Below are 72,089 nucleotides of genomic sequence, written 5' to 3'. Positions count from 1 at the left end.
GGTGTGCAGGAATTGTGTAGGGACTAGCCATAGCTTGACCACATATTCCCTGGGAGTATGCCTCTGTGTAGCTGCTGGTATGATACTAGCCACAAGTGTCAGCAAAGCTGGCATGCAGGAATTGTGTAGGGATTAGTCATAGCTTGACCACATATTCCCAGGGAGTGCGCCTCTGTGGAGCTGCTGCCATGATACTAGTCACAAGCGTCAGCAAAGCTGGCATGCAGGACTTGTGTAGGGACTAGCCATAGCTTGACCACATATTCCCTGGGAGTATGCCTCTGTGTAGCTGCTGCCATGATACTAGCCACAAGCATCAGCAAAGCTGGTGTGCAGGAATTGTGTAGGGACTAGCCATAGCTTGACCACATATTCCCTGGGAGTATGCCTCTGTGTAGCTGCTGCTATGATACTAGCCACAAGTGTCAGCAAAGCTGGCATGCAGGAATTGTGTAGGGATTAGTCATAGCTTGACCACATATTCCCAGGGAGTGCGCCTCTGTGGAGCTGCTGCCATGATACTAGTCACAAGCGTCAGCAAAGCTGGCATGCAGGACTTGTGTAGGGACTAGTCATAGCTTGACCACATATTCCCAGGGAGTACACATCTGTGTAGCTGCTGCCATGATACTAGCCACAAGCGTCAGCAAAGCTTGCATGCAGGAATTTTGTAGGGGCTAGCCATAGCTTGACCACATATTCCCAGGGTGTACACCTCTGTGTAGCTGCTGCCATGATACTAGCCACAAGTGTCAGCAAAGCTGGTGTGCAGGAATTGTGTAGGGACTAGCCATAGCTTGACCACATATGCACAGGGAGTACGCCTCTGTGTAGCTGTTGCCATGATACTAGCCACAAGCATCAGCAAAGCTGGTGTGCAGGAATTGTGTAGGGACTAGCCATAGCTTGACCACATATTCCCTGGGAGTATGCCTCTGTGTAGCTGCTGCTATGATACTAGCCACAAGTGTCAGCAAAGCTGGCATACAGGAATTGTGTAGGGATTAGTCATAGTTTGACCACATATTCCCAGGGAGTGCGCATCTGTGTAGCTGCTGCCATGATACTAGTCACAAGCGTCAGCAAAGCTGGCATGCAGGACTTGTGTAGGGACTAGTCATAGCTTGACCACATATTCCCAGGGAGTACACATCTGTGTAGCTGCTGCCATGATACTAGCCACAAGCGTCAGCAAAGCTTGCATGCAGGAATTTTAAAGGGGCTAGCCATAGCTTGACCACATATTCCCAGGGAGTACACCTCTGTGTAGCGGCTGCCATGATACTAGCCATAAGCGTCAGCAAAGCTGGCATGCAGGAATTGTGTAGGGACTAGCCATAGATTGACCACATATTCCCAGGGAGTACGCCTCTGTGTAGCTGCTTCCATGATACTAGCCATGAGCATCAGCAAAGCTGGTGTGCAGGAATTGTTTAGGGACTAGTCACAGCTTGACCACATATTCCTAGGGAGTGTGCCTCTGTGTGGATGCTGCTGTGATACTAGCCACAAGCATCAGCTAAGCTGGCGTACAGGAATTGTGTAGGGACTAGCCATAGCTTGACCACATAGTCCCAGGGAGTACGCCTCTTTGTAGCTGCTGCATGATACTAGCCACAAGTGTCAGCAAAGCTGCTGTGCAGGAATTGTGTAGGGATTAGCCACAGCTTGACCACATATTCCTAGGGAGTACGCCTCTGTGTAGCTGCTGTCATGATACTAGCCACATGCGTCAGCAAAGCTGGCGTGCAGGAATTGTGTAGGGACTAGTCATAGTTTGACCACATATTCCCAGGGAGTACGCCTCTGTGTAGCTGCTGCCATCATACTAGCCACTAGCGTCAGCAAAACTGGCGAACAGGAATTGTGTAAGGACTAGCCATAGCTTGACCACATATTCCAAGGCAGTATGCCTCTGTGCAGCTGCTGCCATGATACTAGCCACAAGCGTCAGCAAAGCTGGCATGCAGGAATTGTGTAGGGACTAGCCATAGCTTGACCACATATTCCCAGGGAGTACGCCTCTGTGTAGCTGCTTCTATGATACTAGCCACAAGCATCAGCAAAGCTGGTGTGCAGGAATTGTTTAGGGACTGGTCATAGCTTGACCACATATTCTTAGGGAGTGCGCCTCTGTGTGGATGCTGCTGTGATACTAGCCACAAGCATCAGCAAAGCTGGTGTGCAGGAATTGTTTAGGGACTAGTCACAGCTTGACCACATATTCCTAGGGAGTGTGCCTCTGTGTGGATGCTGCTGTGATACTAGCCACAAGCATCAGCTAAGCTGGCGTACAGGAATTGTGTAGGGACTAGCCATAGCTTGACCACATAGTCCCAGGGAGTACACCTCTTTGTAGCTGCTGCATGATACTAGCCACAAGTGTCAGCAAAGCTGCTGTGCAGGAATTGTGTAGGGATTAGCCACAGCTTGACCACATATTCCTAGGGAGTACGCCTCTGTGTAGCTGCTGTCATGATACTAGCCACATGCGTCAGCAAAGCTGGCGTGCAGGAATTGTGTAGGGACTAGTCATAGTTTGACCACATATTCCCAGGGAGTACGCCTCTGTGTAGCTGCTGCCATCATACTAGCCACTAGCGTCAGCAAAACTGGCGAACAGGAATTGTGTAAGGACTAGCCATAGCTTGACCACATATTCCAAGGCAGTATGCCTCTGTGCAGCTGCTGCCATGATACTAGCCACAAGCGTCAGCAAAGCTGGCATGCAGGAATTGTGTAGGGACTAGCCATAGCTTGACCACATATTCCCAGGGAGTACGCCTCTGTGTAGCTGCTTCTATGATACTAGCCACAAGCATCAGCAAAGCTGGTGTGCAGGAATTGTTTAGGGACTGGTCATAGCTTGACCACATATTCCTAGGGAGTGCGCCTCTGTGTGGATGCTGCTGTGATACTAGCCACAAGCATCAGCAAAGCTGGCGTACAGGAATTGTGTAGGGACTAGCCATAGCTTGACCACATATTCCCAGGGAGTACGCCTCTGTGTAGCTGCTGCCATGACACTAGCCACATGCGTCAGCAAAGCTGGTGTGCAGGAATTGTGTAGGGACTAGTCATAGCTTGACCACATATTCCCAGGGAGTACGCCTCTGTGTAGCTGCTGCCATGATACTAGCCACTAGCGTCAGCAAAACTGGCGAACAGGAATTGTGTAAGGACTAGCCATAGCTTGACCACATATTCCAAGGGAGTATGCCTCTGTGTAGCTGCTGCCATGATACTAGCCACAAGCGTCAGCAAAGCTGGCATGCTTGAATTGTGTAGGAACTAGTCATAGCTTGAACACATATTCCCAGGGAATACGCCTCTATGTAGCTTCTGCCATGATACTAGCCACAAGTGTCAGTAAAGCTTAAAGCTGGCGTGCAGGAATTGTGTAGGGACTAGCCATAGCTTGACCACAATATTCCCAGGGAGTACGCCTCTGTGTAGCTGCTGCCATGATACTAGCCACAAGCGTCAGCTAAGCTGGTGTGCAGGAATTGTGTAGGCACTTGCCACAGCTTGACCACATATTCCCAGGGAGTAGCCTCTGTGTAGCTGTTGCCATGATACTAGCCACAAGCATCAGCAAAGCTGATGTGCAGGAATTGTGCAGGGAGTAGCCATAGCTTGATCACATATTCCCAGGGAGTGTGCCTCTGTGTAGCTGATGCTATGATACTAGCCACAAGTGTCAGCAAAGCTGGCATGCAGGAATTGTGTAGGGATTAGTCATAGCTTGACCACATATTCCCAGGGAGTGCGACCTCTGTGTAGCTGCTGCCATGATACTAGTCACAAGCGTCAGCAAAGCTGGCATGCAGGACTTGTGTAGGGACTAGTCATAGCTTGACCACATATTCCCAGGGAGTACACATCTGTGTAGCTGCTGCCATGATACTAGCCACAAGCGTCAGCAAAGCTTGCATGCAGGAATTTTGTAGGGGCTAGCCATAGCTTGACCACATATTCCCAGGGAGTACTCCTCTGTGTAGCGGCTGCCATGATACTAGCCACAAGCGTCAGCAAAGCTGGCATGCAGGAATTGTGTAGGGACTAGCCATAGCTTGACCACATATTCCCAGGGAGTACGCCTCTGTGTAGCTGCTTCCATGATACTAGCCACAAGCATCAGCAAAGCTGGTGTGCAGGAATTGTTTAGGGACTAGTCATAGCTTGACCACATATTCCTAGGCAGTGCGCCTCTGTGTGGATGCTGCTGTGATACTAGCCACAAGCATCAGCTAAGCTGGTGTACAGGAATTGTGTAGGGACTAGCCATAGCTTGACCACATAGTCCCAGGGAGTACGCCTCTGTGTAGCTGCTGCATGATACTAGCCACAAGCGTCAGCAAAGCTGCTGTGCAGGAATTGTGTAGGGACTAGTCATAGCTTGACCACATATTCCCAGGGAGTATGACTCTGTGTAGCTGCTGCCATGATACTAGCCACTAGCGTCAGCAAAACTGGCGAACAGGAATTGTGTAAGGACTAGCCATAGCTTGAACACATATTCCCAGGGAGTACGCCTCTATGTAGCTTCTGCCATGATACTAGCCACAAGTGTCAGTAAAGCTTAAAGCTGGCGTGCAGGAATTGTGTAGGGACTAGCCATAGCTTGACCACATATTCCGAGGGAGTACGCCTCTGTGTAGCTGCTGCCATGATACTAGCGACAAGCGTCAGCTAAGCTGGTGTGCAGGAATTGTGTAGGGACTTGCCACAGCTTGACCACATATTCCCAGGGAGAAGCCTCTGTGTAGCTGCTGCCATGATACTAGCCACAAGCGTCAGCTAAGCTGGTGTGCAGGAATTGTGTAGGGACTTGCCACAGCTTGACCACATATTCCCAGGGAGTAGCCTCTGTGTAGATGCTGCCATGATACCAGCCACATGCGTCAGCAAAGCTGGCGTACAGGAATTGTGTAGGGACTAGCCATAGCTTGACCACATATTCCCTGGGAGTATGCCTCTGTGTAGCTGCTGCCATGATACTAGCCACATGCATAAGAAAAGCTGGCATGCATGAATTGTGTAGGAACTAGTCATAGCTTGACCACCTATTCCCAGGGAGTACGCCTCTGTGTAGCTGCTGCCATGATACTAGCCACAAGCGTCAGCAAAGCTGGCATGCATGAATTGTGTAGGAACTAGTCATAGCTTGACCACATATTCCCAGGGAGTACGCCTCTGTGTAGCTGCTGCCATGATACTAGCCACAAGCGTCAGCAAAGCTTGCATGCAGGAATTTTGTAGGGGCTAGCCATAGCTTGACCACATATTCCCAGGGAGTACACCTCTGTGTAGCGGCTGCCATGATACTAGCCACAAGCGTCAGCAAAGCTGGCATGCAGGAATTGTGTAGGGACTAGCCATAAGTTGACCACATATTCTCAGGGAGTACGCCTCTGTGTAGCTGCTTTGATGATACTAGCCACAAGCATCAGCAAAGCTGATGTGCAGGAATTGTGTAGGGAGTAGCCATAGCTTGACCACATAGTCCCAGGGAGTGTGCCTCTGTGTAGCTGCTGCTATGATACTATCCACAAGTGTCAGAAAAGCTGGCATGCAGGAATTGTGTAGGGATTAGTCATAGCTTGACCACATATTCCCAGGGAGTGCGCCTCTATGTAGCTGCTGCCATGATACTAGCCATAAGCATCAGCAAAGCTGGCATGCAGGACTTGTGTAGGGACTAGTCATAGCTTGACCACATATTCCCATCGAGTACACATCTGTGTAGCTGCTGCCATGATACTAGCCACAAGCGTCAGCAAAGCTTGCATGAAGGAATTTTGTAGGGGCTAGCCATAGCTTGACCACATATTCCCAGGGAGTACACCTCTGTGTAGTTGCTTTGATGATACTAGCCACAAGCATCAGCAAAGCTGATGTGCAGGAATTGTGTAGGGAGTAGCCACAGCTTGACCACATATTCCCACGGAGTACACCTCTGTGTAGCTGCTTTGATGATACTAGCCACAAGCATCAGCAAAGCTGATGTGCAGGAATTGTATAGGGCGTAGCCATAGCTTGACCACATATTCCCAGGGAGTGTGCCTCTGTGTAGCTGCTGCTATGATACTAGCCACAAGCGTCAGCAAAGCTTGCATGAAGGAATTTTGTAGGGGCTAGCCATAGCTTGACCACATATTCCCAGGGAGTACACCTCTGTGTAGCTGCTTTGATGATACTAGCCACAAGCATCAGCAAAGCTGATGTGCAGGAATTGTGTAGGAAGTAGCCATAGCTTGACCACATATTCCCAGGGAGTGTGCCTCTGTGTAGCTGCTGCTATGATACTAGCCACACGTGTCAGAAAAGCTGGCATGCAGGAATTGTGTAGGGATTAGTCATAGCTTGACCACATATTCCCAGGGAGTGCGCCTCTATGTAGCGGCTGCAATGATACTAGCCACAAGCATCAGCAAAGCTGGCATGCAGGAATTGTGTAGGGACTAGCCATAGCTTGACCACATATTCCCAGGGAGTACGCCTCTGTGTAGCTGCTTCCATGATACTAGCAACAAGCATCGGCAAAGCTGGTGTGCAGGAATTGTTTAGGGACTAGTCATAGCTTGACCACATATTCCTAGGGAGTGCGCCTCTGTGTGGATGAAGCTGTGATACTAGCCACAAGCATCAGCAAAGCTGGCGTACAGGAATTGTGTAGGGACTAGCTATAGCTTGACCACATAGTCCCAGGGAGTACGCCTCTGTTTAGCTGCTGCATGATACTAGCCACATGCATCAGCAAAGCTGGCGTGCAGGAATTGTGCAGGGACTAGTCATAGCTTGGCCACATATTCCCAGGGAGTACGCCTCTGGTGAGCTGCTGCCATGATACTAGCCACTAGCGTCAGCAAAACAGGCGAACAGGAATTGTGTAAGGACTAGCCATACCTTGACCACATATTCCAAGGGAGTATGCCTCTGTGTAGCTGCTGCCATGATACTAGCCACAAGCGTCAGCAAAGCTGGCGTGCAGGAATTGTGTAGGAACTAGTCATAGCTTGAACACATATTCCCAGGGAGTACGCCTCTATGTAGCTTCTGCCATGATACTAGCCACAACTGTCAGTAAAGCTTAAAGCTGGCGTGCAGGAATTGTGTAGGGACTAGTCATAGCTTGACCACATATTACCAGGGAGTACTCCTCTGTGTAGATGCTGCCATGATACTAGCCACATGCGTCAGCAAAGGTGGCATACAGGAATTGTTTAGGGACTAGCCATAGCTTGACCACATATTCCTTGGGAGTATGCCTCTGTGTAGCTGCTGCCATGATACTAGCCACATGCGTCAGCAAAGCTGGCGTGCAGGAATTGTGTAGGGACTCATCATAGCTTGACCACATATTCCCAGGGAGTGTGCCTCTGTGTAGCTGCTGCTATGATACTAGCCACACGTGTCAGAAAAGCTGGCATGCAGGAATTGTGTAGGGATTAGTCATAGCTTGACCACATATTCCCAGGGAGTGCGCCTCTATGTAGCGGCTGCAATGATACTAGCCACAAGCATCAGCAAAGCTGGCATGCAGGAATTGTGTAGGGACTAGCCATAGCTTGACCACATATTCCCAGGGAGTACGCCTCTGTGTAGCTGCTTCCATGATACTAGCAACAAGCATCGGCAAAGCTGGTGTGCAGGAATTGTTTAGGGACTAGTCATAGCTTGACCACATATTCCTAGGGAGTGCGCCTCTGTGTGGATGAAGCTGTGATACTAGCCACAAGCATCAGCAAAGCTGGCGTACAGGAATTGTGTAGGGACTAGCTATAGCTTGACCACATAGTCCCAGGGAGTACGCCTCTGTTTAGCTGCTGCATGATACTAGCCACATGCATCAGCAAAGCTGGCGTGCAGGAATTGTGCAGGGACTAGTCATAGCTTGGCCACATATTCCCAGGGAGTACGCCTCTGGTGAGCTGCTGCCATGATACTAGCCACTAGCGTCAGCAAAACAGGCGAACAGGAATTGTGTAAGGACTAGCCATACCTTGACCACATATTCCAAGGGAGTATGCCTCTGTGTAGCTGCTGCCATGATACTAGCCACAAGCGTCAGCAAAGCTGGCGTGCAGGAATTGTGTAGGAACTAGTCATAGCTTGAACACATATTCCCAGGGAGTACGCCTCTATGTAGCTTCTGCCATGATACTAGCCACAACTGTCAGTAAAGCTTAAAGCTGGCGTGCAGGAATTGTGTAGGGACTAGTCATAGCTTGACCACATATTACCAGGGAGTACTCCTCTGTGTAGATGCTGCCATGATACTAGCCACATGCGTCAGCAAAGGTGGCATACAGGAATTGTTTAGGGACTAGCCATAGCTTGACCACATATTCCTTGGGAGTATGCCTCTGTGTAGCTGCTGCCATGATACTAGCCACATGCGTCAGCAAAGCTGGCGTGCAGGAATTGTGTAGGGACTCATCATAGCTTGACCACATATTCCCAGGGAGTACGCCTCTGTGTAGCTGCTGCCGTGATACTCGCCACAAGCGTCAGCAAAGCTGGCATGCATGAATTGTGTAGGAACTAGTCATAGCTTGACCACATATTCCCAGGGAGTACGCCTCTGTGTAGCTGCTGCCATGATACTAGCCACAAACATCAGCAAAGCTGATGTGCACGAATTGTGTAGGGAGTAGTCATAGCTTGACCACATATTCCCAGGGAGTGTGCCTCTGTGTAGCTGCTGCTATGATACTAGCCACAAGTGTCAGCAAAGCTGGCATGCAGGAATTGTGTAGGGATTAGTCATAGCTTGACCACAAATTACCAGGGAGTGCGCCTCTGTGTAGCTGCTGCCATGATACTAGTCGCAAGCGTCAGCAAAGCTGGCATGCAGGACTTGTGTAGGGACTAGTCATAGCTTGACCACATATTCCCAGGGAGTACACATCTGTGTAGCTGCTGCCATGATACTAGCCACATGCGTCAGCAAAGCTGGCATGCAGTAATTGTGTAGGGACTCATCATAGCTTGACCACATATTCCCAGGGAGTACGCCTCTGTGTAGATGCTGCCATGATACTAGCCACTAGCATCAGCAAAACTGGTGAACAGGAATTGTGTAAGGACTAGCCATAGCTTGACCACATATTCCCAGGGAGTACGCCTCTGTGTAGCTGCTGCCATGATACTAGCCACAAGCGTCAGCAAAGCTGGCATGCATGAATTGTGTAGGAACTAGTCATAGCTTGACCACATATTCCCAGGGAGTACGCCTCTGTGTAGCTGCTGCCATGATACTAGCCACAAGCATCAGCAAAGCTGATGTGCACGAATTGTGTAGGGAGTAGCCATAGTTTGACCACATATTCCCAGGGAGTGTGCCTCTGTGTAGCTGCTGCCATGATACTAGCCACAAGCGTCAGCTAAACTGGTGTGCAGGAATTGTGTAGGGACTTGCCACAGCTTGACCACATATTCCCAGGGAGTAGCCTCTGTGTAGAGGCTGCCATGATACCAGCCACATGTGTCAGCAAAGCTGGCGTACAGGAATTGTGTAGGGACTAGCCATAGCTTGACCACATATTCCCTGGGAGTATGCCTCTGTGTAGCTGCTGCCATGATACTAGCCACATGCGTCAGCAAAGCTGGCGTGCAGGAATTGTGTAGGGACTCGTCATAGCTTGACCACATATTCCCAGGGAGTACGCCTCTGTGTAGATGCTGCCATGATACTAGCCACTAGCGTCAGCAAAACTGGTGAACAGGAATTGTGTAAGGACTAGCCATAGCTTGACCACATATTCCCAGGGAGTACGCCTCTGTGTAGCTGCTGCCATGATACTAGCCACAAGCGTCAGCAAAGCTGGTGTTAGGGAGAATTCTCTGTTTAGGCTGAATTTCCTAACCTAGTGAGTCCCCCAGCAGCTTTGCTGGATTTCTGGAGTTTGTTATTTTCCATTCTGCCAAGAGTGAGACTCTTTTCCTCCCACTCTTGGACATGAATGTCTGTAATTCCTTCTAATGCCAATGTGTTCTATGGGCTATGGGGTCTTTTACTCCATAGGGTCTCATATGTTTTTCTATGTGTGTTACACCGCACCCTACGTGCCGTAACACTGGGGCGTCCTAGCGGACCTCCACCATAGACTCCATACCCGGGGACTGACTACTGTCTCCCCGGGCATGTAAAGTCACCATTGGCTTTACTAGACCTAAATTTACTAACAGAACTAGTACAAACCATCTTATTGTGGACGTGCTAGTAGGGGTGATTCGATTACTCCTGGGTCTGTTACTCGAGGGGGCACTGTCCCGTCCCCCCTCGTCGAGTTTTGGCTGGTGGCAGTGGAAACTACTTGTTATGTTCGACCCCGAACATAACCCTATGGGATTCGTCCCATTGTTGGAGATTGATACTTTTCCTCGTTAATCTCTAACGTACCACCGGTCTACTTATCTTAAATAAGTTTATCGAATGGTATTTTCTGCCAGAACTCGGTTTTTAAAACGGCGTCTGTGTTCGTCTCTGTGACTCCTAAACCAAAGGTTGAGCTCTTTGTACCACTTTTGGCGGGCCTCTATACAGAGACCCTCCAAAGTGGTGCCATTCTGTCTGCGTTACCACAGGGGTGTGGGAGGGGGGTTTAGGCACCCTGGACCGAGTTGCCTTGCCAACTCCGGTCGCACTCTGGAGTGATTGGCCCAAGTGGTGAGCCTCCCCGCTCACCACTTAGCGAGTGTTGATTGACAGCTAGGCTGAATGAATGGGGGTTTTCTGCAGAAAAGCAGGGCTTTTGGGACTGGATCTTCAGAAGTCGCCACAGGACCTAAGAATCCGACGAGGGTAATGCTGAGCCGACCTGCAACAACCACACCTCCGGTGGAGCCCTGCTGAACCGACTCACCACTTCCCGACGACAGAGGAGATCTCCCTGCCGGAGAGTCTCTTCCCCTGACTGGTGGGAACAAACAGTCCCCTTTGCTTTTTCTTCGCCTCAGGACGCAGTGGTCGAATTTCCCGTGCAGAGCACCCCGACAACCGGATAGCCACTACCCCTGTACCGCGACCAAAAGGTGGTGCCTTGTGACTGAGCACTCCGCGGCTGGTCTCTTCCCTGGTGGTGCACCGGACTTCACTTTTCTTCGACAACGAGATCATCTCTACTCTTGGCAAAGACCCGACGTGCATCCACCACCAGGAACAACTGCCCCCGCCGGAGCTGTCTCTCCACAAACAAGGTACTGTGTCCGCCTGGCTTCCCTTTCGATCGGTTCAAGTGAGGTGTCTTAATCCTCTCCTTTCCGTTGGGTCGGCTCCAAGCTTTCTCTAGCGTATTGTTCTGAACTGGTTCAATCTGCCGATAACAATTTGCTACAAAGACTCGAACGCATTTCCACTAGAGACTTTTTGGGACATATCGCCTTGCCTCTCTCCGAGTGGGCCTGGCCTCTGAACTTTATGATCTATTGTGGTTCTTGCCTTCTTGCCTTGTATTTTTCCCGTGAAGTATTGAACTGTGTTGATTTCGTAACCTGCTTATTTTTCTCTCCCGTCCTAACTAATATTAGAGTGCCATCTAGGTTGAGGCATATACCTCTGTCTGAAAATAAGTGATGCTAGTAGAACCTAGACTTGTCAAAATATTATTAGGGGGATTGATCGTTTCTTCTTCGTAGAGTAATTGTAATTGAAGTGTTTGCCGTGATAGTGCCATACGGTTCTTGGCTCAATCTGAACGAAACCAAGAGCTCGAGTTCAGACGGATGAATGCCCAGGCTGAGCTGAAGCAAGCTGAGTTAAGACTCAGGGAAATAGAACTTAATCACGAGTTAGAAATGAAAAAGTGGTCTATGGAAAATGCTTCTCTCTCCTCTGGTTCCTCTAGGAGCTCCAGTCCCAAAAGACCCTGGATGCCGAAGGAATTAGTGGGTATGTATGAACCTAGATTGGATGTGTTGGATTGGTTAAAACGGGCTCCAGGACATCACTGGGAATGATTTACTTCCCTGGTTGTTCTCTAGGCTCCCTCCTGTTGCGACTGATGTGGTAATGGAGTTGGGGGAGGCGGATAAGACGGATTACAAAAGTGTGAAACTAGCTTTGATAGCTAGATTCAGGAAGACCCCTTCCCAGTATCTTAAGAGGTTTAGAACCCTCAAAAAGCATGATGGTACTCCTTGGGCTACCTGGGTGAGTGAAGGGTTGAAAAACTTAGAGGGATGGATTAAGGGTTACAAAGTAAACACTTATGAGGGTATGAAGAATCTTTTTATGTTGGAGTCGATTTATGATGCCTGTTCTCCTGAGCTCAGACAGCACTTGGCTGATTCGAAGGAATTGGATTCCCGGACGCTAGCTAAGGCTGCTGACATATGGGTTGCCAACAGGGCTACTCATAAGGATTCTGGGGCAACTCAGAAAAAGGATGAGGGAAAACAGCCTAAAAAAGACTCAAAAGAGAATTCGAATAACTCAAATTCCAAAGAGGGCCCCAAACAAAACCAGAAGGGTAAGCCACCGGGAAAACCACAGCAGAATAGTGTTTCTTCTGGTGCCAAACCGGAAGGAGGTCAGAACAAGCCTCAATTCCAGAAAGCATTCGGTAAATGCTTTGTTTGTGGCTCGACTGACCACGTGAAAGGAGATCCCAGATGTAAGGGTAAACCTTCAGGGGTCCAGTTTATCTCCTTAGCCTTCGCTCCAGAGGAGGAAGTCCAAATGGCAAGTGGAAACTTTCTACTGCTAGCTGACGAACCCATGGGAGTCTCAGCCAGCGTTTCTTTAGTATCTCTGGGGTTGTAGGAACAACAGAATTTAGATGTCTATAATTCTATCCCCGATAATTCTAAAGAGTATTATAAGGACAGTGTCCAGGTGAATGGTCGGGAGACTCCTGCCATTAGGGACACTGGGGCCAGCATAACTGCGGTGGATAAATTGTTTTTTCAGGCTGAGGATGTTGCTAAGGCACCCAAACGCCTCACCAAGTTAGCTGGAGGGCCTGTGCAGATGCTTCCCCAATTACCAGTTCTCATCCAGTGTAATGACATGACTGTGAAGATACCTGTCAGCATACAGAGTGAGGTACCAGGACGCGTACTGTTGGGTAACGATTTGAAAACTCTCGGAGTTGTATCGCATACTCCCAGACCCCCTAGTAAACGGTTAGAGGAGCTAACCAGACCCGCAAGAGAGAGGACTATGCGCGGTACTCTCCAGGAGATGATGAAGAAAGAAATCACTCCTGCTCCACTGGAATTATCGACCGCTGTCTCAAAGAAAACAGAAGCGAAAGGGAAACCTAAGACTTCTGCCCCGAAACTAGCAGCCGGCATTTCAGTGCAGCCAACACGGACTTCCCCGCGGTTGTCCAAAGTTACACCCGTAACTCCACCTCCAGCTGAGGCTGAGATGGAGGTACAACCCTGTGTGGTAGAATTAGACTCTGAGGAAGAGCTAATGGAAGGCCAGGAACTCATTGGAGATCTGGATCCTGTTGACCATCCTGAGCTGCAGTCTTTACTGGCAGAAGGTGGACCCAGCAGGGCAGACTTCAGTAAGGGACAGAGAGAATGTCCAACTCTGGAAGGTCTTCACCACCAGGCAGAAGCTCAGGCTGAAGGGCAAGAGCCTGGGAAGTACAGGTTGCACTGGGAAGATGGCCTCTTCTACAGTGAACCGACCGAGTCTGCACCTGGAGACTACAAACATCTTGTAGTACCCCAAGAGAACAGACCTCAGTTCTTGCAGTTAGCCCACGAGATTCCTTTGGCTGGTCACTTGAGTTTCAAGAAGACTAAGGAAAGGCTCTCTCTCTACTTCTATTGGCCAAAGATGGGGGCCGAAGTAGAAAAACACTGCAGGAGCTGCCACACCTGCCAGACCTCTGGTAAGGTTGGCACCAAGAATGTGGCAGCTTTAGTGCCTCTCCCAGTTGTGGCAGTCCCATTTGAGAGAGTAGGGATTGACATTGTTGGTCCCCTTGATCCTCCAACCTCCTCAGGCAACAGGTTTATACTTGTTGTAGTAGACCATGCTACTAGGTATCCTGAGGAAATTCCTATGAGGACTGTTACAGCTCCGGCTGTGGCTAAGGCCCTCCTTGGTATTTTTACTAGGGTTGGGTTTCCTTAGGAAGTAATCTCTGACAGGGGGTCAAACTTTATGTCCCACTACATGAAAGCCATGTGGAAAACCTGTGGAGTTACTTACAAGTTCTCAACAGCTTACCACCCCCAAACCAATGTGTTGGTAGAACGGTTCAACCGAACCATGAAGAGCATGATAGGTGCTTTAGAGGAACCCCTTAAGCGTAAGTGGGACCTACTACTGCCATGCCTTCTCTTTGCTTATAGAGAAGTCCCTCAGGAGGGAGTAGGTTACTCTCCCTTCGAACTTCTCTATGGTCATCCCGTCAGAGGTCCATTGGCCCTGATTAAGGAGGGGCTGGAGAGTGCTCCTTCCCCCAAGCCAGTCAGAGTGACTGACTACGTGATAGGTCTCCGGAGGAGAATGTCGCACATGATGACGGAAGCAAACGATAACTTGAAAGCTGGACAAGCATTGGTCAAGCATTGGCACGATCAAAAGGCTAACATGGTTGAGTTCGCTCAAGACCAGCTCGTTCTCGTTATGATCCCAACAAGGCAGAGGGCCTTGCAAGATAAATGGATGGGACCCTTCAGAGTTGTGGGTAAACTCGGAGAGGTTAACTATCTGGTGGACTTGGGCAATCCCAAGGAGGCTCCGACCGTCTTCCACACCAACCGCCTCAAAGCGTATGTCTCACGACGTGATGTAGGAGCGTTGCTTCTAGCATCATCCGAGGAAGAAGAAGAGAGTGAAGCTCTTCCGGATCTCCTCAGAGGCTTACCTTTAGACGAACAAATTGAAGGAGTAAATCTCTCCTCCAATCTGAAACCCGAGCAACAAGAAGAGTGCAAATCCATGTTGAATCAGTTTGCCTCTCTGTTCTCGCTTTCACCAGGCTTGACCCCTTGGGGCCAGCATGACATACTCACTGGTGACTGTCTGCCAGTCAAAAGCAGAGGATACAGAATGTCAGAAAACGTCCGAACCCACATCAAAGGTGAGGTCAGCAAGATGCTTGATCTCGGGGTAATAGAGCCCTCTACTAGTCCATGGTCTAGCCCAGTTGTGTTAGTACCAAAGGCCAGATCTAAAGAGCTTAGATTCTGCGTGAATTATAGAGCTCTTAATGCAGTCACCAAGACTGATGCCCACCCTTTGCCAAGAACAGATGAGTTGGTGGATAAACTTGGCGCCGCCAAGTTCCTCAGCACATTTGACTTGACGTCAGGCTATTGGCAAATAGCCCTGACAGACCATGCCAAGGAGAAAACTGCATTTTCTACCCCCGTTGGCTTATACCAGTTTAAGGTAATGCCTTACGGATTGAAGAATGCACCTGCTACGTTTCAACGGATGGTAAACCAGGTTCTGAATGGGATGGAGGACTTCTGCATGGCATACTTGGATGACATCGCAGTGTTCAGCAATTCCTGGGAAGAACATGTAATCCACCTGAGAGATGTTTTGCAGGCTCTTGGACGAGCCAATCTGACCATGAAGGCGAGTAAATGCCAAATTGGACAGAGTAAGGTAGTCTATCTTGGACATGAGGTAGGAGGTGGAGAAATAAGGCCTTTGCTCAGTAAGATTGAAGCTGTGCAAAATTGGACAACACCTACTACTCAGACCCAAGTGAGAGCCTTCCTAGGCCCCACTGGGTACTACGGGAATTTCATACAGAACTATGGGACCATAGCTTCTCCACTGAATGTCATCTCCTCGCCCAAATTTCCTAAAAAGGTAAAATGGAACGAGGAGTGCAATCAGGCTTTTGAAAACCTGAAAAAGGCTCTTTGCCAAGCCCCAGTACTCAGAGCTCCCGATTACCGCCAACACTTCATTGTGCAGACAGATGCTTCAAATATATATACTGAGGTAGCTAGCTCTAGGGGTACTAACCTTCTTGGGTGCACTAGGGCAATCCCTTTATTAGCTAAGAACGTAAGGCTCATCACACTTATGCTGCACCACTATAAATACTGAGGTAGGTAGCTCTAGGGGTGCTAACCTTCTTGGGTGCACTAGGGCAATCCCTTTATTAGCTAAGAACGTAAGGCTCGTCACACTTATGCTGCACCACTATATATACTGAGGTAGGTAGCTCTAGGGGTACTAACCTTCTTAGGTGCACTAGGGAAATCCCTTTATTAGCTAAGAACATAAGGCTCGTCACACTTAAGCTGCACCACTATATATACTGAGGTAGGTAGCTCTAGGGGTACTAACCTTCTTGGGTGCACTAGGGCAATCCCTTTATTAGCTAAGAACGTAAGGCTCGTCACACTTATGCTGCACCACTATATATACTGAGGTAGGTAGCTCTAGGGGTACTAACCTTCTTAGGTGCACTAGGGAAATCCCTTTATTAGCTAAAAACGTAAGGCTCGTCACACTTATGCTGCACCACTATATATACTGAGGTAGGTAGCTCTAGGGGTAATAACCTTCTTAGGTGCACTAGGGCAATCCCTTTGTTAGCTAAGAACGTAAGGCTCGCCAAACGTATGCTGCACCACTATATATACTGAGGTAGGTAGCTCTAGGGGAACAAACCTTCTTAGTGGCACTAAGGCAATCCCTTTATTAGCTAAGAACGTAAGGCTCGTCACACTTATGCTGCACCACTATATATACTGAGGTAGGTAGCTCTAGGGGTACTAACCTTCTTAGGTGCACTAGGGCAATCCCTTTATTAGCTAAGAACGTAAGGCTCGTCACACTTATGCTGCACCACTATATATACTGAGGTAGGTAGCTCTAGGGGTACTAACCTTCTTAGTGGCACTAGGTAAATCCCTTTATGAGCTAAGAACGTAAGGCTCGTCACACTTATGCTGCACCACTATATATAATGAGGTAGGTAGGTCTAGGGGTACTAACCTTCTTAGGTGCACTAGGGCAATCCCTTTATGAGCTAAGAACGTAAGGCTCGTCACACTTATGCTGCCCCACTATATATACTGAGGTAGGTAGGTCTAGGGGTACTAACCTTCTTAGGTGCACTAGGGCAATCCCTTTATTAGCTAGGAACGTAAGGCTCTTCACACTTATGCTGCACCACTATATATACTGAGGTAGGTACCTCTAGGGGTACTAACCTTCTTAGTGGCACTAGGGAAATCCCTTTATTAGCTAAGAACGTAAGGCTCGTCACACTTAAGCTGCACCACTATATATACTGAGGTAGGTAGCTCTAGGGGTACTAACCTTCTTAGGTGCACTAGGGAAATCCCTTTATTAGCTAAGAACGTAAGGCTCGTCACACTTAAGCTGCACCACTATATATACTGAGGTAGGTAGCTCTAGGGGTACTAACCTTGTTAGGTGCACTAGGGCAATCCCTTTATTAGCTAAGAACGTAAGGCTTGTCACACTTAAGCTGCACCACTATATATACTGAGGTAGGTAGCTCTAGGGGTACTAACCTTCTTAGGTGCACTAGGGAAATCCCTTTATTAGCTAAGAACGTAAGGCTCGTCACACTTAAGCTGCACCACTATATATACTGAGGTAGGTAGCTCTAGGGGTACTAACCTTCTTAGTGGCACTAGGGAAATCCCTTTATAAGCTAAGAACGTAAGGCTCGTCACACTTAAGCTGCACCACTATATATACTGAGGTAGGTAGCTCTAGGGGTACTAACCTTCTTGGGTGCACTAGGGCAATCCCTTTATTAGCTAAGAACGTAAGGCTCTTCACACTTAAGCTGCACCACTATATATACTGAGGTAGGTAGCTCTAGGGGTACTAACCTTCTTGGGTGCACTAGGGCAATCCCTTTATTAGCTAAGAACGTAAGGCTCGTCACACTTAAGCTGCACCACTATATATACTGAGGTAGGTAGCTCTAGGGGTACTAACCTTCTTGGGTGCACTAGGGAAATCCCTTTATGAGCTAAGAACGTAAGGCTCGTCACACTTAAGATGCACCACTATATATACTGAGGTAGGTAGCTCTAGGGGTACTAACCTTCTTAGGTGCACTAGAGCAATCCCTTTATTAGCTAAGAACGTAAGGCTCGTCACACTTATGCTGCACCACTATATATACTGAGGTAGGTAGCTCTAGGGGTACAAACCTTCTTAGTGGCACTAAGGCAATCCCTTTATTAGCTAAGAACGTAAGGCTCGTCACACTTATGCTGCCCCACTATATATACTGAGGTAGGTAGCTCTAGCGGTACTAACCTTGTTAGGTGCACTAGGGCGATCCCTTTATTAGCTAAGAACGTAAGGCTCGTCACACTTAAGCTGCACCACTATATATACTGAGGTAGGTAGCTCTAGGGGTAATAACCTTCTTAGGTGCACTAGGGCAATCCCTTTATTAGCTAAGAACGTAAGGCTCGTCACACTTAAGCTGCACCACTATATATACTGAGGTAGGTAGCTCTAGGGGAACAAACCTTCTTAGGTGCACTAGGGAAATCCCTTTATTAGCTAAGAACGTAAGGCTCGTCACACTTATGCTGCCCCACTATATATACTGAGGTAGGTAGCTCTAGGGGTACTAACCTTGTTAGGTGCACTAGGGCGATCCCTTTATTAGCTAAGAACGTAAGGCTCGTCACACTTATGCTGCACCACTATATATACTGAGGTAGGTAGCTCTAGGGGTACTAACCTTCTTAGTGGCACTAAGGCAATCCCTTTATTAGCTAAGAACGTAAGGCTCGTCACACTTATGCTGCACCACTATATATACTGAGGTAGGTAGCTCTAGGGGTACTAACCTTCTTAGGTGCACTAGGGAAATCCCTTTATTAGCTTAGAACGTAAGGCTCGTCACACTTAAGCTGCACCACTATATATACTGTGGTAGGTAGCTCTAGGGGTACTAACCTTGTTAGGTGCACTAGGGCGATCCCTTTATTAGCTAAGAACGTAAGGCTCGTCACACTTATGCTGCACCACTATATATACTGAGGTAGGTAGCTCTAGGGGTACTAACCTTCTTAGTGGCACTAGGGAAATCCCTTTATTAACTAAGAACGTAAGGCTCGTCACACTTATGCTGCACCACCATATATACTGAGGTAGGTAGCTCTAGGGGTACTAACCTTCTTAGGTGCACTAGGGAAATCCCTTTATTAGCTAAGAACGTAAGGCTCGTCACACTTAAGCTGCACCACTATATATACTGAGGTAGGTAGCTCTAGGGATACTAACCTTCTTAGTGGCACTAGGGAAATCCCTTTATTAACTAAGAACGTAAGGCTCGTCACACTTATGCTGCACCACCATATATACTGAGGTAGGTAGCTCTAGGGGTACTAACCTTCTTAGGTGCACTAGGGCAATCCCTTTATTAGCTAAGAACGTAAGGCTCGTCACACTTAAGCTGCACCACTATATATACTGAGGTAGGTAGCTCTAGGGGTACTAACCTTCTTAGTGGCACTAGGGAAATCCTTTTATTAACTAAGAACGTAAGGCTCGTCACACTTATGCTGCACCACCATATATACTGAGGTAGGTAGCTCTAGGGGTACTAACCTTCTTAGGTGCACTAGGGCAATCCCTTTATTAGCTAAGAACGTAAGGCTCTTCACACTTATGCTGCACCACTATATATATATTGAGGTGGGCAGCTCTAGGGGTGAAGAATTCCGAGTGATTAAAATGGGGTTATAATTTGTCTTCCCTCTTTTAAAGCGAATATATAGATAATTAGCCAATAAATGAGAAAACCTGAGATTTAATATCTGTGAATAGCAAATCGGTAGCCTAGAAAATCAGGGCTGTTTTGTCTTGTTTTGAATTAATAAAGTGCAATTATTCCTTTTGTCCTCAGGTGCAGAGGATCGAACCCTTATTCCATTTTCACCATGTTCCACTTTGTGTTGCTTGCGATGGCCCTGAACTACCACACTGTGGGGAATGCTGAGGTTATAACATCCCCATTTTCTGATAAACACTGCCCTGGATTCTTCTACAAAGATACAGAGCCAAAAAACCTTATGCCACAAAGCTTTGCTCGGATTTGCCAGAGGTTTAATAATAAGTATCGATTTGCCACCATGTATGATCGGCAGAACCACATTCCCGTCTACTCAGCGTACGTCTATCAAGCAGGGAACAGTAACAGAATCGGCTGGCTCATAGAGCCCCAGGTAGGGGTATTCCATTATTCCATTATTCTCATCATGCCGTCTTGCCACTCAAAACCATGGCCTATGTTGATGAATGCGTTAACACAGGGAGAAGGAGTTTAGAAAATGCTTTGCAACCAAATTCTTTGCATATGGCTTATGTATTTATACGTTTTATTTGAATTTGTGTCCAGTACTGGCCCTACCTAGTGAGTGTCGGAGCACCTTACATGGTGACAAAGTTCTGAAGGTGGGAGACAAAACTGAAGTTGCAACACTTTGCCGGACAGCATAGGAAGAAAGGATAGACACACAATGGCATGGGAGGTGGTATGGTTGGATTAGGTCTGTGAAAAGAGGTATGTTTTGAGGATTCTTCTGAAACTGATGATGGAGGGTGCGGTGAGAAGAGTATTCCAGGCTCTGGGCGCCCTTTGGGTGAATGTTTGGTTTTGTGTGCATGTTAGTTTGTAGAGTGGAATGCATGGGAGATGTTGGTAGCTTGACTGGTGTGTGTGTGTGTGTGTGATTGTTTTCAGTTTCTTGTGTAGGTAGTATGGAGCTTTGAGGTGGAGTCCTTTGGAAGCAATTCTCTGGCGTATGGTGAGCCTTTTTCAGTTGTGAAAGAGCTGGAGTGATGTGTGAGTGTTTGGGTAGGTCAGTACGAGTCAACATTGTGTTCTGTATGACTGGAAGAGTGGAAAGAGTGCTGTTGAGGAGTCAAGTGAGGGGGACATTCCCATGCCCACATTGGACGGGACTAGTGCTTGGACTGTGATGTGGAAGTCATGGCGGGGAAGGATGCCTTTTATCTTGTGCTTGAGGTGTAGTTGTAAGTTGCATGTTTTGGTGACGGCTATGTTGGTGAGGTGGGGGTCAATGGTAAAGCCTTGGGATTTGACAGGCATGGAGAGTGAAGTATGTGGGATGTCCGTGGTGAGATCTTCGAACCATTGTAGATGAGGAGTGCGGAATAGGATGGAACAGGATATTGAGGAGACTGGTGTGGTTGATGATGTTGAAGGCTGAGAAGAGGTTGAGAAGTACAAGAAGGTCCATGTGCCCTTTGTCTTTTATGTTGTGGAGCTCATCAGGGACGTGAAGTGTAGGGAGCTCAGTGCTTGATAAGAAGCCAGATTGGAAGGGTCTAAGGAAGTTGTTTGCCGTAAAGTGTTGTTGGAATTGGCAGGTGATGAAGTGTTACATTATTCTGGCTAGGTGTAGCAGGATCGTGATTGTCGAGAAAGGGCTCCTTGAGTAAGGTGGAGATTTGTCCTCTTTTGAATTTTTTGCCATTTTGTGAGACAGGAATTAATGATACTGAGTCAATTTGCAGCAACATTGGTGATTCCTGTGGATTTTACTTACAGTGGGCAGGCATTGTTCAGGAAATGTGCGGGTTTTGCCCTTGTTATGAGCATGTTGAGTGTCATGGTCAATGTAGTGGCATGTGTCCCATATGTTGGCAGGTTTGGGAATGGGGTGGGGAGGGGCATGCAGAAGAGAGGGCTTGTCTGATCCTGTGTATATTAGAATTGAATTAGTCCCTGAGGGAGCAGCATACTGAGGTCGATGGGGCTGTGCAAGGTGGGGGGGGGGGGGGGGTGGTTTGGAGAATGATTTTATGGTGCTGAAAAGTTTCTGTTTCCGAGTGGTGACATATTTCAGTTCTTGGAGGTAGTGGGCTACATTGGCGTTGCTTTTGGATAGTTTGTATTTGTATAGTTGAAGTGGGGTTTGTGTTTTGAGGCGGTAACTGATGTGGTTGAGTGTGGAATGTCAGGTGTGATGGAGGGGAATAACCAAGAGAGAGGGCGTCAAGCGATGTGTATGCATGGTGTGTTGGGTTGCCAAGTCTGTCCTTGTAAATTCAGGTAATGCCACCACCTGTTCTGTGGGCAATACCTGTGCTGGATGAGATTGTGTGTGGGGGTGTGTGGTGGGCTTTTAGCCACGTCACTTTTATAAACATTATGTCTGAGGAGAGTGTGATAATTAGGTCATTGCTTTCAAGGGTGTGTTCAGGTGCCACGTGGCAGTTGAGGAGAAGGCCTGTGTATGCAGTAAGTTCTTTTAGTGTGATGTGTTGAAGTTTAATGTGAATGTTGTTTTTGGTGAGTACTTTGTGTCATATTTGTGGCACTCAGTGACAAACCGTAGCTAACAGGAGGCACTGAATGAGATAGAGAAATAAATTAGCTCCCTTTGTTGTGCCTACCCTTAGCTCTGGAAGCTGTGGAGATATGGCCGCCCAAAGGCAAGTGCTTAACTTATGAAAGTAACCTGGAAATAGTTTCACAGGAAACAGATACAAATAGGGAATAAGAAGGCAGTCCTCATTCTAGTCTCTCTGAAGAAGCAGCAGCATCACAGCATGGGGCATGGGGCTAACCCTACCTTTGAAGAGGACAAAGAGAATAAGAAATTAGTGACAGTCTAGACGCTGGTCTGAGATATTAAATGTTTTAAAGAATATACTCCTACATCTATCTATTTACAGATACAAATATTTGTTTTAACGAGATAAGGTTAGGCAAACAAAAAGAAAAGTTTACTAACATTAACACAGACCTCTTTATGGTACAGACCCTCACCCTATAACACTACAGAGTCAACATGAAACTTGAAGTATGACCACTCACTCTATACCACTACAAATCCCACCTTCACATTCACTTCAACAATGGTTTTGATGTAACCTGCCTGGTATTTTATGGTTGAATTTGTAAAGAAACATTAACTCTTCTTATAAAAGTATTTTATTTCAATTCTGTTTCAGTGTTTTTGTGGGAGGTATGTCGTACATCATTTGAGTGCATGTCACATGAGTGTAAGGCATATGAGCGTAGTAGTGTATGGGTGTATGCCCTATATGTATACCGTATAAAAGTTTTTTTTCTATGTGTGTATTGTATTTGGGTTCATGGTGCATTACTGATATGATACTGCATTTGAGTGTATGGCATATCTCATGGAAGTGTATGACATGTAATTAAGTCTTGTGTTTTTACAGCCTAGGAGTGTATGGCATATGAGGGTAGTAGCGTCTGGGTGTATGCCCTATATGTAAGCCATATAAATGTATCGTTTATGTGTGTATTTAATATGAGTGCATTGTGTATGGTGCATTACTGAATTGCAAAGGGCATCTGTGTGTATGGCGTACCTCATGGGAGTGTATGGCATATGTATTTAAGTCTTGTGTGTGTACGGCCTAGGAATGTATGGCATATGACTCTATGGAGGATGGTGTATGACATGAGTTTATGGTGTATAAGTGGAGCATGTGTGTTTGGTATGTGAGCATCTGACATATCAATTTGTGGCGTATAATCTTTGGGTTTACAGCATATGGTGTATGAGTGCATGGCTTATGAGTGTGTTGTATGTTATATGTGTTAATATCATATGAGTGTATGGGGCATGAGTATATAGCATATTATTACCTGGCTTATGAGTAGATGATGTATACATGTATGTCATATGAGTGTATGGCGCGTATGTCGTATAGCTATGGTGTAAAGAGCATGGCAAATGAGTTACCGGTGTATCAATGGCATATGAGTGTTTGATATATGTTAGTGTGTGGCTTACGAGTGTCAGGTATATGGGTTATCATTGTACGTCATATCAGCGTATGTTGTGACAGTAGTGTGTGTTGTGTGAGTGTCTGGCATAAGAGTGTATGGTGTAAATGTTCTAAGCATAATAGAGTGTGGTGCAAGAGTATGTCATAAGTGTGTGGTGCAAAAACCATGGCATAAGAGCGCAGAGCATTAAGCTGTGTGGCATTAAAGTATATGGTGTAAAAGCGCATGCCCCAAGAGCATGTGTCATAAACATGTGTGGCATAAGAGCAAGTGGCATAGGAGTGTGTGTTGTAAGTGTGTGTGTGTGTGTGTGTGTCATAAGTGTGTGTGTCGTAAGTGTGTGCATCATAATTTTGTGTATCATAAGAGCACAGCAAAATAGCATGTGGCATAAGAGCATGTGTAAGAGTTTGTGTTGTAAGATTTATTGTTGTAAGAGTGTGTCACAAGTGTGTGTGCCACAAGTGTGTGCCTTAGGTTCCCATGTCATTTGTGTGTGTGTCGCATGATCATATGGCATAAGAGCAGATGCTTAAGAACATGTGTTGTAAGAGTGTATCCCTCTACTATTGAGAGGCATACATCTCATACATACACACAATTTGCATCTCCTAAATATCTCATATACACTTGAAAACTAACATCAAAACCAGCCCTGACTTTGATGTGAATTTACATATATTTGTTTACATGTACAAAATGTACATCACATACATGTTCATGTACAGTTCGTATATGAGAGGTACATTTATTCTGCAGATGTCTTAGACGCCTTCTATGGGTATGAAAAAACAGTAAAGTGAGGTCTACAATGTGTATACATGTAAGAGGCTTAGAGGAGTGTTATTTACATTTTCTAAATGTACACAGTTTACTTCTCCTATATGTCTAATATACATATGAACATTCACATCAGTCAGTCCTAATTTGTATGTGAGTTTTCATACATATAATAGCATTCACGTACAAAATGTACATCCCTTACATATGTGTGCATAGTGTGTATGAAGGATGCACATTCATTCTGCTCATGGTATATGCCTCCTCGATGTATAAAAGCTCACATTAAGGTGAGGTCTAACTTCAATGTGAGTTTTCAATATTTATAAAAGCCATATATGAATTTTACAATTCGTACATGCACGCAATTTCCAATTCCGTATGGTATGCGGTGATTCCATCGAACACAAAGCAGTGAATGCAAAAGCCTTGAATGCAAAAGCTTTTTTAAATAGGTAAAGGTTTTATTTTTATTGTAATGGGTTTTAAAGGGTAAAAAACAGGGGTTTTGGAGGGGCCCTCACATTAAAAAAAAATGGAAAAAAAAGATTTCTTTTTCGAGGCTTTTGCATTCAATGCTTTTGCATTTGATGCTGTCACTATAAACCTTCCTTACACAGCTTATAAAGATACAAAAAGTGACATAAAAGTCACCCCTGATTTTGATGTGAGTTTACATGTGCAAAATGTACACCTCACATATCTACATGTATAGTTTGCATAAAAGAAGAACATTCATTAAGCACATGCGCAATATGCAGGTACAATTTAAAATGGAATCTTTCAGAATTGGGCAGTTTGATTTTCAAATGTTTTGGATAATGCACCAAATTCTTATAAGATATATCTGCATTCCAAAAGTCTTGAAAATGTAAGCAGAAACTTTGAGATATTTGGGACAAAATATTTGTTCATTTCCCTATGGAAACCCTCCATGTTAAAAGCTATTCAAATCGTGATTAAAAAAATATGTTTTGTAAACATGAAGCTGTCTATGAAATACCCTGAACTTTTCAATGTAAGGGCAGATGACACCACATCTTACTGTGTGAATTTTCCAAACTTTTCATGGAATGTTTAAGGTTTTCAAAATTGATTAAGAAACTTTATTTATTCCCATTTTTAACCATTCCAGGAATGGTTTCTTCTTCAAATAAAAGTATAGGAACGGTGAAACTTAATTTTAAAAAGTAAAGAAGCACCGCTCCCAACCGCTCCTGCTTACTTCGACCACTGCTTACTAGCCCCACTAGACCCACCACTCAGTGCAGCTGTTTGTGCTGGCTGGACCTGGCATCTCATGTCTATAATTGCTCCTATCTCCTAGGCATCCCCCGACAACCCTGGCATTTTCTTGCAGTCTTATGCTATGGAACTCTCACATGGCCAGTATCAGTGCATCAGTTTGTGGTTACTGTACCAGGCCTCTCCTGTCTTTCATTGCTCCTATCTCCTAGGCATGCCCCCCCCAAACCACTTCAGCAATTCCTTGAAATCTTATGCCATGGGACCCTCACATGGTCAGTATCAGTGCAGCTGTTTGTCCTGGCTGCACCCGACCTCTCATTTCTTTGATTGCTTCTATCTCCTAGGCATCTCCCCCCACCACCCTGGGAATTTTTTGCAGTCTAATACCCTGGGACCCTCACTTGGCCAGTATCAGTGCAGCTGTTTGTGCTGCTGCACCTGTCCTTATGTCTTCCATTGCTCCTATCTCCTAGATATCCCACCCCCACCACTCTGGAAATTGCTTGCAATCTTATGCGATGGCAACCTCACATGGCCAATATTAGTGCAGCTGTTTGTGCTGCTGCACCTGGCCTCACATGTCGTCCATTGCTTCTATCTCCTGGGGATCTTCCCCCTTAACTCTGGCAATTCCTTGCAGTCTTATGCTCTGCGACCATCAGACGGCCAGTTTCAGTGGGGTTGTTTGTGCTGCTGCCCCTGTCCTTATGTCTTCCATTACTCCTATCTCCTAGATATCCCCCCACAACTCTGGCAGTTCCTTGCAATCTTATGCCATGGGACCCTCACATGGCCAGTGTCAGTGCAGCTGCTTGTGCTGCTGCACCTGTCCTTATGTCTTCCATTGCTCCTATCTCCTGGGCATCTTCCCCCCTTAACTCTGGCAATTCCTTGCAGTCTAATGCCCTGGGACCCTCACTTGACCAGTATCAGTGAAGCTCTTTGTGCTGCTGCACCTGGCCTCATGTCTTCCATTGCTCCTATCTCCTAGGCATCTCCCCCGCCACTCTGGCAGTTCCTTGCAATCTTATGCCATGGGACCCTCACATGGCCAATGTCAGTGCAGCTGCTTGTGCTGCTGCACCTGTCCTTATGTCTTCCATTGCCTTTTTGATTTGATTCTATCATTGTAGTTCCTCTTTCTAGATTGCCCTTCTTACTTACCTGTTGGTGCTGCTCAATTTTAGTCTAACTTTATTTTTCCCTCCCTTTTTAAATTGCTGGAGTGCCATTTTGCTCTTACTTCATTTTGAGTTTAAACTTGTCCAGAATCTATTGGGAGTGGTGTGGTGTATTGGTAACATGATTTTTCAACTGTTTTTACTAAGTGAAATGTTTTATAACTGATGTCTAAATAAATATATATTCTTTTACTCAGAAACCTTGGGTCAGTGTTTGTTTGAATCATAGTAATTGCTGTCCTTTGTGTAACTATTGGTACTGCTCACTTGCTCTTGAGATAAGTCTGGCTGCTCAGCCATCACTACCACTTTACTGTGTAGTACAGGCTTGTACCAAAGGTGAATTTGTACTGCCACTTGTAGTCTTAATTGTGTGTGGTGTTCCCAGAGGGTACTGCATATAATTCTGCCTAACAACATCGCTCTGGCAATTCCTTGCAGTCTTATGCTATGCACCCCCCACATGGAGAGAATCAGTGCCTCTGTTTGTGCTGGCTGCACCTGGCCTCTCATGTCTTCTATTGCTCTGATCTCCTAGGCACCCCCCTCACCCCCCGACAACCCTGGCATTTTCTTGCAGTCTTATTCTATGGGACCCTCACATGGCCAGTATCAGTGCAGCTGTTTGTGATGGCTGCACCTAAACTCTCATGTCTTCCATTGCTTCTATTTTATAGGTGTCTCTCCCTCACGCCACTCTCGCAATTCCTTGCAGTCTTATGCCATGGGACCCTCACGTGGCCAGTATCAGAGCAAAACGTTCTTAAACCCCAACAAAGTCACCCAGATGACCCTGAAATTACAGAGGTATCCTCCTCCCGAACAGGTTCTGGGAACTGTCTCCATGAAAAGGGGGGCAGCAAAGAATCAGGGGAGACAGAGGATCCCCCAATTCCATGTTTGTCAGGATGCCAAATCGTTTTTACAGATTCCCGGACTCCAAGATCACACAGTGTCGGAGTTCAATATAAAAACAGTTAACTGCCAAGCTGGCACATAATGCACATTTTCTTTGCCCACTTGAGGAGAGAGAAGGAAGATCGTATGCTCCCGTGAAGGTACATGGTCAGTGTGCATTATCAGCGTTGGTGGATATTGGATTCGTTACTCCGGCTGTGTATGTCCCACGAAGGTGAAATTTGCTGTCGACCTTGACAAGGCCTGTCTGAAGAAGATAAGAACATTGTTGGCCTTGGATGACCTTTGGTGGGCACGAGTTCAGTTGCAGAAGTAAGAATTATGAAATGAAGGCAAGTCCAATGCGCAGATCCAAATAATGTGCTAAAAAGTCCAAGTTGGAGAACAAGTTCTTGTGCTTGTATGCAGGATTTATTGAGCATAAACAGCCGACACGTGTGTCAACCAATCCGGTCATTATCAAGGCTGTACATTAATAAAAAATGTATATCAACATGGCAATGCATAGAAAGCAAAGATATATACCATTGGTTCAAAGGAATTGCACAGTCACATGTATAACCAAAATAGCATCACATCCAAAGAAAAGGATAAAAGAAAAAAACAAAACCATACCAATGTGCAGTGGTTGGTTGATGCAGGTAAGGAAAATAGTAATGGTCCATGGACAAGGAGAAATACAAAAATATAATATATAAGAAGTCCAATTAGTGGTAATTCAATTGTCATAAGTAAATGCCAGAAAAAATCATCAAGGTCCATAGATGTGCATGCGGAATAGTGTGACATAGAGTGTATCCAAATGCACAATGATTGGTAAATGGTGATTCAGGATGATTACCTGAAAAGGGAATAATAAAGTCCTAAGTCAAACTAATGCTATTGATGGTGAATACTAAAATTGAAAGCTAATTACAGTGGAAGAACTTACCACCATAGGCAAACTTGCCAAGATTCTGTGACCAAAAAGATGTCTGATTTTTCAATTTTCAAAAATAATAATTCCCATAACGATGACATTACAAGAAAATACATAACATACATTGTTGGCATCATTGAAGCATTCTAAAATACACACCCCATCAAACAGCACAACATGGAAAGATGTTGAAATGTTAACAATGTAGAACTGTGAATGGTAAGTTTACGCCAATTTCAATGACCTAACTTCACAGAAGGTAATCACACAGAGCTGGGAGGCAACGCTTGCCACTGCCCTGTAGTGGCACCCGGGCAGTAAATATTAATTGCAAGTTGAGCACTGAATGACATGGCGACTGATACCCCCCTCAGTCTGATAGGCAGATGCTGTGTGGTGGTGTTACACTCTGCCACTTCTCTTCACTGGTGGTTCACCTAAGGGTTGTCCCGAGAAGAGTGCAGGTCAGAGTCAAATAGCTGTCAGGTCAGTGGATTGGTCTGAGCCCAATCCAAGTAATCACCCAGCAGCCCACTGTACAGATAGATTCATTAATGTGTTGCATGCTTTGCCCTGCAGCCTCCCTTAGAGTCACACACATTACCTGCCACTGTAAAAAGCAGTAGGATCTGTCACCCAAATCTGTAGGCAGTGGGATTGCTTAAAAAGCAGTAGCCTACTGCTTAAATCTGTAGGGTTGGCAAGTATGCATAGGTAAATTATTGATGAGTCAATTGATGGAAATGTCTAAGTGGAAAAAGAAGGAAGCATAAGGCACTGTTCCCGGTCGTATGTATCAGAAAAAATATGACGTCACGCGCAAAATGTGCGTGTGACGTCAAGCGCGCGACGCAACTCCGGGAGAAGACAGCGGCCATTTAATTTTTGGCCCACACCTCCTTCACTTCCCACAGATCGGGCGCACATAATAATTCTGATATGGGGATTGGACCCCTGAATTTTCAAGAGCATTTATGCTATTCAGGTACAACTTTATTTAGTTAACCTGTCATTATTATTTCTGATACATACGACCGGGAACAGTGCCTTATGCTTCCTTCTTTTCCACTTAGACATTTCCATCAATTGACTCATCAATGATTTACCTATGGTGGTAAGTTCTTCCACTGTAATTACCTTTCAATTTTAGTATTCACCATCAATAGCATTAGTTTGACTTAGGACTTTATTATTCCCTTTTCAGGTAATCATCCTGAATCACCATTTACCAATCATTGTGCATTTGGATACACTCTATGTCACACTATTCCGCATGCACATCTATGGACCTTGATGATTTTTTCTGGCATTTACTTATGACCATTGAATTACCACTAATTGGACTTTTTATATATTATATTTTTTTATTTCTCCTTGTCCATGGACCATTACTATTTTCCTTACCTGCATCAACCAACCACTGCACATTGGTATGGTTTTGTTTTTTTCTTTTATCCTTTTCTTTGGATGTGATGCTATTTTGGTTATACATGTGACTGTGCAATTCCTTTGAACCAATGGTATATATATTTGCTTTTTATGCACTGCCTTGTTGATATACATTTTTTATTAATGTATGGCCTCGATAACGACCGTATTGGTCGAAACACGTGTCGGCTGTTTATGCTCAATAAATCCTGCACACAACCACAAGAACTTGTTCTCCAACTTGGACCTTTTAGCACATTATTTGGATCTGCGCATTGGACTTGCCTTCATTTCATAGTTCTTGTTTCATGCATCCTGGTGCTATCTAGGGGGCACTAGTGGAAGGCTACCAACGCAGCAGAACCACACATTTTCGATAACTTTGGTATCAACTAGCCTACTGCTACCTTACGAACCTAAGTACTTTTCAGTTGCAGAAGTAAGTGTCGGGTTGTTAGGCAGAAACCTGTGTAGTTCCCTCTGGGACCACTGCAAAAAGTTTAAGACTACAGGTGTTTGGCAGTAAACCCACTTGGTAGCAGTCTTCACCACCCAGATTAACCTGGTAGCTGTGGCTGAGCAGTCAGAATTCTCTCAAGACGAGTTAGGCAGTATATGGAGTATACAAGATAGGGCAATTTACACAGTAGAACAAGCAGAAACGGATCAGAGCTTGGGTGCAAAAATATATAATTATTTATTTAACAACACATCTATGAAAAACACACTGGCACTAATATGGCAAACACCTTCAATCACAGTTACTATAAGTATATATCACTCCCATAACGATATTTCGACAAGTCTAGGTTCAAAGACACCACTTATTTGCAGACAGAGGTGAGTGCTTAACCTAGATGGCACTCTATTATTCGTTTAGAAAGGGAGAGAAAAAGGCAGGGTATGAAACCAACTCAGTACCAACACTTTTACGAAGCAAATGCAAGGCAAGCAAGGCAGGGTCTACTGTAGATCACAAAGTTCAGCGGCCAGGCCCACTCGGAGAGAGGCAAGGCGGTATGTCCCAAAAATACCACAGTGGAAATGCACTTCAAGTCTTTGTAGCAAAATGTCACAGCAAGGTTTGACCAGTTTTAGAACAAAAGTTAAGAAGGTCTGGAGGCGACCCAGTGGAAAGGTAAGGATTTAAGACACCTCACGCTATCCATTTTAAGGGAAGCCAGGCGGACACAGTACCTTGAAAGTGGAGAGACAGCTCCGGCGGGGGCAGTTGTTACTGGTGGTGGATGCAAGTCGGTACTTTGCCAGAAGAAGAGATGATCTCGTCGTAGAGGAAAGTTGAAGATCGTTGCACCACCAGGGATGAGACCAGCCACGGAGTGCTCAGTCACAAGGCACCACCTTTTGGTCGCGGTACAGTGGTTAGTGGCTATCCGGTTGCCGGGGTGCTCAGCACGGACAATTCGACCACTAGACATCCTGGAAGCGAAGAAAAAGCAAGGGACTGGTTGTTCCCACAAGTCAAGGGAAGAAGACTCTCCAGCAGGGAGATCTCCTCTGTCGTTGGGCTGAACCACTCCTGAAGGTAATTGTTTTATAGCCTTTTAAAAGATTGTAATGTTGATTCTTGATTATTGTCCGTATCTTTCAATGATGTCTGTCCACTGCTTTTTCTCAATAGATGATATGTGGCCCAGCGGTAGTTGCGATGGATGAAGCAAGGCCAAATGGGAAGAGAATGAAGTCCACGATGCTCTGGCAAAAGGTGAGTGTTGGTTTAAGGTTAAGCGCAAGGATTTGTCAAAGCGCGACCTTAAACGTAATGTCTAGCGAACTCTAACCTTGTCTTTATCTTTTTCTCTTGCAGGAACCATCTGTCACGACGTCGGGTTGGAGCGCTGCTTTCCGGAGATCTGGTGATGGAAGATGAATACCAGAGTCCTTGATGATGCATGCCGAAGGAAGCAGATTCCAAGGTAAGTGCTGTGGCTGTTAGCTGAAAACAAGGTAAGATACGCTCAGGTGGGTAGCTGGAAACAGGTAAGAGGCGCTCAGGCTGGTAGCTGGAACCTGGTAAAATGCGCTTCAGGTGGCGGTGAGTGTTACGCTGCAATAGCAGAATATCGCGAAGCGTGTGCATGAAGACTGAGCAGGCTTATATAGCCTGGCTCTGGCCACGCCCATTAGCCTTGACTCATCGGCCCCACCCTGCCACTCCTAAAGGATGCTTATACGTGCAGTCTCTCTCTCCCCAGCAGCCACGCCCGACCCAATGCACGGGGGGGCATCTGCAGGGAAAAACAAGTACTTGCACCAAATAAAAATGTGCTAATGCACATTTATTTATGAGCCTGGCGCCCAAGGAGCCAGGACTGAGTAAAACTTGCCCTCCATGTCGTATTGTCCTCAAGGGACAATAAAAGGTTGCGTTGCCCCTTGCTCTCGTGCCCTGATGGTGCAGGGTCTCGGGTTCTGGGCCCAAGGCCATGACAGCATTCAGAACGTGCAAGTGCAGAGAGAGAAGAGGGGAAGAGTGAGTGTGGGGTAAGTGCTAGAATGTCCATGCTCGTGGGTGAGCAGCAGATGTAAGTGCCCGGTAAATAAGTGCTAGGAAGTGTTGAGCTGCAATAAGTAGGTGCAGGCCTACAGTAGTGTAGGCCAGTGGGTGCCCAGGCAAGTGCTGTGTGTAGGCAGTGGCTGAGGCGATTGGGTGTGGGAGGCAAGGACCCCAAAGGACACATAAGGGCCCTGGTCACCAATCACAGCGACTGTGAGATTAGCAGAGGAGGGAAGAAGGGAAGGAGGAGGTGAAAAGGAAAGTCTTGAGGAGCTTCCGGAATTTGAGGAGGTCCGGATCAAGACAAAGAGGAAGGGGGCAAGTGTTCCATAAGAGGGTATCAGCTGAAGACAGAGATTGGCCTCTGGCCCTCTGATTAGCAAAATGCTTAACACACACAGGGTTGGTACCAGAGGAATGTAGAGGTCTAGCGGGAAAGTATTTAGTAAAAGCAAGTTGCAGATAGCGTGGTCTCCGGCTCCAGACAACCTTGTGCATGATGCAGAGGGATTTGAATTGAATTTGTGCAGTAACTGGGAGCCTGTTAAGAGTTTTTAGGGCATAAGAGATGCAGTCCCTGGGCTTGAGGCCAAGGATAAGTCTAGCTGCCCTATTCAGGATAAGCTAGACGGGTCATAGAGAGGAAGAGGGTAGATTCAATCGAAGGCTATTCCAGTAGTCATGCCTAGAGAGAGCCAAGGACTTGGGTAACATTGAGCTCCTTGGGGGAAGTGAGAAAAGGGAGAATTCCTTTGAAAGTGGGACGTCTTGCCAATGTCCTGAATGTGAGGGTGGAAGCAGAGAGAGAGGAGTTAAAGGGGACTCCAAGGTGTCTGGCTTCAGATGAAGGAGAAGGGGGAGAGCCCATAGAAGATGGCCAGAGTGAGGGATCATAAGCCTACTCAGGCCAGCTTCAACACTCTTGCAAAAAATGTCCTGATTTACCACAAGTCAACATGGACTTGGGCCCACAATCCTCAGCCTCATTCCTCCAAATCCACCTCCTCTACCACTCTGGAATCCTCTGCTTCCTCTCGAATATCCTCCCATGTCCCTTCTACTGTCTGGGTACCCTTGGTAGCCCTCCGTCCATTCCGGTGCTTGTCTCCTATCTTGCTGCCCCTCAGGGGAGCTGGTAATCAGCGCCTATTTAACTTTGCCAATGTTTTCTCTGCTAACTTCACTTCAGCTCTCTGTGCCTGCTCAGCTACTTCATTTTCCTTCTCTTGTCGCCGCCTACAGTGATGCACTATTATTGCCTGTATATATGCCCATCCCTTTGCTTCATTCCCTACAGCCTTGTAGAATCATTTTGTACATCCTTGGGGAGTCCCTTCCGTAACATGTGATGAAATATTGAAATGTTTTTGTCCCATGGTTGCCCTGTCTCTGCCATTTCTTCAATCTGGTTTATGTATAGTGCAGGGTCTCCACTACTCGCATTTTTAATCATGCATATGGTAGAGCGGGGCATGGACCGCCAGAACCTTGCATCCCACCACACAAATTGACAGATATTTATGTCAGCTTGACAATGTCAGGCTGATGCCAATGCTTTGGATTCCTATGGAATCCACCTGGTTTTTAAACCAACGGAACGCAGGTAGATGTTATAGGAATCCATTATAAACATTGCTTGTAATGTAATAGCAAGGAAATATCGAGGCTGAGTACCACAAAAGGAAATACACCAAACACGGGCTTTGAAGATTCACAGATCTTTTAATCTACTGTACAGTTACAAAGAAACAGAAATACAGATAGCTATCTGGCTCTCAATACATCACAATGAGTACCAGCCCATCAGAGTGATGAGTGAGAGTGCTGGACATCTAGACATTCGGCTTATTTATACATTTCAGTAATAGTGCTGGACATCTAGACATTCGGCTTATTTATACATTTCAGTAATAGTGTCCAGCCCCTCTACAGGTTAATAATCTGTGGTCTAGAGTTCGTGCCGAGTTCACTTATGGCTCATACAATAATATGCACATGGATTACATAGGTTTGTATTTCCAACAAGTCACAATGGCAAAGTGTATTCCTGGATTTAGCAGTGAGCCTGAGCACATATCCCTTCACAATGCAGTTCTGCCAGTGTCCACGCTCGACATTTACACAGTATTGTCCTCGATGTATATTCGTGGATGAGGCTTGTTAGTGCAGGTAATCCTCAGGCAACAAGTCATTCTCGGGGCAAGGTCTCTTTACCTAGTCTAAACAGTTGGCCCCCAGACTGTCTAACCATTAACAAGATTCAAAGGTCGGGAAGGCTTGGTTACAAGTTAGAAACACAGTCCACCATTTTAGAACAGAGAATCACATATGAACAGAAATCAAAATGGCGGATGAACCTAAAATGGCAGCAAAGTCGAACTAAAATCGGAACTTTGCAACGCGGTTTTCTTCGCAGAGTGACTAGGCTTAGGCCAATATATATCAGAAGGAGGCACAATATGATTTCCCGTTTAACAAACCCTACTTTGGCCTTAGCCAAGCGCTAAACTACTGTTAGACACTTTACGAGTAACTCCACATCTCAATGTCCATACAACCTGAATCACAATCATCAGAGATATCAATCGCCATAAGGTCTGTAACAGAAATTTCCTTCAACAGAAATGAATTGGTCATTCTTTCTGGTGCGCGTACCTTTTGTCCCAATGTTCCCATAGTCTGTGCACAACATCCCCCTAGCACTGAACATATGGCAGGAAGACATTGTATACAGCAACAGCAGAACAACAGAATACCCAGAATAGTCAATAAGACTGAAAGTAGCTTCCATCCCCAAGATTGTAAGAAGTCCCAGAACCAAGCGCTTAGATCCCAATTTCCCTCGGGAACGTGCACTTCTGAACTGAGGATGTGCAGATTTTGTATAGCCTTAAAGATGTTTGGGGAGGAATCCGGTACGAAAACGCAACAAGCAGACCTCACTAAATTACATACTCAACCACGCTCAGCCAGGATGACGTCTAATGCCATCCGGTTCTGAAGGGCCACTAACCTTATCGCTTTCTGTTCTCATGTTACAGAGTATGTCAGTGGTCCAGTTGATGGTTCTCTCCAGTACTCTTGCTAGTCTTCTGATATCCTCAGAGTTTAGTATTTGCCCCCAAATCGCCATTCTCGTCCCGCCTTGGACAAGCCTGGGAGATTTCTATGGTACTTGATATGAATACCCCTGGTAACAAAATTCCTAAATAACAGTTTCCCTGCCAATCCCTAGGTAACCATGGGAAAGCTTCATTACCGCAAACAAAGTAAACAGGTTCGCCTACATACAAAGGTCTGTCCTCACTGGTCAAGTTCGCAACATTGGTGCAACCCCTTGAAATCACACATTGACTGAGTACCATTCCTCTGTATGCAGAAAGAAACTGAGTCGGGACTATGGTTAACAGTGTAGGAAGATGGCGTGGCATCCCTATTGCCTATAGGAGCCATCTTGAAAGAGATCAGAAATTGAAAAGGTCGACACAGTCTTTCAGAAGGCCTAATGGAAGCAACATTAAGCTTGCTTCTATTTGTGAAAAGTGAGCATCCCAGGGGCTTTAAAACGCGTTTTTCAAATTCATTCAAATTCGTTCCATCAAAGTTCTCCAAGATGCTATCATTCCATCAGCCAAAGAATAGTGCCCTTAGAGAAGCATAACATGCAATAGTTAGAGGCAAAGGATGAATATACCAGCCCAACCCTTTGTCTCCATGTTGCGGTAAATGAGAGCAGACCCAGCAATTAGACCTGTTCAAAATGGCATGTGTTGCATTCATTATAAGCAGTAGTGTGTTATTGTGGTAACTCTGTCTGTGTTGAGAGTCTCTAGGAGATAGAGTGTGCAGAGGCACGAAAGGTGTAGATACAGTGGGTACATTTTCAGTGGGCAAAAGTATTTCAAACGGACGTATTTCTTCCATGTACCAAAATCCCAAAGCAATTAGTATTGTTAAACCGGTTAGCATGTTTAAAAGAAAACAAAACGTTCTAAAAGACCACATATTCGATCGTCCATTGTTTTTACTGGCCACATAGTCACTTATTTGTTCCGTATGGGTAGAGGCGATAGCAGGCATTGTTCCTTCGAAACGGAAAGCTCTGGAGTTCATTTGTTGGCGATCTCCTGATCGTGCGTTTTCTTAGTCCTTCCCTATCCCTGCCCAACAACTTTCCTTTGTATGCAAAAGACAGGGCAAAAGACAAGCCCTATGGTGATTTTCCTGGTGGCACAGCCGAACCGTGCAGTAAGTCTAGCTCCGTGGATGCAGATTGTACCTTGTGACTCCTGGTACGGTGTGATCTGCAAACAACGTGTCATTGCTTCCTGATGGAAGTAGTGAATTCACAACAGAACCTAACAGTGGTGAAAAAGGATTTGTAGGAGTGTGTGGAGATGAAGCGGCTGTTTCCCCAGGCCCCACAGGCTCAGGGAGTGTCTCCGAAACACTCTCAGTACTGCTCAATGCTGAGTGATCGTTGGGAGCAGAGCAGGTAAGATTTTCCGTATCTTCAGTATCGTGTGGCAAAGGGAAGGGAATCCTCTTGACATGCGACGCATGTATTCAGTGCCTCTTGCCTTCCACCCGAACCGCCGTCTGTGCGGCCAGGAGGACCTGGTGTGGCCTCTTCACCTGGGGTGCGAGACAGGATGCTCGTTCAAACGCTTTCAGGAGCACCCACTACCCAGTTCGGATACTGTGACCTGGCCCCTCGTACTTTACCGGAAGGGCTTCTCGCACCTGTTGGTAAATCAAATACAGATTTTTAGTTAACAGGTCACAGTAGTCAGAAAGAAGTACATGTTCAATATCCCTCAGGGCCCGGGGCTTTGGGACGTTCTAAATGTTAGCTGGCCTACCCATGACCACCTCGTATGGGGAGAGCCCAGTGTTAGTCTGTGGGGTGGTGCGCATTGACAATAACACTATCGGTAAGGCCATTTCAATTTTGTGCCGGCACACGTCTTAGCGAGTTTGTTTTTCAAAATTCCATTGTGTCTCTACCAATCCAGCACTCTGTGCATGTCTAGCCGAATGGAACCGTTTATCGATCTGTAATCCTGCGCATATCTGCAGAATTACAGCAAAGATAAAATGTGGACCATTGTCCGACCAGATGACCCTTGGAAAACCAAACCTAGGAAAATATTCCTTAAGCATGTTTTTCGCCGTTGTCATTGCTGTAGCGTCTTTCATAGGAAAGGCTTCAACCTATTTACTAAAGGCGCAAATAACAACCAAAACAAACTTAAAATTGTTACAATGCTCCATTTCAATAAAGTCAAGTGGATGATTTCAAAGGGGACGGAAGGTGGACCAAAACTACCCCTTGGTGTCGATGTGCCCTTTCCCATATTGTAGACAGATCATGCAACTTTGGACAAAACGCTCAGCTGTTTTTGAGATTTTATCGTTCACCCAGACATTTTCTAACATTTTACAAATCTTCCTTGCACAGATGTGGGTGGGCCCATGAGCCATTGCGACCATCATAGTAATGTACGCATCTGGCAGCAACCATTTTCCCTCTAACTTATCCACCCAACACCCATCATCATCCAACCTCGCCAACCCTCGGCCCATTGCTTATTTTCTTCTAAAGTGACATCGGCTTAGATATTCTTTACAGATTCAATACCTTCATCTATGGTACAAACATTTGTGGCTTCCCTTGTAGTGTACATATCTGAATAGAGATCAGTGGCAGTTTGTTTGGCTATCTGGTCAGCGAAAGCGTTCCCTTTTCCTACATCATTTATGATTTTCTGATGCGCTGTGCATTTCATGAATACTAACTGAGTGGGAAGTGCAAGCGCTGAAAGTAACCGCACTATCAAGGAGCCATATTGGATCTTCGTTCCATGTGAGATCAAGAAACCTCGTTCTACCCAATGTCTACCGAAGTTGTGAACTACCCCAAAAGTATACTGATTATCAGTATATATGTTTACTCTAAGCCCTTCGGAAAGTTCACAAGCTCGAGTCAATGCAATAATCTCTGCAGCATGCGCGGAGTTATTCGAAATTCTTTTGGTTTCCACAATCGTGCTTAGTGTGGTGATGGCATAAGCAGCCGGGGATGTGCCATCCAGAAGTTTGAAACAGGAGCCATCGCAAAACAGCTCCCCTTGTGGGTCGTTTAAAGGTGTATCTTTCAGATCGATCCTGCGTTTAGTCTCTTGTTCTGTGGTGTAAAGGCAGTCATGTGACATTTTGTCACTGCAAGCGGTACCTTGCGGGAAAGGTAATAGTTCAGCTGGATTCAATACACAACACCTCTTTATTTGAATATGCGGTGCAAACAAGATCAGTTCATATCTCGTTAATCGCGCGGAGGTGAGGTGTTGTGTTTGTGTTCTATTTAATAGAACATCTACAGAGTGAGGTACCAACAAGGTTAAAGCATGGCCTAGGACCATACCCTCGCTCTGCTTTACAGACGCAGCAGCAGCGAGAGCTCTCAAACATCTTGGCAAAGCGCATGCAACAGGATCAAGGGCGGAAGAAAAGTAACCGCACGGGTTATTCTTCCCTTCATGTTCCTGCGTTGTTACAGCCAAAGCACATCCATCACGTTCATGCACATACAACTCGAAGGACTTTTCATAATTTGGTGTGCCCAAAACTGGTGCTGAACACAGTGCAGTCTTGAGCAGATCAAACGCTTTCTGGTGTTCCAAGTTCCACAGCAATGGCAAAGAAATGCCCTTCTTTGTCAAAGCCAACATTGGCTTAATCACTAGTGAGAAGTTGGGGATCCACTGCCTACAGTAAGAAGCCATTCCTATCAGGGCTCTGACTTCCTTCTGTGTATTTGGGACAGACATGCTAGAAATGGTTTTAATTTGTTCAGGCGTCAACCTTCTTCCCTCCTTTGACAGGAGATCCTGCCCTGTCGACAATATTGAAACTTTTTGAGTGAAGCTTTATGTCCATGTTTTGCTAGGTGAATAAGCAACAACACGGTGCCCTCCTTACAGGCACTTTCTGAATCAGCAGCTAAAAGAAGATCATCTACGTATTGAAGCAATGTACAGGGGGTAGGCAACTCTAGTGTATCAAGCTGCTCTTTCAAAGCCCTACTACAGATGCTCGGACTCTCTGTGTCCCCTTGCGGTGCACGGGTGGAATGTAAACGAGCGTCCGCCTAGGGTGAACGTGAACGGGTATCTGCTATCCTTGTGCATAGGAATGCTAAAGAAAGCATTCTTAAGATCTACGACACTAAAATGAGTAGCAGAAGCTGGGATCATAGTTAATATTGTTGTTACATCAGGCACAATAGGAAATTGTGGAGCAACAATCTTATTGATAGCACGTAAGTCAATGATAAAACGAAAGGAATTGCGTTATCTCCTTTCTTATACACAGGCAAAATCGCACTATTGCACAAACTACCTGCAATTTCTTCAATTACCCCACGGTGGACAAAATCGGAAACTATACACTTCAAAGCATGCTCGCCATCAACCGAAATCTTATACTGTGGGATACGTGGCAACTTTATTCCTTGTTTCAAAATGATTTTAACGAGCTCAATTTGTAGAACACCAACATTATTGTCATCAATCGCCATAAACACTCCGGAACATCACTAAATTCCGGCGGTAAAGGTCTAGTCAGGAACTGAGAGGCAGAAAGTTGTTGTGGTGAAATCGTCAAACGCACTCCATCCGAAGAACAATGAATTACCACATTTAATTCCTTCAACAGATTCAACCCCAACAAATTCTCTCCACAGTTCGTTGTCAAAAGAAACGGACAGTAATCCGTGAATGGACCCAGTGTAATCGGTACCGGTGAAGAAACCGGACTAACCACTGGTGTACCAGAAAACCCTACAGAAACATTGGTTTGCCCTGACAGTGGAATGTTTGGAACCCCTGAATGGTCATTGGAACACTTCTGCGCTCCTGTATCTATCAAGAATAGATGTTTCCTATTTCCCACTATCATTTCAAAGTAGGGACCTTTCTGATTAACGGGAATAGGCGTTGGTTCCAAACCCTGCTTCGGCCAATCCTAGCGAAACAGTATGTCATCAAAAGGAAGGTCTTCAGAGAGATATGCAGTAGAAGGATGATCAAAAATGTTTCTATTATCCACACTTGGTGACTGATTGTCTTGTGAAAAAGGCTGTGAATTCTGAGAAAACTGGCTTCTACTGGGACCCCCTGTCCCAGGGCGGCCTCCGGATCGTCTACCCATGATACCAAATGTGTTATTCGACCTCTGCTGGAGGATCGGGCATTGTGCTCGCCAATGACCCTCTTGTCTGCAATAAGCACATTGGTTCGCATTTACAGGACCCAGCGGCGCATTACTCTGTGGAACATACTGTCCCCTAAACTGTGTACTACCCCCCCTAGGGCCTCAATAAAACTTTAGTTTTTAAGTTTCCCTTTTTCTTTTCAATCCTTTCCGTCTCATTATTGACTCGGTTTTCATAACACTGAGCCATATGCAACACTTCATACTGAGACTTTGCTTGCCAAGCACTCTCAGAAGTCATAATTTGCGACTGGCTGTCAGGTAACAATCCACGCACAAATTTGTCTACAAATAGTCGTTTTCCAGACGCTGTGCTCAAATCTTGTCCACTGAAGTCTGAAAACACTTGTTCAAACCGATTAAACAATTCGGTAGCACCCTCAGACTTTCCTTGGATACAAGCAGTAAGTTTCTCCCAGACAATCCTTCTTTCAGGAATTAAGGCTTTCAATTTTGTCACTTTTCTATCAGGCAAAGTCAGTATTACCTGTGGTGGTCTCTCACCAGCTGGTCTTTCGCTATCTTGTCTAGCCATATTATCCCATGTGTCCCCTAGCCCTTGTATATCATCTACTGTCCTAATCTGTTTCCACAAATCAATGGGTAGGATCACAGGAAATAACAAATCTATATTTTATTTATTTATTTATTTATATTTATATAGCGCGCAAGCAGCCCTGGGGCATTGAGGCGCTGTTACTTGCAATAACTTAGTTACATGGTACACATGATAGCGATTGTTGACACATTATGAATACTACAGGAAACCATACTGTTGCTACAAATATTGCATTTGGTCATATATTACAACATATATGATAAGTATTCGTGCTGATGTGTCGGTCCTTATGTGAAGAGGGTAGTTTTGAGTGTTTTGCGGAAGGTGGTGAGGGAGTCCTCGCCACGGATAGTGGGAGGTAGGGCATTCCAGTGGGTGGGCGCGAGATAGGGGAAGCTGGATCCACCCGCTTTTACTCTTTTTACTAGTGGCACAGAGAGCATGTTGGTGTAAGGGGATCTGATTGGCATGGTAGTGGAGACAGGGTGGATCCTTTGAGAAAGGTATGCAGGAGCAGTGAAGTGAATGCACTTGTGGGTCAGTGTCAGGGCTTTGAATACGATCCTTTCCTTTATTGGGAGCCAGTGGGCTAGTTTTCTGGCTTCAGAGATGTGTTCTCTTTTAGCAATGCCTTGGGCTGCCCGGAGAGCATTGTTCTGTATTACTTGTAGTCTCTCTAAGTTTTTGTTGGAGGTTCCTAGAAAGAGTACATTGCAGTAGTCTAGCCTGGAGCCGGTGATGGCTCTGGCTATGTTGGTGCAGTTCTCTTTGGATAGAAAGGGCCTGATTGCGTTGATAAGTTTAGCATGATATGCAGCTGCGGATGCTATTGCGTTGACTTGTCTATCCATGGATAGGCTGGAGTCCAGGTAGACTCCCAGAGTTTTGACAGAATCGGAGACCGGGATTTTAATGGAGTCAATGGTGAAGTGGCTGAATTGGGCATCTAGGTTTTTTAGCGTGTCGGGGGAACCTACCAGGAGGAGTTCCGTCTTGTCAGAGTTGAGGCATAGTCCGTTGTCAGCCATCCAGGCTTGGATGGTGTTGTAGAGGTTGTTGAGGGTCAGGGAGTCGGTGTCATAGTTACCTGTGAGAGTGAGGAGGATCTTGGAGTCGTCGGCGTATTTGGTGTATGAGATGCCCATAGCGTCGAGGATGAGGAAGAGGGGTCGTGTGAAGATGTTGTACAGGGTGGGGGAGAGACAGGAGCCTTGGGGTACACCACAAAGTATAGTAGTTGGTGATGCGGCGGCTAGGTCAGAGAATACTTGCATGGTTCTGTCTTGTAAGAAGGAGGTGATCCAAGCTGTGGCCTCTGGGGAGAATTTGGCGGTGGAGGAAAGGTGGTGGCATAGGACGCCATGATCCACGAGGTCGAAGGCCGCAAATAGGTCAAGGAGTAGGAGAAGTGCTGGTTTACCCATGTCTCTAGCATCATCCATTTGGTTTTTCAAGTCAAGTAGGGCGGTTTCGGTCCCGTGTCTGGGGCGGAAGCCAGATTGGCGGAGTCCAAGGAGTTTGTTCTCTTCAATGAAGTGCGGGACCTGCAAGTAGGCTGCTTTGTACAATATTTTGAGGAGGAATGGGACAGTGGTGATAGGTCTGTAGTTGTTGGGGGAGGTGGGATCGAGAGTTGGTTTTTTCAAAAGAGGGTGGACCCAAGCTTCCTTGAGCCTTGAGGGAGGTTGGGACTTTCCCTGTGGTAAAGGAGGCATTCACAAAGGCTGTAAGGAAGGGAGCTAGCGCTTCCGTGCAGTCTTTGATAATGGAGGCTGGGCATGCATCACCTTTGCAGTTAGAGGGCTTGATGTTCCTCATAATGTTGATGATGTCTTTTTCTTGAATGGGTTTGAAGGAGAAGGGTAGGGGGGCATCCGGGGCAGGTGGTGGGATAGGGATATGCATATTGGGTAGGGCTTGTTTAGTGGCTAGTATTTTGCTTTTGAGGAGGCTTAATTTGGTTTGCATGGCCGTTTGTATTTTGTCACACCAGTCTTTGTCTTTGGTGAAATTCTGGGGGGGGGAGTGGGTGTCTCGAGCTCTCTGAAAATGGCGAAGATTTCTTTGGTGCTAGATTGGGCTTTCGAGATTCTGGATTCAAAGGATTTGGCCTTTGCTTGGGTGATTGCCTTTTTGTATTTGGTGGATAGGGCTTTAAAGATCATCTTGTCTTTTTCAGAGTGGGGCGTTTGCCACTGTGTGAGTGCGGCTTTTTTCTCGTTGCGGAGTGTGAGGAGCTCAGGGGTGAACCAAGAGTTGGAATGGGTAGTGGGTTTGGATTTGCGGGGTTTGAGAGGGGCAATGGAGTTGATAGCTGCTTTGATGACAGTATCATAGGTTGTTGCGAGTGTTTCTGGGTCTGATAAAAAAGGTGGTCTGAAGGCTGGGCCTTGGAGGAAGGGCAGTAGCCTTTCCTTAGTGAGCTGGCGGGAGCTTCTGGTGAGGCAAGGTGGGAGCGGTTGAGGCAAGGGGGCAGAAGGGGAGCTAGTGGTGAGGATGCTAAAGGTGATGATGTGGTGGTCAGACCACGGGGTGGGATTGTTACCTGTGATGATGAGTGGGCAGTTATGCTGTGCTATCCAGTCGAGCGTTCTGCCCTGAGTGTGAGTAGGGCTAAGGATGGTGTTCTTGTAGCCTAGAGCATTGAGGGCAGAGTCAAGGGATTTGGCTGCTACGTCCTTACTATCCCGGAGCCCTAGATTGACATCCCCGAGGAGAATGGCTTTAGACTGTTTTTTGAGGTTGTCAGAGAGGAGGTGGATGAGAGAGGCTTGGAAGTCTCCTGTTGGACCTGGAGGGCGGTAGATGGTGTGCACAGTAATGGTGCAATGGGGAGAGAGGGTTATTTTAACTTGGAGGTAGTCGCTGTTGTTGTTGGTCAGGGATTTCTCTATCTTTCTGATAGAGAGCGAGTCTCTGGCAATAATTGCTACACCTCCACCTTTGGAGAGGCGGTCTTGTCTAGTTATGGAATAGCCAGGGGGTAGGGCGAGGGATAGTGCCGGGCCGGAGGCCTCATGTAGCCATGTTTCTGAGATCATGAGTAGATCTAGGTTGTGGGAGGTTAGTAGGTCGTGTATGTCTAGGGCGTGGGCATTGATGGACCTAGCGTTAATCATGGCGCATTTCATGTGGGGTTCAGTAGTGCCTGAGAGGGGGTTCATGATGAGAGAGGGTTTGGTGGAGGGGGCGTTGAGCTCTGGATGTTAGGGGAGATGCACAACCCAGATTTTATACTGGGGGTCACATTTTCAGAAGTGGTGGACACATGTGGTATAGCATTTGGTACACTAGCATTCAAAATGGTGGTAGAAGTATTGCAAATCACAGATTTTACACTGGGGGTCACATTTTCAGAGGTGGTGGACACATGTGGTATAGCATTTGGCACACTAGCATTCAAAATGGTGGTAGAAGAATTGCAAATCACAGATTTTACACTGGGGGTCACATTTTCAGAGGTGGTGGACACATGTGGTATAGCATTTGGCACACTAGCATTCAAAATGGTGGTAGAAGAATTGCTAATCACAGATTTTACACTGGGGGTCACATTTTCAGAGGTGGTGGACACATGTGGTATAGTATTTGGCACACTAGCATTCAAAATGGTGGTAGAAGAATTGCTAATCACAGATTTTAAACTGGGGGTCACATTTTCAGCTTTGGTGGACACATTTGTAATCACATTGGTTATGGAGGCGGTATAATTATACGAAAAGTTAAGTACTTTGTTGGTGGCTGTGTTGGTAGTACTTGAGGTGGATGCAGGCTTTGAGGTTTTGCGGGGGTGCCTGGCCTTATCAGCGAGTGAGGAGGGTTGTACAGTGCGTGAGCATAGCCGCGTATTACGGCTGCTCGTGGGAATGGGCTGTGAGCTGAAGGCGGCTTTCAAAGTACGGGCGCGCAACCTGAAGCGCCTTGAGGTGGTGCAGGGGTTGGAGAGAAGCTTGCAAGGGTAGAGCTTCTTACCTTCTGGGTGCGGCATAGGTTTCGGGCAGACGAGCAGCGAAGAGCTGCAAAGAGCACAGGAGGCCTTTTCTCCTGGCCTTCTCTCGTCGGCTTCGCCTCTCGGCCCTCTCCCCCTCCATTTAAAGCAGGAGGGGAGGGGTGGGCAGGCGGACACAGCAAATGGGAGCCTGGGCCTGCGGCGGTGAACTGCGTGGCAGCAGTTGTTGATGTCGAGGTCTCCATGGCAACGGCATCCATTTTGTGGCTCCTCCAGGCGGCAGGGATTTCCTCGGAACACATGGTTGTTCCGAAGGAAAGGAGAACAGCTGATGAGGCATCCAGCTGGCGTGTGGGGAAGCGTGCTCGCAGCGGAGCTGCAAAGAGCACAGGAGGCCTTTTCTCCTTGCCTTATCTCGTCGGCTTCGCCTCTCGGCCCTCTCCCCCTCCATTTAAAGCAGGAGGGGAGGGGAGGGGCGGGCAGGCGGACACAGCAAATGGGAGCCTGGGCCTGCGGCAGTGAACTGCGCGGCAGCAGTTGTTGATGTCGAGGTCTCCATGGCAACGGCATCCATTTTGTGGCTCCTCCAGGCGGCAGGGATTTCCTCGGAACACACGGTTGTTCCGAAGGAAAGGAGAACAGCTGATGAGGCATCCAGCTGGCGTGTGGGGAAGAGTAAATACTGACGCCTGCAAGACAGATTCTATCTCTTTATAGAACCCTGTCGGATTCTTTCTAATATTTGGGATAGATTGTCTGATGGTGTTCACTTCCTGTCTTGAAAACGGGACGTGAACAAACTGTGATACATAATGTGCAGGAATGTCATAGGCAGCTATACATGCTGCAGCATTAGCTGGAACCTCAACTTTTGGGACAGATGTCGGAGGAACCTCTCTCTTAGGCAACTGAGAGATAGGACACTCCGAACGCTTACTGAGCAACATAGCTAAATCGAGTGCTAAAGCATCTGAAGGAATGTCAGACGAAAAAGCTCTCTTATAAATATTCAATAATTCTGAGGGACACAAATCTTTCTTTTTATACATTCATCCTGCAGGTATTCTACCATAACCTGTATCACTTTCCTCTGCATTTCTGACGTATACTGACTATACGTGTCATATACTTCTATGGGAGATATCGACATGTCTGAAATCCATCTAATCACATCTTTTGTGAAAATGTGTGTTTCCTCACTCATCGACTTACAAAGAGGAAGGAACCGTTTCTGTACAAAAATAGCGCTCAAACTATCACCATCAACTTCTTCATCCCGTAACCTTTCTAACTCCCTTCTATACTCAAAAACCCTTTTGACGTGCTCATATACTTTCTCTGCAGTATCTCTTGAATATGCTAAAACATTCAGATCCCTCAACCCTTGTGGGAGACCTACATCATTCAGCCTGTTCCACATTACAGCTAAGTGAATTCCAAGTCCTTCAATAAAAACATTTTTCTCAGGAAAACTTTCTAGATTAGAGAGTGTGGCAAAAACATCAGATTGTTCACCCTTCTCCATGCACTGTCTAGCCCATGCGGTCAAATCATGCTTTCTCTCTTTAGACACAGTGTTGAGAGTCACAATCTTTGATTCAGCTCCCTTATCAACTACAAGCGGAACAGAACCACTTGGAAGAGAAAGAGTAGTAGAATCTTGTACAATCGGTACAAAGGTACTATCACTGGTGCAGAAGACAAATCTACTAAACCCGTAACAGTAGGCAAAGGCAGAGGTACAGGTGGAGGAGCAACGATAGGAGGAGGAACGAAAACCGGAGGAAGAGGAGTAATAGGAGGAACGATAGGAAAATCAGGAACTACCACGGGAGGAGGAACAACAGCAGGAAGAGGTAAAGCAACAGGAATATGAACATACGGAGGTGGCGCAGTGGTACCAGGACTTCGTTCATTTAGAAGCTTGTCAATTAATTAATCAGACACATGAAAATCCTTAGACAGATATATTTTCTGAATACCAAGTTGAAAAGCCCTATCCATATTTCTAACTGACTTTGACTGTTTATTTATTTATTTATTTATTTATTCATTCAAATTTGTTAAGCACACAGCAGCCCATGGGCATTGTGGCGCTGGTTACAGTGGATATTCATATCTTAGTTACAGTAGTCATGTAAATACATAAAGCATGAGATTACTTTGATCATATAATAACGCTTTTTCAGCGTCGGACATGTGTCGGCGCGCATGTTTCTCTCTACTTTTAAGTTGCTGCATAGCTTCTTTCTTCCAATTTTGTAATACATCAAATGCTGCAGGTCTAGCTTTTTTCTTTAACAATATAGACTCTAGATTCTATACGAGGAATTTTAAAACTACCATTGGTTGGCCACTGAAGCTCGGAAGCATGTCTAGTTTGTCTGTGCCAAATATCATTAAACACTACACTACCAATGCCATGCTTACAGTACATAGTACATGCCGGCGACCCCTCCTGTGGCGCCGGATGGCTGAATTCCAAAGATTGTCTGTCTCTGCGGAATAATGCCCTGAAGCAGGCAGACAATTTCTCAGGCATGTCAGATTTCTGGTGTTACCTGGTCAGTAATTGTGCTCGCGAGTACAATGCGCCAAAATCAAATTATCAGGATACTTAAGAATCAGGTAATGACTCACCTGATCAAAGAACTAAAGGAGGTCCGATCGGATTACTAAGGACAAATAAGGACCCTCGTGGTTGCTGATTTCGGCAAAACTGCCCGGCTCGATATATGGAACCTCGTCAAGATGCCATCTCGGACTGCGGGCTCACCGTCCAGGGATCGAGTCGTGCAGTACTGTTGAGGTATCGTGTCTCATCCAAGAAGGGGCCCTCTTTCTCACCGTCCGATCCCGGTCCGATAGCCATGTCACCACTTCAACGAGATGGCATCAATCTTGTGGGTCCCTGTTCGGGGGCATCTGTAAAAGCAAGGAAATATCGAAGCTGACTACCACAAAAGGAAATAAACCAAACACGGCTATGAAGACTCACAGATCTTTTAATCTACTGTACAGTTACAAAGAAACAGAAATACAGATAGCTATCTGGCTCTCAATACATCACAATGAGTACCAGCCCATCAGAGTGAGGAGTGAGAGTGCTGGATATCTAGACATTCGGCTTATTTATACATTTCAGTAATAGTGTCCAGCCCCTCTACAGGTTAATAATCTGTGGTCTAGAGTTCGTGCCGAGTTCACTTATGGCTCATACAATAATATGCACATGGATTACATGGATAGGTTTGTATTTCCATCAAGTTACAATGGCGATATTCTCAGTTCCAACAGTAAGCCTTAGCACATATCCCTTCACAATGCAGTTCTGCCAGTGTCTACGCTCGACATTTACACAGTATAGTCCTCAATGTATATTCGTGGATGAGGCTTGTTAGTGCAGGTAATCCTCGGGCAACAAGTCATTCTCGGGGCAAGGTCTCTTTACCTAGTCTAAACAGTTGGACCTCGGACAGTCTAACCATTAACAAGATTCAAAGGTCGGGAAGGCTCGGTTACAAGTTAGAAACACAGTCCACCATTTTAGAACAGAGAATCACATATGAACAGAAATCAAAATGGCGGATGAACCTAAAATGGCAGCAAAGTCGATCAAAAATCGGAATTTTGCAACGTGGTTTTCTTCGCAGAGCGACTAGGCTTAGGCCAATATATATCAGAAGGAGGCACAATTTGATTTCCCGTTTAACAGTAACATGTACATTTCAGGCAGCGTTTATTCAATTTGCTCAACAAAGTGCAAAAACAATCACATACAGGTAAGAACGCAGATGCACCTGTTTGTTGCTCTTTGTAATGTAAATGACTAACATTGCATGGAGGGGAACTGTTTACACACAAAAGTATTTTATATATTTAATTGATAAGACCTCCCTGGCCTTTGATCGATCCATGGCCTAGCCCCCAAAAGCCCACTAGCAATGGATTACATCTCCTTCCACTCCCCCACTTGGGCTCTCTGCTCTTCAACTCTCAAAGTGCCCCACCTGCCTGTGCCACCCCCCAGAGCTCCTTCTTTTCACTTGCCCCTTATTACTTAAGTTGTCCGTCCTCAAGCAGAAGCAACGGAATTCAAACATTGGATCATTGTTTCCATTTTATCCAGGTTCATGTTCATACTCCATCTAGCAGCCAGCAAAGGCTACCTCTGAAACCCTCTCTGCCAATTGCTCTGTCCGCTTTACCCTGGCGCTAATCAATTGCATATTCGTCCATTGTATTCATGTCAATACTAACACACTGCCTAAATGAACACAATTGTTTTGTATGTCTCTGTGTCCCTCAGAGTTGTCGCTAGAATGGGCCTTGGGTGGGGGGTGGGATATAGTCCCGGGTCTTTTGGTTGTAGCCCTGTATAGAAGCTCTGGGTCTACAACCAAAAGCCTAGCTAGCCCCAAGTCCGGACAATCCCAACATTAGCGTAGCCCTGGATCTTTCCAGAGCTAGTAAAACCCCTGCATTTCTTCAACAAATTACCCCTTCTATCCCTGGCTCACAATCTCTGAAACTATTGAAAGGTGCCCTGGCAAGTCGCTGCCACCCCTGTCTGTACTTTTTCTCTCTGTACGGCACATCTGCTAAACGTGTCTAACCAAGCAACCAAATAAAAGCAAATAAATAAAAACAGTATACCCCAGGGTTATCGACAGGAGCACATCTTGTTCACATCTAAAGTGACTCTGTTTAGGGAAGCCTATTCTGATTTGGAGACTTGCATCCTTATTTTAAAATGAGTGCTGTATGAAATGTGGGCATTGCTTTTACGACCCCATTCAATGGTCCCGCCCATTTTTAAGCTGTGACAAGGCAGATGGAGCACAGAGAGGAGATAGGGTTGCTGCGGTGCATTGCTACTCCATCTTGTCAGTGCTTTACATTTCACGCCTGTGTGACATTTTCTGGAATCCACCTTGGATTAGCACCTGCTAAAGACCATGAGGTTTCCGTAGGAATCCATTAGTACATGCTGCATGCAAATCATACTTTTTCACAAGACAGACAGGAAAATAAGAAAGTAAAAGTGAGTTTGCCACAATTTACTCTCTCTTTTTCTCTTCCACCTGGCAAATGTTTAAAATACCATGCAGGGTGTAACGGTTTATTGAGAGGCCACCCTCAGCATGGGAGTTCCTTCCCTCCCCAATCAAGGTGTCACCCAACAAACTTTTTAATATCAGTTCTTTATTCAGCCCTATTTCCAATCCATCCCATACCCCTTGGATCCCTCCCTCTGAGCTACCAATTAGCCAAGAACCAGGGCATTGTACAGGAAATATATTTGTATTTATTTGAATGATAAATAATGGACATCACACTAAAACGACACACGCCCCTTCTTCGTGGCTCACAATTAAACTTCTTGTTACATAAATAAATCACACAAGTTGGTTGGGAATAAAACAAATCACAATTCTATACATTATACGGATTTCACTTCAAGAAATAATCAATACTGATCAATAAACAAAATCAATTACATATGCACTGCTGTGCAATTTCGATTTTCCTGCATGCTTAAAAGGCTAGCAGTTTGGTTTACAGATTTGGACAAATGCATATGGTCATTTTTATTTCACCCACACGTTTGCTTTAAAATAAATACAGGGTGATTCAGCAGTTTGTCTTTCAGACCCCCACCCCTTCCTACTTTGGTCTGTGTTAGGGAAGTCCGACAGAAATATTGGGATGATTTGGGAATTTTAGATTTCAGACCCCCCTCCACTTAAAGGCATGTGTTGGGGAAGCTGGACAGAAAGAAATTGGGATGGTTTCGAAATTCTAGATTTCAGACCCCCATCTACTTAAAGGCCTGTGTTTGGGAAGCCGCTCAATAGGGTTAGCCAATTAAATTACAGTCCATAGTTTTAAGCGCACACTGGGAATGAGTTTTGTTAATTTTGAGTTTGAACAAAAATCACCCTGTGGTGTTCTGCCAAAAGGGAATTAATTAAATGGATATTTTAAGTATGGATCTACACAGTTCCCCCTTCCCCCACCCACTATAAAGGGAAACGATTTTAGGCAAGCAGACTCCCTCACCCTCTGGTTTCAAATAGCTCAATTCTACTTACATTGTAAACCTCTGTTTAAAGTTCAGGAAAGCCAGCTGTATTTCAGGACCCTCTGGGAGGACAGGGCAGGGGTCTGGTCATTCCACTCTCAAGGATGGTCCCCAGTTCATCACCATAGGGCCCAATCAGCTTTTAGGCCTCCCCAGCGAAAGACCGCTCCACCCAGATGCAATTTCAGCAATCTCCTTTGGTGTTTCCTTGCCGGTAGCAGATGGTAATTTTTAGCAGCCCTCTTCTCTCATAGTGCATTCACTTTATATGCCAGTGATGACACCATCAAGATTACATTATTGGGTGGTGCCCTGCAAGAATTCTCAAAACCAGGATTGGACAGTTACCCTTCTATCTACCCCCAAGTCCAGCCTCTCTCTAAGGAATGGTTTAGGAGTCTGGAGCAGACATATGGCAACCTCTATTTAAAACCCCCTTTTGTTCCCATGTCACATTTTTGCCAAAAATGTACTCTTAACTGTCATAACATATATATATATATATAGTCTGCTTCAGCTACTCATGGGGACTTTAAAAAAACGACAGCCATGTCCCCTTTTTTCCGTATGTCAACTTTAGCCAAAAAGTAGCTGTGTAGCAAAACTTTCTGATTTACTGGCAACTGCCATAATGTATATATATTCTGCTTCAGCTAAACAGGGCAAATTAAATAAAACAGCCAGTTCGGCACCATTTTGCACAGGTGTTTCACAATTTTCCACCATTTTTACAAAAATCATAATAGTCATGCACATGCAATTTGCTCTCCACATACCTAATTTTACTCTCCACCAGCACGCCAATTCTGAAATTGGGGACATGCCCATAGTAGCCAGAACCACTTTTAGCTGGTCATTACAATGCCCTAATTTGCAGGTGGACGCATTTTATTTCCACAAATCGAGTTGAAATTATCTAAATAATGAAACATACATATATGCAGTGCAACTTGTGGTTTCTGAGAAAATGCAACAATTGTGACAGTCCATTGAAACTAAGGGTGAATCTTCATATGTGCAAATATGTGCTTCTCTTCCTCCAGGCAATTTGCCATTACCGGTCAGCATGTGACTAACACTTCCTGGACTGTGTTTTTATTAGCTTCTTTGTTGTTTGAAGTTAGTTGTTTGAGGTTGATGGCTGACGATCATATATACTTGGTAGGCCTTGGCAACATAGAGAGATCCCCCTCCCCATATTCCAGTCATGCACTGGCTAGGACATTTGGCTTGCACAGAACTGCCTTTAGAGACAGCAGGTCTGGGGAAACTTGGTTTTCAACACCCTTCAGGCAGGCCACATTGTATTGCAGTTGTAAACAGTTGGGATGCACGAACCTGGCTTGCAGCTGGGAAGCAATTTGCAAATTCTGCCCAGAGACCCACTGATTGTCCTTGGCTGAAAGGAACTCACATATTGCAGATTGTCCTTGGCTGAAAGGAACTCACATATTACATTTTCTAACATCAGTCTTCTTTGGCATACTGTGAATTTTACTTATTAGGGTTCACTTTGCTTTTGCAATGGATTTCTTCTTTCTTTCACACAGCATTGTCTTTTTTTGATGAGGACAGCTGAAAGTACTTGGCTGTTCCTTTCAGTCAATAATAAACAACACTTTTAATTATCTGCCATTTGTTTTCATGCTGAAAAGTGCATCTGATTTGTCACAGTGCAAAATATTTTGATGTGTGACAGTTTCAGTGAAAAATAGTGCATATATTTGTCAGCCAGAAATGTGATGTGCATTTCCCATCTGTACTCGGATTATGTTTTTGTTTTAGCTTTCTCTGGATTTCCACTGCAGAAAGACACACACAATGTCTGCCTAAATAGGCCCATTTTCAGCATGCAGGTTTGTGACTGCTGGCAGGTCATTCCACTAGTGGGCCCTTAAGTTCAGTTGGTTTGGGGCCTTTGATTAAACCCCACATGGGGACCCCACGGCATGAAAGCGCTCGTGTTGGTGGTCCCCTACATGCTGCTGTGGTATTGTGTGCAGATAATCTGCACCAAAAAGGGCCACTTTATTCTGAGTGGAAAGGTCTCATAGTGCACGTTTCTAATGTCAAGGGGTGATGTTTTGTAGCTTTTTCCAAACTGCATACCAAATATCCAAGTGAATACACAAACATGGCTGTGCAGTAACTGCACAATTAAGACAATGTGCTGCCAACAAATAAGTGATTGCACATTATTCCTGATGGCGGGAGAAGCGATGCCAGAGAGAAGACTGATAAAGTAGCTCTCAGAGCTGCCATGAGCACTAGGTCTGTAGGAACCATTGCTTTAAAGGTCTTAATGGACATTTGCATTGCTTAAAAGCATGTGAGAGCTGAAATGAACAATGTTACAGCTGGCAACAAAGTGCCACCCCATATGTCACACAAGTCTCACCCATAAGGACATTACACATGGAAATGTCACACAGAAGCAAACTGAAAATTAGGCAGCTCTGCATTCATGTGACGGGGCAGTTGTTTTAGATTTTCTGGTATGCCTATTGAAATAGTGTTGTTTATTAATAAGTGAAGTGATTTGCTAGCTGAGCCTTTTAATGAAAAAGTATTAAAGGGAAAAGTTTTAGGCGAAGGTGGGAAGAGGAAGCCCAGTGTGAGACTACATTGGTGGTGTAATAATGACTTATACAGTCCTATTACCTTTGTGTATGTATCACTCCTATGTATTTATCACCCCTGTGTAATTATCATTACATTCATACATTTCAAGAATTGTGTCCTCCCTCCATGTGCTTGCAAAACTGATCACAGTAGGTTGGTACGTGTTGTTATTAGAGGGCATAAAAGGATGGTAGGAAAGTGCAGGTGTTCCAACACTGACTCCCTTTTGATTGTGCGCAGTAGTTGTATTGATGTTGGACAACGAGTAACCATTCCACCTGGTCCCATTTACACACTTGCCTCCATCACGTGCAAATGTTTGAACATAGATTCTCCAATCATGAAAATTGAGTGTCTTGTTAAAGCTGACAATATACCTCACAACATGTTTTACTTTTATATTTTTCAGCTCGTTGGTAATTCATACAACAAAGAAATGGAAGATGAAGTGCTAACCACAATTGACAGGAATTTGCTTCGGGCTAGCCAGGCTTTAGATGATGATTACAAGGACACAAAGTATGATCGAGGGCACATCAACCCGAGTCTACACCACAATGACCCAGATGACTCAATGTCCACCTTCACCTTAACCAACATCGTGCCACAGAATGCCACACTCAACCAGGGGGCTTGGAGACATTATGAGGAAGATACAATCAAGCATCAAGCTGCAGACTGCACCAGAACCTATGCCATTGTGGGGGCGATCCCGGGAAACAACTACATCTCCAAAGGGCGGGTCAATGTGCCAGCTTATATCTGGGCTGCGGCCTGCTGTACACTGCAAAATGGGGGAATGAAGGCCTGGGCCGTCATCGCAGACAACAGTGGGATCAACAGGGTGGACCCGATCACCTTAGCAGACCTGGAGAAGAAACTCTCCACTCACCCAACCAGGCCCGTCCATCTGTTCCATACAGATTGCCCCAAGAACACACTCATCAAATTCTCTACATAGAGACGGGGTGGAAAACGGGAATTGCCCCAATTCCTGCACTCCCATTCCAAGCCCTGGTCCTAACTCCAGCTTTTAAGATCCATCCTTGGCTGTCCCCTCCCTCCCTTATATATTGGCGAGACATGCATGCATAGTTGACGTAGAACCTTTCCAATGCCACCAATACAGCTTATGAATCTTCTATACTGCCATATTGTCCCTGCTAGATGACACACACTCCATAAGCCTAATGCCTACACAAATCTTTGCAGTCCCAGGGATGGATTCAGGAAGCATAGACTGGGGCGTATCACCAAGACTAGACAGCCACTGGATTCACACAGGCCTTCAAGTGTGCTCAGGCAGAGTGCAGCACTGAATGCTCGGAAGTTCTTGAACCAATCCACACCACTTGCACTTCTGCAGGCAGCACTCCTGACCATGCCTTTTCAGCCCTCCATGCTGTTACCGACACAGAGAGACAATACGCAAATCATGTTGATCTCACCCTGAAAGCGCCAGTCCATCCCGAATTACTAGATCCCATCCCTACAGCATCAGACCACAAGCAGCCGCAGGCATGTTTTGGCCTCATTAGGCATCATCAAGCTGGCATGGCTCTCCAGGCACAGCAATGTCAGGACCCACCTGTGTGCCAGGATAAACATATGGCAGTCCTTAATGTACCAAACCGAAATGAGAATATGACCTGTGATTATTACTATTTCTGTTAATTATTGCATCATGTGATTATGGATAATATCAGCAATATACATGTAATAATGGCTGTTATTTCCTGACAAACTGTATCCACGAATCCAAACTGTATGCTTAGTGAGAATAAACTGGTCTGCAATAACTGGCTGTGCTCTGGTTAGTCAGTAGAGAATTTCCATTGACAACTGAGAATCCTTCCACTGAGTAAAGGACCCGAGCAAATGCAATCACGCCATTCTATATATATATGTAATTGCCTAGGTATGTCTCTCCTTCCAGTACGCGCACAGCCAGAGTCGGCACAGACATCCTTACCTTGAGATCCAGCTCCCTCACAGTAAATGCAATCATCCCATCCTATATATCATTGCCTATGTATGTCTTTCCTTTCAGTACTCGCACAACCACATTCGCAAAGCCATCCTTACCTCTACACTCGGCTTCCTCTCACAGTAAATGCAATCACACCATCCTGCATAGAATTGCCAAAGGAGGTCTGTGCTCTTGGAACTGGGCATGTGCAAACCTGTACACGCAACCATCCTTACCTTGATACCCGGCTTCCCCTCACAGTAAATGCAATCATCCCATTTTATATATAATTACCTAAGGAGGTCCGTGTAGAGGGAACTGGGCTTGTGCACGCCTGTACACGCAACAAAAAAATAAATGATTATTTCTGTGCATTCTTTAAACATTTGGAGATATACATTCAATGCAGCTTGTTCCAAAGCCAGTGAATACAGTCTTTTTTTGTGTTTCTCATAACAATTTGCAACATTTTTACACTTTTTGTCACTACTGACACAGAAATAAAAATGTGTTTTTCTTGGCGAAAGAAACAATAAGAGTGCTGAAAATTAACCTGTGAGCTCAGTAACATGCCATTGCAACCGTCTCCTTTAAATTCACTTACCATGAAATAAAATTTTGAGGCTCCAAGGGGGACAAACCCAAAATTTTACTCGACATAGAGTTCCATGGCATCGTACCGAAAAAGCCCTTCCACACAAAAACTTTATATTTTTTTCCTCTGCACATTTTTAACATTTGTAGATATACATTCAATGCAGCTTGTTCTAATTCCCCTGAATAGTCTTTTTTTTGTGTTTCTCATAACAATTTTGAACATTTTCACACTTTTTGTCACTGCTGACACAGAAATTAAAATGTATTTTTCTTGGCGAAAGAAACACTTAAAATACTGAAAATCCATCTGTGAGCTTACACTTACCATGAAATAACATTTTGAGGCTGTAAGGCCTACAATGTCACTTTTTTTTTTTAAAAAAGCTGCTTTGTTTGTCTAATCTTCTTCACAAGATGCCAAGTGATAAATATATTGGCTAGCAGGCTCAGTTAAGCTGCAAATATGCAAAATGAAGGTGTACTGGTTTCAGTGTCAGAATCAATCTTCAACAGTAAACCGAGCAATAAACCTCAGACTGGAAGTTTCAAGTTTTCAACAAAAAAAGTTGCACAAATATGTTAGATACATATGCGGGACACTCCATCAAGACCAGTGGTGGGTTCTGAGTAGTACTAACACCGTCAGAAACACAAAAACTGTATTTTGCCTTGACATGAAAGCGAGTTACTTCTTGGCAAAAGTCATTTTGTTTAAAAAAGCTGCATTGCCTGTCAAATCTTCTTCACAAGATCCCTAGTGATAAAAATATTGGCTAGCATGCTCGGTTAAACTGTAGATATGCAAAGTTAAGGTGTACTGGTGTCAACAGATGTCGGTGTCAGAATCAGTCTCCAACAGTGAACCGAGCAATAATGCCTCAGCCTGGAAATGTCAAGTTTTCCACAAAGTTAAGTTGGATAAATAGGTTAGGTACATATGCGGGACAATCCATCAACACCAGTGGTGGGTTCTGAGTTGTACTAATGCCGTCAGAAACACAAGAACTGTATTTTGACTTGAAATGAAAAGTGAGTTACTTCTTGGCAAAAGCCATTTTGTTTCAAAAAGCTGCCTTTCCTGTCAAATCTTCTTCACAAGATCCCAAGTGATAAATATATTGGCTAGCATGCTCGGTTAAGTTGCAGATATGCAAAGTTAAGGTGTACTGGTGTCAACAGATGTCGGTGTCAGAACCAGTCCTCTTCCTTCCTTACATCCCCCCTTTCGTTACATCTAAAGTAACAAATTACTTTTTATCGTTGTTTGCATTCCGGTAGTACTCCGCCTCCATTACCTCCTCGTCCCAAGCAGGTGTCCCTTTAATTGGGATCCAGGCCCTGCAAACCCCTCCTAAACCTTTGCCCCTTCTAGCATACTCATCAGGAGTACAGGTCATGTATATTCCCCCATCCCCATCCAGACCCACCCACACCTCCTTGTACCATTGTAGCTCCCTTGGTTCCTTTATTGTGGTGTGATACAAATTATCTACCCTGGCACTGGGGTACCGATATACTGCTGTCATCCTGTATTTGGGGGGATTAGATTCTCCTGTCTGTATTCGTGCAATCTTCATTGTGTGTACCCTTGCTGGTTGCCCCATCCTCACCATCATCATAGCGGAAATAGGCATTGATTTTGCGCAACAACGAACCCCTACCTGACACACACAAAAAATTAGTAACAGGAAAACGATGAGTGGGACAAAAATTCTCATCATCACGCTGAACCAGGAAGGTATCCAATTCAACATGTCATCGAACCAGTTGCTTGGGGTGATTCCTCCTTCTTTTCTCATCCTTTCACCCAAGTTGTGCACCGCAGAGATCACATGAGACAGGGTCCCATTGTCTGCATCTGCAGAAGCTACGAATGTACAGCATGCGCTCCCGATTTTTCGGCAAACACCGCCGTCCATTGCTGTGAGGAGGTCCAGGACGTACCAGGTGCAAAGCTCCACTTTAATAACGTTGAACCCCTCTTCTGTGTCGTTGGCCAGCTGGATCAATTCCCAGTGCACGATCTGCAGCCATTTTGCGTTTGTTCGCGCTCAGAGTTTTGGCACAAGAAGTGAAGCAAAACATGTCTCTGAGGAATTGAAAAGTTGATATTGGTCTGGAATTTCTGCCAGGAAGTCTGAGGATTTACTGGAGATATAATTTGATGATCTCCGCTTGCGGTAAACCCTGTCCCGTAAATCTTCAGTCAGGATGTCATACGTGGAGGGCTCCTTCGTTGCTGGCAGGGGTGCTGTTGATGTTTCAATTGGTGCCCTCCACCCTTGGACATGGCTCTCCGGAATCACCATTAAAGCTGAATGTAGCATTGCCATGGCACAGGTACCTCTCCATGATGGCCGGAGGTGTAGGTATGCTTGTTTGCCACACACCCAGTAAGTGTCCATTGTTAGGGAGAATTCTCCAGAATGGCTAATTTCCCTTACCTGTTGAGTCCCTCAGCAGCTTTGCTATATTTTTGGGCTTTGAACTTATGATTTTCAATGTGTTTTACTTTTGTATTCATGGATATGGAGTCTCACCAACTCCATAGGCATCATCTTCTTACTGTGTGTCACACAGCACCTTTAGTGCAGTGACACAGGGTTGTCTTTTTAGACTTCCCACTTTAAACTCCATTTTCTGGGACTGACTACTGTCTCCCACAACATGTAAAGTTGCCATTAACTTTACTAATCTTTTTAAAACTCACAAACCCAGTACAAACTATCTTCCAAAAGAGGACTGGAAGGGTTAATAGTTATCTCTTTTTGTCTGTTTCTCATTGAACATTATTTTGTTCCCCTTTCTTTAAGATTTGGCTGGTGGCAGTGGTATCTACCATATTTTTCCTACCGTGGTCTATGAAAATAGCCTTGTTACTGTTTTAGGCTATGTTACTTTAATCTGCTGGACCCCATTTACTTTTATTTGGTTCTGGCTGGGTTTATTCGCCATTTCTTTTTGTAAAGGTCTTTCTCGTGTTTTACTCTGCACGCCAAACCAGGTTTGGTTCCTTTGTTCGCCATCCTTTGGTGGGCTTCTGCACAGAAGCCCTCCTTAGGCGCCTGAGAGTCTAGGTAGACAGGATGTGAGGGAGGGGTTTTAGGCCCCTTGCACAGGGTCTCATTGGAGACCCAAGTCGCACTCTTGTTTGATTGGCTAGGTGACTGTCCTGCCAGGACAGCCACAATGCTGTGTGATTGACAGCCAGTCTGTGTGAATGGGGGAAAACTGCATAAAAAGCAGGTCTCAGGGACTTGGAAGGCAGAGTCGCCACTCGATCGAGAGAACCGAAGAGAAGCTGAAGGAAGAGGACTACTACCACGACTGAACCTCCCTGTGAAGCTCTGCTGTGGGTCCGAATCTCCTACACTTTGACGACAGTGAAGATATGCAAGGAATCTTCTTCCCTTGAGCTGGTGGGACCAACCAGTTCGCCAAACACCAATCAGTGCCTCCCTCCCATGTTTAAATTTGCTGTGCCCCTCTGCAGTGAACCGGATAGGCAGGAGGGCCGGACCCTGTTTGGGTTTTAAGGAGCGCACCTTTTATTCGTTGCGTTGCTCTGCTGCTGGTTTCTTCCCTGGGCAGTGCAGGACCCTCCAGTCTTCCTCCTTCATGTCAGTCCAACAGTCGCTTCAAGAACCATGAGCCTGTAGGATCTGCCAGGAACGTATGCCTCAGCTACAGCATTCTTCTTCTTCTAAGGTACTGTTCAAACCCGGTTGTTCATTTCGTCCGAAAGCGGTGAAAGTATTTTAAATCTTTCGCCAATACGAGAGCTTGTCCTTCTCTACTCTTTTAAGTAACTTTTCTTCCGACCAACTTCGTTTTGAACTCTTGGCAAAGACTTAACCGCAAACTACTCTGAACTGCGTGATCCTCTGCAAAGACTGTAAACCATTAACATTGGCCCAGGCCTATTGATTTGAATCCTAGTTGTAGTAAGCCTTTTCTAGATTGCCCTGCCTACCTACTTGCTGGTGCTGCTTGATTTTGAATAACCTTGTCTTTCCCTCCCTTTTTAAATTGCTGGAGTGCCATTTTGCTCACATTTCATTTTGAGCTTAACTTGTGCAGAATTTTGTGCAGAACTGATTGATTGAGTGTTGTGTACTATATTAAGATTGTGATTTTCTGCTGCTTTATAATAGTGAATTGTTTTATAACTGATGGTGTAAATAAATGTATATTCTTTTACTCAGAAACCTTGAGTCAGTGTTTGTTTGAACCATAGCAATTGCTGTCCTTTGTGTAACTTCTGATACTGCTCACTTTACTCTTGAGATATGTCTGGCTGTTCAGCCATCGCTACCACTTTACTGTGTAGTACAAGCTTGCACCAAAGGTGAATTTGTACTTCCACTTGTAGTTGGAGATTATCATGGAGCGAGGACACCAGCTAGGTGTTATCTGTCTCTGGGAGGCTATCATGGAGTGAGGACAGCAGCTAGGCGCCCTCTGTCTCTGGGAGGCTTCATGGAGTGATGACACCAGCTAGATGCCCTCTCTCTCCTGGAGATCATCATGGAGTGAGGACAGCAGCTAGGTGCTCTCTGTCTCAGGGAGGCTATCATGGAGTCAGGACAACAGCTAGGTGCTCTCTGTCTCCTGATGCTATCATTGAGTGAGGACACCAGCTAGGAGTTCTCTGTCTCTGAGAGGCCCTCATGGAGTGAGGACAGCAGCTAGGTGCTCTCTGTCTCCTGAGGCTATCATTGAGTGAGGACACCAGCTAGGTGCTCTCTGTCTCCTGAGGCTATCATTGAGTGAGGACACCAGCTAGGAGCTCTCTGTCTCCGAGAGGCTATCATGGAGTGAGGACAGCAGCTAGGTGCTCTCTGTCTCTGGGAGGCTATCATGGAGTGACGACACCAGCTAGGTGCGCTCTGTCCCCAGGAGATCATCATGGAGTGAGGACACCAGCTCTGTTTCTGGGCGACTATCATGGCGTGAGGACAGCAGCTAGGTGCTCTCTGTCTCTGGGCGACTATCATGGCGTGAGGACAGCAGCTAGGTGCTCTCTGTCCCCTGGAGATCATCATGGAGTGAGGACAGCAGCTAGTTGCTCTCTGTCCCCTGGAGATCATCACGAGTGAGGATACCAGCTAGGTGCACTCTGTCTCTGGGAGACTACCATGGTGTGAGGACAGCAGCTAGGTGCTCTCTGTCTCTGGGCGACTATCATGGCGTGAGGACAGCAGCTAGGTGCTCTCTGTCTCCTGGAGATCATCATGGAGTGAGGACAGCAGCTAGGTGCCCTCTGTCTCCTGGAGATCATCATGGAGTGAGGATAGCAGCTAGGTGCGCTCTGTCTCTGGGAGGCTATCATGGAGTGAGGACAGCAGCTAGGTGCTCTCTGTCTCTGAGAGGCTATCATGGAGTGAGGACAGCAGCTAGGTGCTCTCTGTCTCTGAGAGGCTATCATTGAGTGAGGACACCAGCTAGGAGCTCTCTGTCTCCGAGAGGCTATCACGGAGTGATGACACCAGCTAGGTGCCCTCTATCTCTGAGAGGCTATCATTGAGTGAGGACACCAGCTAGGTACTCTCTGTCTCCGAGAGGCTATCATGGAGTGATGACACCAGCTAGGTGCCCTCTATCTCAGAGAGGCTATCATTGAGTGAGGACAGCAGCTAGGTGCTCTCTGTCTCTGGGAGGCTATCATGGAGTGACAACACCAGCTAGGTGCTCTCTGTCCCCTGGAGATCATCATGGAGTGAGGACACCAGCTAAGTGATCTCTGTCTCTGGGTGACTATCATGGCGTGAGGACAGCAGCTAGGTGCTCTCTGTCTCTGGGCAACTATCATGGTGTGAGGACAGCAGCTAGGTGCTCTCTGTCTCCTGGAGATCATCATAGAGTGAGGACAGCAGCTAGGTGCTCTCTGTCCCCTGGAGATCATCACGGAGTGAGGACACCAGCTAGGTGCTCTCTGTCTCTGGGCGACTATCATTGCGTTCGGACAGCAGCTAGGTGCTCTCTGTCTCCTGGAGATCATCATGGAGTGAGGACAGCAGCTAGGTGCTCTCTGTCCCCTGGAGATCATCACAGAGTGAGGACACCAGCTAGGTGCTCTCTGTCTCTGGGTGACTATCATGGCGTGAGGACAGCAGCTAGGTGCCCCCCTGTCTCTGGGTGACTATCATGGTGTGAGGACAGAAGCTAGGTGCTCTCTGTCTCTGGGAGGCTATCATGGAGTGAGGACAGCAGCTCACTGCTCTCTGTCTCCTGGAGATCATCATGGAGTGAGGACAGCAGCTAAGTGCCCTCTGTCTCCTGGAGATCATCATGGAGTGAGGACAGCAGCTAGGTGCGCTCTTTCTCTGGGAGGCTATTATGGAGTGAGGACAGCAGCTAGGTGCTTTCTGTCTCTGAGAGGATGTCATGGAGTGAGGACAGCAGCTAGGTGCTCTCTCTCTCTGGCAGGCTATCATGGAGTGAGGACAGCAGCTAGGTGCTCTCTGTCTCTGAGAGGCTATCATTGAGTGAGGACACCAGCTAGGAGCTCTCTGTCTCCGAGAGGCTATCATAGAGTGATGACACCAGCTAGGTGCCCTCTATCTCCGAGCGGCTATCATTGAGTGAGGACACCAGCTAGGTGCTCTCTGTCTTCGAGAGGCTATCATGGAGTGATGACACCAGCTAGGTTTTCTCTGTCTTTGTCAGGCTATCATGTAGTGAGGACACCAGCTAGGTGCTCTCTGTCTCCTGAGACTATCATTGAGTGAGGACACCAGCTAGGAGCTCTCTGGCTCCGAGAGGCTATCATGGAGTGAGGACAGCAGCTAGGTGCTCTCTGTCTCCTGAGGCTATCATTAAGTGAGGACACCAGCTAGGTGCTCTCTGTCTCTGGGCGACTATCATGGCATGAGGACACCAGCTAGGTGCCCTCTGTCTCTGGCAGTCTTCATGGAGTGACTACACCAGCTAGATGCCCTCTCTCTCCTGGAGATCATCATGGAGTGAGGACATCAGCTAGGTGCTCTCTGTCCCCTGGAGATCATCACGGAGTGAGGACACCAGCTAGGTGCTCTCTGTCTCTGGGCGACTATCATTGCGTTCGGACAGCAGCTAGGTGCTCTCTGTCTCCTGGAGATCATCATGGAGTGAGGACAGCAGCTAGGTGCTCTCTGTCCCCTGGAGATCATCACAGAGTGAGGACACCAGCTAGGTGCTCTCTGTCTCTGGGTGACTATCATGGCGTGAGGACAGCAGCTAGGTGCCCCCCTGTCTCTGGGTGACTATCATGGTGTGAGGACAGAAGCTAGGTGCTCTCTGTCTCTGGGAGGCTATCATGGAGTGAGGACAGCAGCTCACTGCTCTCTGTCTCCTGGAGATCATCATGGAGTGAGGACAGCAGCTAAGTGCCCTCTGTCTCCTGGAGATCATCATGGAGTGAGGACAGCAGCTAGGTGCGCTCTTTCTCTGGGAGGCTATTATGGAGTGAGGACAGCAGCTAGGTGCTTTCTGTCTCTGAGAGGATGTCATGGAGTGAGGACAGCAGCTAGGTGCTCTCTCTCTCTGGCAGGCTATCATGGAGTGAGGACAGCAGCTAGGTGCTCTCTGTCTCTGAGAGGCTATCATTGAGTGAGGACACCAGCTAGGAGCTCTCTGTCTCCGAGAGGCTATCATAGAGTGATGACACCAGCTAGGTGCCCTCTATCTCCGAGCGGCTATCATTGAGTGAGGACACCAGCTAGGTGCTCTCTGTCTTCGAGAGGCTATCATGGAGTGATGACACCAGCTAGGTTTTCTCTGTCTTTGTCAGGCTATCATGTAGTGAGGACACCAGCTAGGTGCTCTCTGTCTCCTGAGACTATCATTGAGTGAGGACACCAGCTAGGAGCTCTCTGGCTCCGAGAGGCTATCATGGAGTGAGGACAGCAGCTAGGTGCTCTCTGTCTCCTGAGGCTATCATTAAGTGAGGACACCAGCTAGGTGCTCTCTGTCTCTGGGCGACTATCATGGCATGAGGACACCAGCTAGGTGCCCTCTGTCTCTGGCAGTCTTCATGGAGTGACTACACCAGCTAGATGCCCTCTCTCTCCTGGAGATCATCATGGAGTGAGGACATCAGCTAGGTGCCCTCTGTCTCCGGGAGACTATCCTGGAGTGAGGACAGCAGCTAGGTGCCCTCTGTCTCCGGGAGACTATTATGGAGTGAGAACAGCAGCTAGGTGCTCTCTGTCTCAGGGAGGCTATCATGGAGTCAGGACAACAGCTAGGTGCTTTCTGTCTCCTGATGCTATCATTGAGTGAGGACACCAGCTAGGAGTTCTCTGTCTCTGAGAGGCTATCATGGAGTGAGGACAGCAGCTAGGTGATCTCTGTCTCCTGAGGCTATCATTGAGTGAGGACACCAGCTAGGTACTCTCTGTCTTTGAGAGGCTATCATTGAGTGAGGACACCCGCTAGGAGCTCTCTGTCTCTGAGAGGCTATCATGGAGTGAGGACAGCAGCTAGGTGCTCTCTGTCTCTGGGAGGCTATCATGGAGTGACAACACCAGCTAGGTGCTCTCTGTCCCCTGGAGATCATCATGGAGTGAGGACACCAGCTAGGTGCTCTCTGTCTCTGGGTGACTATCATCGTGTGAGGACAGCAGCTAGGTGCTCTCTGTCTCTGGGCGACTATCATGGCATGAGGACAGAAGCTAGGTGCTCTCTGTCTCCTGGAGATCATCATGGAGTGAGGACAGCAGCTAGGTGCTCTCTGTCCCCTGGAGATCATCATGGAGTAAGGACACCAGCTAGGTGCTCTCTGTCTCTGGGCGACTAGCATGGCATGAGGACAGCAGCTAGGTGCTCTCTGTCTCTGGGCGACTATCATGGCATGAGGACAGCAGCTAGGTGCTCTCTGTCTCTGGGAGGCTATCATGGAGTGACGGCACCAGCTAGGTGCTCTCTGTCTCCTGGAGATCATCATGGAGTGAGGACAGCAGCTAAGTGCTCTCTGTCTCTGGGAGTCTATCATGGAGTGAGGACCGCAGCTCGGTGCTCTCTGTCTCCTGGAGATCATCATGGAGTGAGGACAGCAGCTAGGTGCCCTCTGTCTCCTGGAGATTATCATGGAGTGAGGACAGCAGCTCGGTGCTCTCTGTCCCCTGGAGATCATCATGACATGATGACACCAGCTAAGTGCTCTCTGTCTCTGGGAGGCTATCATGGAGTGAGGACAGCAGCTCGGTGCTCTCTGTCTCCTGGAGATCATCATGGAGTGAGGACAGCAGCTAGGTGCCCTCTGTCTCCTGGAGATTATCATGGAGTGAGGACAGCAGCTCGGTGCTCTCTGTCCCCTGGAGATCATCATGACGTGATGACACCTGCTAGGTGATCTCTGTCTCAGGGAGGCTATCATGGAGTGAGGACAGCAGCTCGGTGCTCTCTGTCCCCTGGAGATCATCATGACATGATGACACCAGCTAGGTGCTCTCTGTCTCAGGGAGGCTATCATGGAGTGAGGACAGCAGCTAGGTGCACTCTCTCTCTGAGAGGCTATCATTGAGTGAGGACACCAGCTAGGAGTTCTCTGTCCCCAAGAGGCTATCATGGAGTGATGACACCAGGTAGGTACTCTCTCTCTCCGAGAGGCTATCATTGAGTGAGGACACCAGCTAGGTGCTCTCTGTCTCTGAGAGGCTATCATGGAGTGATGACACCAGCTAGGTGGCTGGTATCCCAGGAAATCATTATAGAGTCATGACACCAGCGAGATGCCCTTTGTCCTGAGGGGATCATCATGGAGTCGGGAAAACAGGGAGGTGACCTCTGGCCCAGTTGCTCACTGTAGACTTGCCTACGTCATCACTGCTACAACCACTATCCGAGCTGCCTACAGAAAATCAGCAGTACTCAACTCCAAGAGCAAATATCAGGGCCATGCACTTAAGGATCCAATGGGCTTCAAGGCACTAAAAGCATCCCAAGGTTGACCTTCTGCAGCATATATTGAACATATAGAATAGTAATATCTATAGCTTTTTAGGAGACTAGAGCACTTATTAACCACAGATAGAAGATAGGGTATGTTTGCAACAAGAACTTCACATCAGCCTTTCTCTGCAAATAGCAAAGTTTAAACATGTTTATCGTGCTCGTGCATTTCCCTCATCAGAGCTCTGCAGGAGCGTGTAATGGCTTTGTTATTCCATCAAAATCAAATCTTAATTATGGATCTGAATTCTATGTTTAGAATCTATTCATAGAAGTAGCCAGAGTTCATAATTATAATGCAGCATTTTATGACATCCAAACAGATTCCTCTATAAGTAGAGAGCACTGGCAAGGACCAGCACTGTCCACCCCTCTCACCCCAGAATTCAGAGCCCCCACTGTTTCTGCAGGAGGAAGACAGGCTTTCAATCTGCGAGAACAGAGCGCACAGGCCCAGAGGAGCGCGTACAGGTGCAAGACTTGGAGCGTTCAGTGAAATGAGAGGATCATGGATTTCAGATGTTACAACAATGTAAAAGAATGTGCTAAATGGCTTATTAGCACCTTTAACCACAGAGCGATGCCTAGTCATGTTTACTCTTAAGTTATGGTAAGAGCACTTACAGAATGCTTTAAAGTGCCGGAAAGTGCTTCAAACGTTGTGGGCAGTGGTCATTAGCGCATGCCTGAAAACTGCAGCATGGCAGAGAGGTGCCCTCCATGATGGTGAGTGATGAGAGTCCTACTATTAGACAGAGTGGTACTCACAGTGCTCTTCATTTACTCTTTAACTGCTGCCACTACTCACAGAGGAATACACTCACGCTTTGGCAGGCGCTGCTTTCATGACCTTTTGGCACATACAATACTCACAGGGGTCTTCCTGTACTCTTTAGTGGCTGCCTGCGCTACTCACATGGACCTTCACACTGTTCAGCCCCAGCATCCACTATTCAGAGGTACCTTGACCTTTTGGCTGCCTCCATTTCTCATGAGATGGGTATTTCACTCTGGAGCAGGCTTCACTACCAACTTTAAACTTGAATCTGTGACCGCCCCCACTATTCACAGTGGTCTTCATTCACTCTCTGGCAGGCTTCACTACTAACATGAAACTTCAGTCTGTGACCGCCTCCACTATTCACAGGGGTCTTCATTCACTCTCTGGCAGGCTCCCTTACGAACATGAAACTTCATTCTGTGACTGCCACCACTATTCAGAGGGGTCCTCTTTCACTCTCTGGCAGGCTCCACTACTAACATGAAACTTCAGTCTGTGACCGCCTCCACTATTCACAGGGGTATTCATTCTCTCTCTGGCAGGCTCCACTACTAACATGAAACTTCAGTCTGTGACCGCCTCCACTATTCAGAGGGGTCTTCATTCACTCTTTGGCAGGCTCCCCTACTAACATGAAACTTCAGTCTGTGACCGCCTCCACTATTCACAGGGGTCTTCATTCACTCTCTGGCAGGCTCCCTTACGAACATGAAACTTCATTCTGTGACTGCCACCACTATTCAGAGGGGTCCTCTTTCACTCTCTGGCAGGCTTCACTGCTAACATGAAACTTCAGTCTGTGACAGCCCCCACTATTCACAGTGGTCTTCATTCACTCTCTGGCAGGCACCACAAATAACATGTAACTTCAGTCTGTGACAGCCCCCACTATTCACAGTGGTCTTCATTCACTCTCTGGCAGGCACCACAAATAACATGTAACTTCAGTCTGTGACAGCCTCCACTATTCACAGTGGTCTTCATTCACTCTCTGGCGGGCTCCACTACTAACATGAAACTTCAGTCTGTGGCCGCCGCCACTATTCACAGTGGTCTTCATTCACTCTCTGGCAGGCTCCACTGCTAACATGAAACTTCAGTCTGTGACCACCAGCACTATTCACAGGGTCCTCATTCACTCTCTGGCAGGCTCCTCTACTAACATGAAACTTCAGTCTGTGACCGCCGCCACTATTCACAGTGGTCTTCATTCACTCTCTGGCAGGCTCCACTGCTAACATGAAACTTTAGTCTGTGACCGCCTCCACTATTCACAGTGGTCTTCATTCACTCTCTGGCAGGCTTCCCTGCTAACATGAAACTTTAGTCTGTGAACGCCTCCACTATTCACAGTGGTCTTCATTCACTCTCTGGCAGGCTTCACTACTAACATGAGACTTCAGTCTGTGGATGCCTCCACTTTTCACAGGGTCTTCATTAGCTCTCTGAGAGGCTTCACTACTCACAGGACTGGGGTCTAAGCACTAGTCAACCTGTAATCTTGCCCACGAGGGCAGTATTAAGGTGGCATCAACGAGTTGTCTTGTGGCAGTGGGTGTATAAAGCCATGTCAGAGTTGCATAAAGAAAGACAGAAAGACTCCCTTTCTTCGTGTAGTGTCAGTTTGATGGTGCCCTTTTCATGTCCTGCCAGAGCTCTAGCAGGGGGTCTTGGCATGAAGATGAGGGCTTAATGTCAGGCATTGCACATGCCTGTTTTGGCAGGAAGTAAATGTGCCATTTAGCAGCTCGATGGCATCCAGCAAGCTAGATCCAGATGCACCGGCACCTCTGAGCCTGGAGAGGCTTGTCGCCCTCCCCTCCGGATGCTCTCCTCTTACTTAATACTTTCCTTGCAGGCTCAACCTTACTGAAGTTTTTATTTTTTAATTGTATCTGGTTTATTTAAACCTTTACCAAAAATAAACATAGTGTGTAATTTAATTAATAGTTTTTTTATAACACGCCTAATACCGTACCTGAGTTTGGTTTCTAAGCGCGGACCTGGGATTCGGACCTCTGTTGCTCTGCATGGTCTTGTTTTCAAGACCAGCGCGTTACCCCAGTGCTATTATCACCATATTCTCACCCCACGTAAGTCGAGACCAAAAAAGATTTTGTGCCTATTAAAGTTCAAGATTCACCTCAAACTTGAACCATCTAAGCTTAGTTGGTCTAAAGTGGGGACAGTCAAATACCCAATGCCCTAGTGTTTCAAGGAATTCAATATTACTGCAGAAACTATCATTCGTGGTGATACCCATTGCCTTGAAAGATGCCCAGTACTTGGTCCGTTCCCTGGTTGCAAATTGATCTAGACAAAAACGCATAGAAACCCTCAGATGGCTCAGTGGAGGGAGTACAACTCTCTCCAGATCTGACACAAGAGCAGCAGAGGACCTGCAGGACTTTGCTCCAGCATTATGCCCCTCAGTTCTCACTGACACCATGCCTTACCCCATAGTTTAGGCATGCTATTGGCAGTAGTGGCAGTGTACCTGTCAAAGGAAGATGCTACCGGATGTTAGACACTGTTAAGAACCACATTCAGGCAGAAGTTGCCAAGATGTTGGATTTGGGATGTTGGATTTGGGTGTCATTTAAGGCCAATCAGGGAGGCCCATCACTGAGGTCCCTATCTGAACCTGTCCAGGACAGGGAGGGCTTGGAAGGCCGCCATCTCGTCCCCCACATCACCACCACCTCTAAGCCTCATATAACAGCCACCCAGCATGCAAGTTGTGCCTCTGTAACTTTGTTCTCCCACCAAGAATACCTGTGAGTCATGTCCTGGACATTTTCATGCCTTTTTACTAACTCACACAGCTGTTGTACCTAGGTGCGCTTAGGCCATTCTGCTTTTCTATCCTTACTATATTCCTTCTTCTTAATGCATTTCTTTACTTTTTGAATCCTGGTGTGTTTTTAACAACTCTTCAACCCATTTTGCTTCTCTGCTTTTTGGTATTTTGAATACTGATGTGTTTTTAACAACTCTTCATCCCATTTTGCATTGAATTTCTCTGCTTTTTGGTGATTCGAATCATGGTGTGTTTTTATCAACTCTTCATCCCATTTTTTGTACTTAAGTGATTCTATTGCCTCAGTTTTTTCATTTTCTTTGGCTAGAAGGCCACCTGGTTAGTTAGTGTTCGTGCTGTGCTGTGCAGTCTCTCCTCTATCTTACACCCTATCTCTCTGCCACCCCTATATCTCTCAAGCTACAAAACCATTATATTAAAAAAAGACAGTCACAAGGGGGCATGTCGCCTACCATCTCCCCTATCTATTTTAACTGCTATACTGTCACCTATGCTCCATCTCTCATGATGTCTGAAAGGAAAAAGTTTAAAAAAGACATTCTGACCACTAACCCTGGCCTACCCACTGCAGACACCTACGTCAGCGCAACTTCCAGACAGATTGCCACTGATATCCTCTTTTCTGTCCCCTGTCTGAATCTTTGGACCCCTCATCTTATCTCTACTCTCTCCCCTGTCTTATCCTCATCCATTAATGGTGGCAGTAGATGGGAAGTACTCTTGGTGGGCTTCTCATCATCCAGGTGTATCAATAATGTTTATCGTAATGGCAATATCACGGCTCAGGGTCCTCAACCCCATTTCTTCCTCTTCTCCTGGTGCTTACCATCCCTCATCAACTTCCGTCCACACCTGGTACTCCTTCATCCTCTCTCTCTGTCCCCCCTCCTCAGACTGGTGTATCATGCCCCTGTATCCCTCATTGGAAACCCTTCAAAGGCAGCAACCTGTTGCATTTAGCCATGCTTAATGCTCACTCTGCTATCAAACACTCTGCTGACATCTGCATCCTCCTAGAAGACCTTGACCGCGATATCCTTGCTCTGACAGAGACAAGGTTCAATGTCAGCTCAGTCACTGCATTTGATGGTTATAAGATCATCTCCAAGCCTTGCCCTAACCATGCTGGTGGTGGGAATGCCCTGATCTTCCCTGAGTGGGTCCCTTTTTCCTTCACACCCACCCAGCCCTACTCCTCCTTCTACAGCCTGGTCTGCAAGCTGGTCATCTCTCTCACTTCCTCTCTGACCATTGCCACTATCTACAAGCCACCTGGCTCTATCTCACTGTTCCTCTCAGAATTGTCTGACTTCTCCTCCTCCTCTCTCCTTACATCTACTACTAAGCTCCTTCTCGTGGGTGAATTCAATAGCCTACTTGAGTCCTCAATCACGGCATCCACTCTTTCCATTCTCCCCTCTTGTCCTACCCACTCGGCTCGACACACTCTCGATGCCTTGATTCACACTGATCTTAAGCTCTCCGCCCCACTTACCACCCCACTCTCTTCGTCAAACCACTGGCTCCTCTCCTCTCACCTGGGCCCTCTCTCCCTTTTGACTGCACTTCCCCCACTTCTGCCAACTCACTCACATACGTCTTGTAGAAATGAAACTCTATCTAACTTAGGGGGGGTGGACCACTCTGCCCTCCCTCCAAAGATATCTCAGCTAATATATCTCAGGGCAGTGTGCACTGTGCACTGTGTTACTGCTATGCTAAGAGAATGAATGAATCTCCCCTTGAATGAGTGAGTCAACATCCTA

The 72,089-nt window shown here is 46.2% G+C and overlaps 1 protein-coding gene across 1 annotated transcript; it reads left to right on the top strand.

Moving 5' to 3' along the window:
• The first annotated feature begins 19,859 nt into the window (after positions 1–19,859).
• On the top strand, positions 19,860–55,995 carry LOC138510867 (endonuclease domain-containing 1 protein-like). The gene is made up of 2 exons (XM_069626527.1): positions 19,860–20,172; positions 54,632–55,995. The coding sequence occupies exons 1-2, from the start codon at positions 19,888–19,890 to the stop codon at positions 55,181–55,183; spliced, it is 837 nt and encodes a 278-aa protein (XP_069482628.1). The 5' UTR covers positions 19,860–19,887; the 3' UTR covers positions 55,184–55,995.
• The last annotated feature ends 16,094 nt before the right edge of the window (positions 55,996–72,089 follow it).

The sequence above is a fragment of the Ambystoma mexicanum genome, chromosome 6p, assembly GCF_040938575.1.
Source record: "Ambystoma mexicanum isolate Mex_15411 chromosome 6p, UKY_AmexF1_1, whole genome shotgun sequence".
NCBI classification, from domain to species: Eukaryota; Metazoa; Chordata; class Amphibia; order Caudata; family Ambystomatidae; genus Ambystoma; species Ambystoma mexicanum.
The sequence above is the reverse complement of the archived record's forward strand: the minus strand, read 5'-3'. Positions and strand labels throughout refer to the sequence as shown.

What these genes read in the sequence shown, in the direction of transcription:
- LOC138510867 (XM_069626527.1), top strand. Translation starts at nt 19,888, where the DNA reads ATGTTCCACTTTGTGTTGCTTGCGATGGCCCTGAACTACCACACTGTG. An exon ending in GCTGGCTCATAGAGCCCCAG is followed by an intron (nt 20,173 to 54,631) that starts GTAGGGGTATTC and finishes TATATTTTTCAG; the next exon opens with CTCGTTGGTAATTCATACAA.